Below are 72089 nucleotides of genomic sequence, written 5' to 3' on the forward strand. Positions count from 1 at the left end.
CCATTGGATAATGTCCTTGAAAACTATACATGTGCCTACATTAGAGAATATACCAGTTTTGATACCAATTTCTTGAAATATTATTTGAAGTAACTTGCACAAGTCCTTCCGTATTTGATGGAACGTGATGTCTGAGAACACTTATCGACACCAATTTCTTCAATTTATCAGTTCCTTATATATTTATGAAACATAAAGTTTAAGTGGTGCAACTCAGTCATCTCAATCTTTGTTTCTTCCCCTGTTCAACTATAAATTGCTGATTAAAACGCCTGCAACGAGGTTACAGCCCAATAAGAAATTCTACTGCATGATAATTGTTGCTGGAAACTGGACCCGGGGGTGACCACTGGCCGAGGAGGAGGAGCTCCGGCGGGTGGCGCATTGGCGGGCTGCGTCCTCCGGAGGACCTGCAAGAAAAACCGATGGTCGGGGTTCCCAGCGCCGGTCCTCCGATGCTTAAGTTAGAGGGGGGCTTCAGTGGACAATGAGAGAATTTGTATATTAAAGTCCAAGTTAGAAGTCCCCGGTTGTTCCCCTTTTTATAGGAGGGATGCCAGGGTTACTTGTAATATAACTGGACGAATTAATGGCGTTACTGTCATAATTGGGCGTGATCGTGCGAATTAATGCGTTGCCGTAAGTGACTAGATGGGGTTGAGTGAGTTGATGAGTTGCCGTGGACGGCTTGAGATTTTGAGTAAGCTGAAAGTCCGTGGAGATCGTGCGCATTTAATGGTTGACAGTCGGTCAGACGAAGATCATGGGATTGGATCCCGGATGAAGAGGAGAGGGGCTTGATTTTCGGTAGAGTGGAGCAGCTTGCTTCATCCTTTGACCGAGTTTTCTTCGGAGTTGAGGTCGAGCGGGCTCGGCTTGGCCGAGATCAAGGCTGCAGGGCTGCGAGCTCTGATGTCGGAGATGCCGAGGTCGGGCGCCTCGGCGCCTCGGGGTCGAGGGCCTTTGAGGTCGGACGCCTTGAGATCGAGCGCCTTGGAGTCGGGCGCCTTGAGGTCGGGCGCCTTAAAGTCGGGCGCCTCGAGGGTTGCTACCGTTGCATCCGTCGTCACGTGCCGGCGAACCGTTCACGTGTTTAGGGCAATCCATTTTCCCCCCAACAATAATGATGGTGATGGTGACGATGATGGTGATACATCAATTATGTATGGTTAAATTGGGCTTTCTATTTTGTAATGCATGCACTATAATTATTTAAATCTAAAGTTTAAAAATGTGGTGTGAAACAGTCAAATTTGGCTGCTAAATGGACAGGCATGACACCTCGGACAAGCCCTACGGGATAGAGTTCAAGGTTTGCCTTGCACAACTCTTAAAGTCAATCGTGACAGCATCATAAGGTCGAAGCTGAAAGAGTCTTAAAAGTTAATCGTGGAAATGGGCTCGGTTCCATGAATTTCCATAGAAAAAAAAACAAAAAGGAATCTTGACTTTGCCGAGGCCTGCATCCAATCGTGCGCCTCTCACGTGCCAAACGCTAGTTTGGCATCTCGAGTAGCCTTTAAAACCATATATTATTCCCTTAAACCGTGCTATTTTCTCCATTAACCAATCACCTCCGTGCGCGGTGTTTGGGGTATGAGCTGTCCTCCCCGCTGGATCTCCAATAGGTGCGAGCGACGCGACAACCGCAGCTCAGCTAACCTTCGAACGAAGCAATTAATATAATACACAACCCCGAACCAGTCTCTCATCTTTGTAAGTAAAGAACCACCGGAAACTCTTCAATCATCCACACCATCGGCCAAACAGAAGAAGACCATGAGCTTCTCCGTGACCAAGCTGGCTCCGGCCCTGGTTGGCCCCTGCGAGCCCACACCTTCTTCCGCCAACCTCCCCCTCTCCCCGATCGATCGGGCCCCTGGCATGAGGCGCCTGATCGACTTGTTCCTCGTGTTTGGGCCCGGTCAGCACCCGGCAAAGGTCGCGAGGAAAGCTTTGTCCAGGGCCTTGGTCTCCTACTACCCCGTCGCCGGCCGGTTCGTCGTGTCCGACAATGGCGAGCTCAGCGTGGCTTGCACCGGCGACGGCGTATGGTTCGTCGAGGCATCGGCAAATTGCAGCCTTCAAGATGTTAACAATCTCGATCGCCCTTTCATGATCCCAAAGGAACAGCTCATCCCCTGTCCTCCACCTCAAGTCAAGCAAGAGGATGTGTTCTTCATGCTGCAGGCCCGTATACATACTCTCTCTCTCTCTCTCTTTTCTTTCCCCTCTTTCTCGCATCATGTTTCTATTTTTTTTTTCTCTTTATATAAAATGGTGAATGTTGAAAGATTTCGTTCCTACAAAGAAAGCTGGATCCAGCCTGACACGATAAGACTTCCTCTGCTTTTTAATATTGGCCAAGCTCGGTAACAGGAAATGATCGAAGCTATTGCTGTTAAAGACTGACTTGGAGTTTCATGCACGCATCTCAGGTCACAGAATTCGCGTGCGGAGGATATGTGGTCGGCATCAGATTCAATCACGCAATTTTTGATGGAGTCGGAGTAGCTCAATTCCTGAAAGCCATTGCGGAATTGGCCAGAGGTCTTGCACAGCCCACCGTCGAGCCAATCTGGTGCAGGGAGGCCATTCCCAACCCACCCAAGCTCCTGCCCCAGGGACCTCCGCCGGTCTTCAAACCTTTAGCCTTGGAGCAGAGCATATTAGATGTATCCCTGCACCGTATCGACCAGATCAAGGACCAATTCACGAGCGAGACGGGCCAGAAATGCTCCAAGTTCGACGTCGTGAGTGCGTTGGTATGGCGTTGCCGAACCCGAGCGATCGATTTGGAGCCCCAGGCCGACGTCCACCTAGCGTTTCCGGTGAGCACCCGTCGCTTGTTGCAGGAGGTGCTGCCCGAGGAGGAAGGTTACTACGGCAACTGCGTGTATCCGATGGCAATTACAGCGCCCGGCGAGAAGATAAAGAACGCGTCCATGGTTGAGATCGTGAGCTTGGTCAGAGAGGCTAAAGAGAGCGTGCCGGCGAAGTTCTCGAAATGGGTGAAGGGAGACCCCAAGGAGGGGCCGTGCATGGTGCCGCTGGAATACGGCTCGCTTTGCGTGACGAATTGGAGTCGGGTGGGGTTCTACGAGGTGGACTTTGGATGGGGTGGACCGATCCGAGTTGCTCCATTGACTGAGGACGACCTCGTCCCTTGGTGCATCTTGCTCGAGTCCCCTGCGCCCATGCAAGGCGTGCGATTGCTGCTGCGATGCGTCCTCAAGGAACACTCGGAAGCATTCCATGATCAAATCATGAGCTTGGTCTAGCAGTGTATCTCGACCCAACGATTGAGATTTTCCTTCAAAAAAGAATCGACAATTGAGAATCCTATGCGTTTGGACCTTCCTTCGAGAAAAAAAAAAATTGGAGAGCTTGTACTGCTCGATCGTGACTTTTTGTTATGACTGTGAAGTTGACGAATAGATATTTCTTGGTTATTTGCTTTTAAATATTGATGCCAGAGCCGTATCTTTAGCCAAAGCCATGAAGCCTCGTGTTCTAACTATTTTGAAACAAACCTACAAAGTCTTTCCCATGAGAAATATGGGAAAGTTACTTTCCTATGAGGTGGGATCACTCCATATTTATTTTTTTCTAAAAAATCCTTCAGTATTAAAGAGGCATTAAAGGCCTAATTTTTATTAAGGGTATAATAGGAATTGTACATAACTTTCTCAGAAAAATGGATGGTCAACCAAACATAAGCACTCTGGAAATCTATTACTTTCCCATGGTTAACCAAATATGACAAAAGTACTTTTCCAGGCATCCTCTTCCTACGAATCTGCTTCTCAGGAATCATATTTCTAAGAGGGAAAATGCTTCCCGCGAACCAAACGAGCCCGAAATGTGGGAATCCTATTCCCATGGGAATCCAACTTTCCCATCTCTCTCCTTTGAAAACTCCAACCAAACAAGAGGCATCTCATTACTTTCCCGTTGACCACACTTTCCTCCCTTCTTTTACCGCAAACCAAACGAGCCCTAGAAAGATTTCTTGGGATAGACCCATTTCATTTTGCTCAAATGGTCCTATCACCCCGCTTGCTAGGATTAGGTCATGCTTAAGCACAACTATTGTAGTAAATAGGCAGCTATGGAGGGACAAAACTACATAAAGTTCCTTTTAAATCATAATTGAAACGCCATGACTATTTCAAGGTAAGACACAAATTATGTATAACAAAAAATGCCTATTAAAAACCGTTATTACAAATATGTTCCTGATGAAACTTGGTTGGTTCATTTAAGTTTAAAAAATATTGGACAATCGTGTGAGCGTAAAAGTTCAGCATTAATCTGTAGTAAGAAAATTTTATAAAGAATGCCGACAAGCTACAAAAGAAAATAATAGACGAGTGCTATATGCAAATTCATGATAAACTAAGTGTTAATTACCGTGCAGCATTACATTTTTTTTATAAAAAAAAGGAAAATCAGTGTCTGAAGCTATAGTTTATCTCCATTTCAATAAATTAGTCGACATTCTGATATGTCAATCTTTCGTATATCATCTGCGTTCTTGAAATATGCCATCCCCTTCTCCATGCCTTCACACTGTCTTGATACAAAATAAGTTGAAGATTCTATAATAAGTTGCAATCCTCGAGCACATGAGGGCGGAATTCGTATTTGATAAATGGATGTATTCAATCTGATTAATCATTGCAGTTAGATTGATAAATGTAATGCTTTTCAATTTAAAAAATATAAAATTTCAGCGAGCTGCGAATCGAAAATCTAAATTTTTTTTTTTTTTCCAACACAAAGAAATGTAATCTTTAAGAGTATGGTTAAGATGTTGTTTTAGCAGTTTGTATTATGCCGCACACATGAATCTAAAATCCCAGTGAGTTTTATCCAACTCAGCTGGCCAATTTGTCTTCTCTCGCAGCATGGATGTCCACGTCACTCTACCTAATGTTTCCACAAGTATTGCATATATAATTTCTTTCTGATGCAGAGAGAGGCGAGAAGCCACCTGAGTTTTATTGGATATATATATATATATATATATATATATATATATATATATATATATATATATATATATATATATATATATATATATATAATTAATTTCAGTCAAAAAAAATATTGCGTGTATATAAGCTTTAGCCACATCAAGAGATTGAACACAAGAAAACATCAATTCATGGCTACTGTAAGATGAACAACGTAGCTGATTGGGTACTTTGTATGTGGCGGAGCACTCGCGGAACATTGGATGAGAGACTAGTGGAGCCTTCTGCGGTAGTTTCGGAATATTTTGTTTTCTAATGTTATTGGATGTATCGATGCTAAACTTGTATGATTCGTCCAATCCAACCAAAAGAAGAAAAAAAAAACAATTCATAGGCCGACCATTCAACTCTTTCATCTCAAGATTAAAACACATAATAGGAAGCAAACAGGCATGTTGAAGGCCGCTATCATGTCTAAAATTTTCATTCTTTGCAATATTTCACTAGCCTATCACTTGTGAATGCTTTTATACTACATCTTCTTCTCTACACCCTGTACAAAATTTTGTTATCGAACCCCTTACCACTGGGACAATAGGAGTTGGCACTGATGGCATCAGCATGGATCGATTCACCCAAGCATCGGACCTCATCGATGACATGTAATTTCTTCGTTTTCTTCTCCTCTTCCTTCTTCGATTCTTTGGCCATTTGAATAAACAAGTAATTAGCCGACCATCAATCGGAGATGTCGTGAAAATGCCAGAACAGAAGCATGGAGATGGACTTTAAGTACCTTGCAAGCTAGTGAACGGAAACGTCGTTCTGGATTTTGCCGTAACTAGATGGCAACAGCCTGACATAAGGAGTTGGTGACGTTAAAGAAATGGGTCAGCTCTCCTCTTCTCAAACAAGGGAAAACTTTATGATGGCCCCAGTGCCATTCTCCTGTATAAATTTCACATAGGCTATGCTTACAAACAAAGTTCTGCCTGAATTACGTCTCACTCCACGAAGTAAACAACCGCTCTCTGGTGTTGCTTGAGAGGCAGTGGGTGCACCATCTTCCATCTTTATAAGCACACTGCATTCAAACCACCAGCATCAGAAGAACCATGAGCTTCTTTTCCGTGACCAAGTTGGCTCCAACACTGGTTGCCCCCAGCGAGCCAACGCCGTCCGGCAATCTCCCCCTCTCCTTCATGGACCAGCTTCCGGCCTCGAGGTTCTTGGTCGACTCAATACATGTGTTCGGGCATGGCCAGGAGCCTGGAATGGTCATAAAGGCCGCACTGTCCAAAGCCCTGGTCCCTTACTACCCTGTCGCCGGCCGGCTTGCCATGTCCGACCAAGGGGAGCTAGAGGTCGCTTGCACCAGGGATGGCGTATGGTTCGTCGAGGCATCGGTCGACCGCAGCCTCAAAGATCTTAACCACCTTGAATTGCCTCTAGCTGTCCCTAAGGAGGAGCTCCTTCCATACCTGTCTCCTGAAGTTGAGAAGGATCTCATTGTGATGATGCAGGTCTGCTTCCTCTTCAAACACTACTTTTTTGCTTGGAATCACAAACTTCTTTTCCAGATAAATCAAGACAAGAATGTTATGCTCTATAAGCAGCCACAGGCTAAAGGCCATTAGACATGCCCGCGCGAAGTTATTCACACTGTTTCTCCGAGTTACCATGGTGGGCGAAAGCAGGCCCGGGCCGGCCGGAGTCTGCATAAGCTAGAGATGGGCTAAGGCAGGCCTCAAGGGCATATTATTGGTTATAGGAATGTTTAGTGTTTCACAAAATTTATGATGCAAAGGCAGTGTATTCATTGTTCGTAGTCTAAATAAAGAGTTTTTTTTTCTTCTTCTTCTCCTTGGAAATATAGGTGACACAATTTTCGTGCGGGGGATTCGTGGTCGGGATGAGATCGAGCCATGCAATGTTTGATGGGCTTGGAGCAGCCCAATTTGTGCGAGCAATTGCAGATATAGCGAAAGGCCTTGCGCAGCCCATGATCAGGCCCATCTGGTGCAGGGAAGCCATCCCCAGCCCACCACCCAAGCTCCCATCGCTACGTCCTCCTCCTCCATCCCTCACCGCCCATCCCTTCGTGACTTTCTTGTTAGATATCTCCCTCGACCGGATCAACGAGACCAAAAGCAAATTCACAAAAGAGACGGGGAAATACTGCTCCAAATTTGACATCTTAACTGCAAAAGTATGGCAATCCAGAGCCCGAGCAATAGGTCTCAAGCCGGGGGCTGATGTCCGGCTTGGCTTCGCCGCCAATGCTCGTCACTTGATGCACCAATTGCTGCCCCCAAAAGGAGGCTACTATGGAAACTGTGCCTACCCGATGACCATCACTGCACCAAGTGAGAAGATCACGGATTCGTCGCTTTTTGAGGTTATAAATTTGATCAGAGAGGCTAAAGAGAGTCTCGGGAGCAGGTTTGCAAAGTGGTTGGTGGGAGACCCCGAGGGCGACCCATTTAGAGTGCCGGTGGACTATGGGCTGCTGTGTTTCTCGGATTGGAGCCGGGTTGGGTTCTATGAGGTGGACTACGGGTGGGGACAGCCCATCCATGTCGGCCCATTGGATGATAACAGCTTCATAGCCTCCTGCATCCTTCTCAACCCACCTGCACCCAAGCAAGGAGTGAGGTTGATCACACGCTGTGTTGTTGAAGAACAATTAGGAGCCTTCCAGGATCAGATGGCGAACTTGGTCTAGCATTCAAAATGCCTTCACACCATCTTGATACAAAATAAGTTGAAGATTCTACAATAAGTTGCGATCGTCGAGCACATGCGGGCGGGATTCGTATTTGATGAATGGATGCATTCAATGTGATTAATCGTTGCAGTTAAATTGACAAATGTGATGCTTTTCAATTTAAAAAATGTAAAATTTCTGGAAGATGCAAATCGAAAATGTAAAAAAAAAAATGTATTTTTTTTCCAACACAAAGAAATGTAATTTTTAAGAGTTGTGAATTGATGAGAGTGAGTTTCATCCAACTCAGCAGGCCAATTTGTCTTCTCTCGCAGCATGGATGCCCATGCTAATGTTTCCACAAGTATCGCATATATAATTTCTTCCTGATGCAGAGAGTTTGATTGGATGTATATATAATTTTGGTCAAAAAAAATATATTGGATGTATAAGCATTAGCCGCGTTGAGAGCCCAAACATATGAAAAGATCATGGCTACCGTGAGACGAACAACCTAGCTGATTAGGTACTTCATGCATGGCGGAGCACAGGAGAAACATTGGATGAGAGACCAGTGGAGCCCTCCCCGGAATAATTTGTTTTCTAATGTTATTGGATATATCCATACTAAACTTATATGATTCATCCGATCCAACCAAAAAATAGAAAATAAAAACAATTCATAGGCCGACCATTCAACTCTTTCTTCTCTCAAGATTAAAACACATAATAGGAAGCCAACGGCATGTTGAAGGCCGCTGTCATGTCAAAAATTTCATTATTTGCAACATTTCACGAGCCTATCACTAGTGAATTCTTTTACCCTACATCTTCTTCTCTACACCCTGTACAAAATTTTGTTGTCGAACCCCTTACCACTGGGACAGTAGGAGTTGGCACTGATGGCATCAGCATGGATGGATTCACCGAAGCATCGGACCTCATCGATGACATTTAATTTCTTCGTTTTCTTCTCCTGTCCCTTCTTCGATTCTTTGGCCATTTGAATTAACATGTAATTAACCGGCCATCAATCGGTCATGCCATGGAAATGCCAGCACAGAAGCATGGAGATGCAGCGGCCCAGGATATAGAAACGGGTTTTTTCCTGCTTCGCCATTCGGAGGAACCTCCTCCGGAAGCCAGATTTCTGGTGAACCATGCGTCCAGATTGGGTGCCCCAGGGATGGCAGGAAGAAGAAGTCACGGGGGCAAAGAATTCTAGCAAAGCAAGAACAAGAGAGAAGGGGGATTGATTGGGTGGGTTCGGCGAATGGGCTCTTGGAGGGGGTGGTCTCGAGTGGTTAAATAGGCCATTTTGGTTGGGCACGGTGGCCCACTTGATCGTGAGATAACGGCAACCGAATTTTGGGTTGTCCAATCTTGTCCCGGCTTTCAAGATGTATCACACAAATCAATCGAGATTAAAAATATATTAAGAGCTCATTTGGTTTGTGAGAAAAGAAAGGGGAAAGTATGGGCGACAAAAAAGTAAAGAGATGTCTCTTATTTGGTTGAAGTTTTCAAAGGAGAGACGAAAAAGTTGTATTCCCATGGAAATATAATTCTCACGTTTCATGAAAAAGTCTTTCCAATAAGAAACATGAAAAAATTACTTTTCCGTAACTCAAAAATCAAAATATTTTTATTTTTTCCCAAAAAGATCCTTCAGCTATGTTTATTTGATCCAAAGCATTAAAGACATAGTTTTTATTAAAGGTATAATAGGAATTATGCATAACTTTCCCAATAAAGTAGATGATCAACCGTTTAGAAACACTTTGTAAATCTCTTACTTTTCCATGGTCAACCAAACATGCCAAAAGTACTTTTCCAAGTATCCTCTTTCCAGTAATCTACTTCCCACAAATCTGCTTCCTATGAGGAAAAATGCTTCTTGTGAACCAAATGAGCCCTAAGAGATTATATGGCTTTATGGGATTCGGAATAATAAGAACAGCTATGTCTACCTAATTTTGGCAAAATAATAATTTACTATCTGATTGTTTGTTGTTGTGTGCATTTCATGCCACTCTAATATGAATACATCCAAAATAATTATAAAACAACATGTTCCAAAAGCTCCTTGAAGCCAACGCCGCATTGGTCCAAAGCATCCATGAGAATGATTAGCCACAAAGAAGGCCATATAATCTGCCACCCCATTCATCTTCTAGTGGATATGTCTCGCCCTAAGGTAGATGGATAGTTGAATCATTTATTTTCTTGAGGTGCCAAGTACATCCTACAAATCCACCAATGAAGGAATCAATAATCAATAGCTTAAATTTTAGCTCAGATTGCCGAAATGCAGGCCATCTTTTGCTCAAGTATGATTAGATCAAGATAATTGAACAATTTTTTCTTATTCATCCAATCATGATGTATAAACAAGAATCTTACATCTTTTTCTTCCATTTGTTCTTTTCATCTTCAATGTAGGAAAGCCTATTGATTAAGAAATTTGCTAGTCATGCATGCTACACCCTTTTTGCATAATAATGTTAGCCCATGGAAGCTAATAAATCTATAATACAATCAACCTAACAGTAAGTGATCTTCTGCTCAATTAGTCTAACCTTCTAAATTTTCTCCTAATCCTCTGGAGAGCACTTCAAAATATTTACATGAATTGCTAGCATATAGAAAGTTGCCGGATAAAATTATGTAATCTGAATCTCAAATGGTAGTGATCACAAATAAACAGACAATCACTGGTACCACATTCTCAAACTTATCAAGCGTAGCAATTTAGGGGTTGCTCAATGATATTGTGAGAGGAGGCCTTGCAATTGTGGGGTCCTACTAAGGGCAACCACAGACAAGAGAGAGAGAAGGGCAGCGGATAGAATAAGCCTTGCACGCTCCCCCTCTCCTTGTCCTCGCGACGTGTGTCTCTCTTATCCTCTTCCCCACGTTTTATGTGCCGCCCGGCCTCCAAGAACATCTCAAACAAATTTTCTCGCTTCCCGAGAAACACGGTTCCACTAACGCCGTTATTCGGCAATAACGGACACCCGGCGAAGGCAAAACGCCGTTATTCGGAAATAACGGTTCTACTGCGCTGAGAGTTTATTTGATTCTAGTTTGGAGATAGGATAGAAAAGATAAGGATTAATCACTCCTAGTCTCATAAAAAAAAATCATAAAAAAATAAATATTCTCTCGAATCAAAACAATGTTTTTAACTTTTCTTTAAAAAATTAATGTATAATTTCAAAATTAAAATTAAAAAAAAAAATCATTAGTCTCTTCTATGATATCACAACTATTATGAAGGAATAAAAGTTGAAAAGACAAAAGTCGCTATCAACTTGTCCTCATTTATTTACCTTACTATTGGGGTTGCTAAATTGCGGTAAGTTGCCAATTTATCATGAAGCACCGCGGATGGAACCATGGGAACAGAATCCGGCGAAGATAACTAACGGGGCCCACCTTATCCCAGGATTGTCTGCTCTTTGTCGCTTCTCCTGACCTACCCGCGATGTATACATAGACGTTCTTTTTTCCCCCTTATCCCCAGTTCTGTGTGTGATTTTTATTATTAGCACTGCATTTTTCCCCCTATTTGTGTATATAAGACTCACCGATGATCTTAACTTCTATCATTATCCTAGTTACTCTTTAAACGGCATTAGCTAACGACATCATATAGTATAAGAAATTTGAGAATTCCAAGAAGTTGAGAAATCCAACTGTTGAGAAATAGTTCAAGGTTGGATAGGCTAAGAATCCTAGTAGCGCGCAAGTCGATCCACCTACTACCTTAGAATTTAGATATTTGCACTCGAGAGGTTCTGGAGCTTAAGATTTTACTTTTTAGTAACAGCGGTCATGCTCCTTAGCCCGTGTTTGGGGACAATAGAAGTCCAGCCACTTCAAAAGAACAAAAGTAGTTTCAGAATCCAAAGCTAAATGACCTTTTTCTTCTTCAGTTTTTATCAAATGAAAATTATGGAACTACCATTATACGTGAAATAGCAAGATGATATACCCTGGAGTTTGGACTCATGCTTAGGAAATTACATTATAATATAGAACAAATGGATCTTAAGTCCTTCAAACTTAATTTACATTCAGACTTTTTTGGTGTAGGAGTATAAACTTACCACAAATCCTTTATAAAATCCAAAAATGTCAATTGCAAGCTGTGATTTAACTTTCAACTTTCGTATGTAGATGCTTCAGACATTCTTAATAATAGCTTATTGTTCATAATTTTATTTTTGACCTTCGATACTGAATTTAATAGTGGATATAAAACTATTTCTTCATACCCCATGTATATTATGACTCCACCCTATATTTTGTATATATATATATATATATATAGGCTGACACTTGAGTAGATCTCTACTCAAATCCCATATCGATGATCTAAATTATTGAATATGATCTATTACTTCTAAATTATTTTATAGAGACTCCTAATCTGCATATTAAGTAGTTAAAAATTGGATAGTTTAAATAACATGAAATAATACATACTATATTACTGTTTTGACCATTCAGTGCATTGATTAAGAATCTCCAACTCACATAATTTTAGTGTGAAAGTATTTTGAAGATAGCAAATTACATCCTCTAATAGCTTGATCATTGATGTAGAATCTCCATCGTCTATAATCAAATAAAAATCCACTCCGGTCAAGCCAAGTCAATCTCTCTCTCTCTCTCTCTCTCTCTCTCTCTCTCTCTCTCTATATATATATATATATATATATCTACTAATATAATATCTGTGACAAGCCAAGAGGAGAAATCTTATACCATACAATATCCAGTAAGTCTTAGATGGTGTTTCAAGTAGCTTATCATTCAGTCCACCCTCAGCCACCATATGATGCCGACCAATCAGAATGAATGGCAGACATGAGCATCATGGTCTCCCATAATGTCCACCCTCGGCCACCAACCGGGCCATGCGGAGGAGAGATGGCCCTTCGTGGAACCCAGCAACTTACCGAGCTTCCCCCTACTTGACGCGCCCCCAGCGTTATCCCGAACACGGCGGAAGGGAGATCTCATGATGGCCTGTAATGCTTGTTTGGTGCTGTCACCTTTCTGAGCTTTGGATTACTCATGAAGTGGCTGGCTATCACAAAATCAGTTCCATTTAGTGATGCCTCCTGTACCAGCTTCAACTATCACAAAATCTTTCTCGAAGCTACATCAAGTAAACCTTTAATTTCAAACTGCATACTCTAGTGGTACATCACTATCCATACCCCGCAATTGTATTATCAGCTGCCCCTCTACTTTCTGACTGGTAATCATTCTTGACAGGCAAGACATAAACTTCATAAGAACGAAAGAAACAAAAACAGAAAGAAAGAAAGAAAGAAAAAAGGAAAAAGAAAATGCCTAGATCGGACAATTACATTTTGCTACACATTGTCCTCTCGACAAAGCATTCTCTAAAATCCATCATGAATCAACGAGACAAACCATCAACCTGATATGATACATCAAGCTGCATTACAGCATGATGTATAGGAAAAGAAGGGTTAAGGGGAAAAAAAAATCAAGAAAAAACTGCAATTCTTCTACTCAGTGTCAATGTGACGTCTCAACAATCCAACAATGTTCTAGCCTGGTAGCACCAGATATCAAGCATACAGTTTCACTATCCATTAATTGATCTAATCATTATCATTCAGATCACATTGTGTCTAAGTTCACCAAGAGAATCAAGGTCCAAAAAAAAAAATCTCAAATTTATGAGATGAGGAAATTCGGTTGATAGCCAAAATTTATGAATGACTGCTTGAAAACACTTTCCACATTTACAAAGTCTTGTGGGCACACATGCAGTCACAAGGATCAAAATTATATATTATCATGTAAAAGGGAGCACTGTTCGTGCACTAGTTTTGTAAAAGTGAAAGGTACTAGCAAGATATAAATTTTGATTGAACCTACTGTTAGAACCAAAAATAAGATTAAAAATTCATATAGTAGAAGTTATGACATTCACTTATGTATCAAGAAATGTAAAGATACATATAAATGTTATGATATTGCCTTACAACCTTTGATGGTAATACTTGTTAAGGAGCATTTCGGAATACTCCCCAAAAGTAAGAGTTCCATTTGGTGGAATCAACTGCAGAACAACATGAATTATCATGTATGTGAGGTCATCATGGAAGCACCATGTCCATCATCAACCATGCTCTCCTTAAAAACATGGCACAGTATAGGACTGCATGCATAACAGCCAATACTAATCCATAGAAGCATCAATAACATACCTCTTGATGATGATGAATCTCGTCAGGAAATCTAAGACGCTCATCCCTATCAAGAATTGAACAAAGTAAGAAAAATGAATTGATCTTAAATAAAAGGATTATAATAATGGACCACCACTATTGAACATTTGACTTCACATGCTATTAAGGTGGCAAAGCAGCGAAACCAAAGTAATTTATTTTAATACTTGAACGAACTTAAAATGGACGAGAGATCCAAAACTGCTGCAAACCAGGAGTTGCTAATTATATGGTGCCAAATTTGTAAAGCCAAAGAGGATGGAAAACTAGATGGACATGTCTAGTATCACCATGGATGATATTCCAGCTTGTATGCACATGCAAGGTTGTATCAATCAGATATATATGAGCCCTTCATTGATATAAATTTAGTTTCAAAACAATTTGGAATCACCGAACATGATAAGATTTCTGGAAAAATGTCCAAATCTTACATAATAAGAAGTTACCAGTTAGAAGAAGACATGGAATAACTGCGATGCATGGATTCAGCAACCACACGCATTAGCTTAAAGTTGCGTGAAAAGTTCAGTGACCTTAACCATTCAATTTTGTTAGCAATTCCACCAGTGCAAGATTCTAACTAGGAGAATTGTTTAGCCAAGGCAGGACACCACTGACCACTCCTCAATGAGATGAGCAAAAATCTTCTTTTTTTTTTTTTAGTTTCATGCAGATAGGGATCATATTTTGTTCAAAAGTCAGCATATTTTAAACAGACAGGATCGAAGCAAATAAAGATATGCATAGATTGTCTCGTCTATTACTTCACAACATGAAGAACTTGGAAGACAAACTACACAAAATGATTCAGATTTTCATTTTTTTTCTAGGCATCAGACATACATTGTTTTCATCCAAGTGACAGAGATAAAAAAACAATGCCTAGAGTGACCACAGATAATCCATACTAGAAAATTATACAACAGAAACATGTTGGTTCACATAGTTAGATTTCTTTAACTTCACATGGTTATAATTAAGATATTTCTGAAAGTACCAGTCAGGTTGCATGAACATAGCAAAAGTTGAACGTTCCACACCAAAAGCCTTTTCACCATTAGGTGCCTATCCAACAATAAATTTAAAAAAATATATTAAGAATACTGAAAGACAGAAGATCCATGACAAAGAAATGCACAAGAAAGAGAGACCCTTCCTGTTTGATAAGGATTTGGTAAGCAAAAACTAGAGATAAAAAATGCCTTCATATTTTATATATATATATATATATATATATATATATATATATATATATATATATATATATATATAAGTTGCAGTAGATCTCACATTGTAGATGTTGCACATATTCCAATAAACCAAGTGAACTGCAGATACTAGAACGTTTGTAACATCATCCACTTAAAACCAGAATATGGGCAAAGACAAGAAGATAAGTAGAAGGATGGAGAGCTGACGACAGCTAATAGTTCACAAAATAGAGCAATAGCAGCAACTGAATAAGACACTCCCTCTTATGGGGAAGAATGGAAGCATGATGAGATTAGTAAAGAACCCATAGAAAGATTAGCTGTTTTACAGTCATAAATAAAACATGCGCAACATTGTCAGTGCATAAAAAAACAAATGACAAAAAAATAAAAAACAAATTGACAAATTTTAGAACATAGATTCCTTCCTTGTATGGCATTTCTCTTGTCAAATCAGTGTATCCTTTTCATGTTCAGCTCCTTCTGAGTGGATGCACAGGAAAAGGGAAAAATTACATAGAAGAGCAGCATAGGTAATGGAACTTGCAAAATATTTGGGATTATGGAATATTGATTAGCAAATAGGCAACTAAAAAAAATCCATCAACAGTGACACTAATAGGCATTTTCTCTCCATGGAAAAAATCATCAGGAATCTGAACAAAATAAATAGATCAGAAGCCAAGATCAGACATCTATAGTTTTATAATATAATGGAATTTTCCAAGCTCTATTATTTAGAATAAAAGGATACTAGGATTGGACAAGGTTTCCAAGGGTTAAAGTTTTTATTTAAAAAGAAAAAAATCTAAACAGTACCTTATATAAAAAGGCAAATTCTAGATGTATGGTAAGAGAATAAATAACAAAACAAAGAGTAAATCTGGATTCCTGCAAGTAATATAGAGAATGTCATGAGTATATTCCTTTTCTTCAGAAACAAATAAAAGCATGTTTCATTGATGAGATACCTGTACACAATGTGGAGTAGCACAAAGACGGCCCTTTGATAATACTTCAGTTGTTTCACCAATTTGATATGCTAATTCATCTTCTCCAAACACAACCTAATGCATCCAAATGAAGATGCAATTATCAACATAATAAGAATGTTTTTTAAAGCAGAAGAGAAACAGTGACATCAAAATATAGTTTCTTGAGTTACATTTCAAAATATACGAGGATTTGTTCATTTGAGGAATAGATGGGGAATATCTGTATTTTGCAAGTATTCAGACATATGAATGCACATATATACATATGTGCATCTATATGCATCTGGGTCAGGTTACAATATAAACAGGACGGACAGAAGAGGTCTACATACCATCCAAATTACATAAATGTTCTTTTTTCAGTCATATCACTTCGAAGAGGAATAGCATTTATAACTTAATCAATGTATTGGAAGCATCCTAGAATGTCAACAACATGGACTAACAATGGCATATTCAACACTCAAGTCATGTTACCATGAAAAAATTATGTGGCCAGTCCCAAGCCCAGATGAGAAGGTTGGAGGGTTGACATTTGGTTGACAGCCGATCATAGAAACTTGCTAATAACTATGAAATGGTCATGTTATGATGACAGACTTATCCCTATCATGTCCATAGAAACAATAACCTGAATTTTGATCCACACGTGCTTTAAGATCTGTAGCGTCTACATAGTGTTGTGGACCATTACTCGTAGTCACCCAGTGTGCAATTCAAACAAGGCATAACTACATATGCCTTGGGAACATTAAAGCCATGAGTTGAGCTAAAAATCCTACCAAGAAACTTGAGCTTGAATCTCATTGGCAAACTTCATGATGGGCCATAACAATTGAAGTCACATAATTAGTCATGATATACAACATCTAAAGTGCCCTAAATTTACAAATTCATAAAATTGTAGACCAAATTTAATAGGATTTGCTCTCTAAACCACAAATCACATGAAGTCATGGGTCATTAAAACTTATCTAGTTTATAACCACTTGACAAATGCATAAGCAAGATCATCCATAACATTCGCTCTTCAAATTTCAAGCATCATAAATATCATGAACCATGTGAACTAGAGCTATAGCAACTAAAGATTCTAGTTTCAATTCTTGGGCGATGCATCCTCAAAAATTTAAACCTGGGTTACTATAGTGCGGGTAGATCTCCCTCCTCACAAAAAGAAAAAGGAAAAAAATTTCATGTACCATGACCAACATGTGGACACTCAATTTAAATAGTCCATCATGTAATTTGCATCTGTACAGTTCAGGCACAAAAACCTATTGACAGGTTTAAAGTAGGTCTATTCTCCAGTCACTTCTAGTCTCATTGAGCAACACTATAACATGAACAAATAAGACACATCAGTGATCCACCTCATCTATTCTCTAGCTATTTCTAGTCTCATTGATCAACACTAAAACATAAACAAATAAGATACATCAGTGATCCACCTCTTTATGTTGAAAAATTACTGCATTCACAATGATTGATAAGTAGGAATCAGCTGGATGAAACAACTAAGACGTTATCTTGCTTCAATCTCAAGGAGAAAAGTAAAGAAACAGAAATTACTTTGACAATTTTGTCATTTCGCGTTTTAATGTAAAGGCCAGCACCCGTGTCAGGACATGGGATCTCTATACCATTTCTCTTGAACATGCCACAAGTAAGACCTACAAATATGATTTCAGATAATTAGTGCCATGAACACAATGTGTTTTAGTACAGAGCTTCTCATTCTCAAAGATATACTAGTTTCATTTCTGTAATATTAAGAATTTATAGCAAACAAAACCATGCATTGATGTGCTATATATTGAGCTTGCACAGTAGCCCATAACAGAATCTAGAAACTTCTAGTATTATTTGTGGGAAAAAAGGTAACTGATGAGATATATTACCAGGAGTAAACAAGTTCTATCACGAGAAACTCTTTTCCATATTAAACCTGGAAAATGAATCTTACCGTGTACAAAAGCATGCATGTGCAAATACACACGCATGCGCGCAGAGAGAGAGAGAGAGAGAGAGAGAGAGAGAGAGAGAGAGAGATGGCTTACATGGATCACATGATTGTGAACTAACTGATAGTGCTACTTCACTTTTAAAATGATGATTTTTTGTTGTATACGTAGGTATAATGCCAAAGTACCTTTATATATAATGCCACAACAGAATTATACCATAGACATGTATGATTGGTTGAAGTTTAACATCATTAAGAGCTAGCTAATATTTATCTTCTTTCAACAGTTTCTTTCAAAGATTTCCCCAGAATAATCGGAAACTCACTATCCACTTAACCAAGAGCACTAGGTTCAAAATGTCTGACACATGCAGAGTTCATCCTTCTTGTGATAAGTTCAACTCATAAATTGTACCCAGCATTTGGGTGTCGTCAATGTGTGCATCATCATTCTTAGAAACACTACAAAGAGAATCAAGTTTTGGAAGCTCTGTTATGCTTACTAATCGTAAAAAATGTGCTAAATACTTGATGTATTCAAATTCAAGGTAAAAGAAGAAGAAAAATTTAAATCTGCACAGACTCCATTCTGGATATTAGGGCTGTCACCGATATCCACAGACCCATACCCTACCTGGAGCTGATCTGGACCCACAAGTCTATGGGTTTGGAATGGGTCCCAAGGTAGACCTATGAAAGTAGATATTAATATTGTATTTACCACTTATAGGCTTAAAAAGTAGAATTCATCAACAAAGCAATGAGAAAACTTTATGATAATAATGAAATGAGTTACATGATGATACATTAGAAAAACTTGTTCATACAAAAGTTTATTTAACTTTAACAACAAATGGTAGCCTAGAAGTTAAATTTCACCTGTGAGTGACCCATGGTCAGTATGCCACCCACACCATGAGGACGTGGAACGAATATCCCCAGTGCATTCACTGCAAGACAATAATTGCAACGTCCATCAAAACAAGAAATATTTATCGAAAGACAGCTATATTATTCTATCAAAAGACATGCATCTAAAATTTACTAGATAATACACTCTTAAGAATTCATTGTCCAGTAACATCAAATATATGGCAAAGCTCTTGCTGCCAACACATGTTCGATAAACATCAAATTGATACATACACGTTCAAATATAGTAGCAGAAACAAAAACTAGCTAAAATCCAACTAAGCTAATAGCAACCCCCCCCCCCCCCCCCACAACACACACACAAAAAAAAGGGAGCTAAAATCATGTTATGCAAAAGTATAATAGAAATAGAAATGCAATCCTCAATGTAATAGAATTGCACTTTCAACTAGAGTAATAATTACCTCAGTTGCCGAGGAAAGTAATATAATAAACGACCTTTGTGGCACCTGGAGTGCCTAAGTATATGCTCAAGTCCATCATCATGCTTTGTCATCTCCTTTGTTACTAACCATTGAATGAAACATATCAGTATATGTATTAGCTTTATGCATGCAACAAAGCAGAGTTTGCAATAATAAAAAAAGAATTAAAAAAAGGGTTTGGAACTAATCATCGGAACCTTGTATGAACTTCCCAAATCTGAGATTATAGATTAATTGTTTGTATATCCTTTTAAACATCCTTTTATTTCCATTATAATGGAAAATAACTGTTCTGGGATCAGTTTAGTTTGGGAACAACATAATGGTTGTTATAACAGCCATTTGAGCCAGCCCTTGTAACAGGAAAGAACATACAACAGGAAATTAATGGCAGTATTATGTTGATTTTTATTGATTTAAAAATTATATATATATATATATATATATATATATATATATATATATATATATATATATATATATCTTTCCAGCTGAAATGGAGAATAGAACTCCAGTTACCATTACTTTATTGAGATGAAAAGTGAAAGCATACTATCACCAACACAAAAATTACACACTCGGATGTGCATGCACACAGAGATTCATGCATGCATGCACAAACAGATCCTTGATAATAAGCATCAAAGCTATATTTAAGCCTTTCCAATTATCTGAGCCATAGAATAAGCCTATCCCAACACTCACTGCGGCAACAAAACAACCTTAGATAAAATTCTTGCAGTGAAGTTTGAAGGTAAAGCCTAAACAAATGGAGTACATGTTGTTAGATTTGGTATTCAATTACATTGTAACCAAATATTGCTTGATATAAAGGCGATAGTCCTCTGCTTAAAAAGCCTTAGGGATAGCATAAATTAGGATGTCTCCGCATATCAAACATCAGGTGTAGATGTGTGAATATTGTAAATACTACAAAGTTTGGCAAAGCTTGTAATATGTCAACAGAAATGGGAGGGTTTAATGAAGGTCACAGAACGAAGCAGAAGGATGTCGCAACAAAAGTAGTTACATTAGAAGATACTTAAAAAAAAAAATGTAAAAGTAGTTTACATTAGAAGATTATAAAATAATAAATTATGGATAGATTATAGCCTCTAGAATGGGAATTTATGAAGGATGCAATGGTTTGGCATGTCAGGAGAAACATATGATTACAGAATATTAATGTAGTCCAGATTTAGCAAGGAATTTTCACTGAGTGAAAAATGAGAATTTTCTCATTTTTTCTTGTTTAGAAAAAGGGTAGATGCTGACATAATACATCAAGCCAAATTGTTTATCATATCACGTGGTTTATAAGAGCAAATGCAATAAGGGTGTAATATAAATTATAAGGTCTACAAATTCTGGACATGGTAAACATACCATATTGATCACAATGATATGCCAACATGAGCCCAACTTCCAACATCAGCTTTCCAAGATTTTTAAATGCTACAAAATTGAACACATCAAGAGTCATGTTACAAAATTTAGTATTTATTTATTGAGAAGAAAAAAACTACTCTCTCATATGCAAAATCACCTAACTAAAGAACTCGAACTTAGATTTAAATAAGAAATATATATTAACCCCCGTCAGTTCAGGAGATAACATTGAGATGGAAACTAAAGGCAGGACGTACATGCACCATGATAAAATTAAAGGGAAAAAGATACCTACTATTCCTCCTAGGATCTTCAATAGTCGTGGTAATCAAAAAAATTATACAAATATACCAACTGATCTCTTAATTATCTAACGATGATAATTCAGAATGCATTTAGATGTAAAGTAGCCATACATGATGTGAGCTTTACAGAATATACATATCTATAAGAACTTTTGAGAAGCAGTAAGCTGCTTAGGCTAAGCCATGGAAACAGAAGACAAAGAAAAGGCTTTTAGTCATAGTTAACAAAACAGAATTAGAGGCTAGACATTAAATACTTCATTTATTGTCACCCTTGCCACACACGTATTTGTTTATAAGAAACAACTGACAAGAATTTGAACTAATTTTTTGAATCCTTGTCAAACTTCTAAACCAAATACGCCAACTAGAATCTGGTCATAGCATATGCATCCAGGACATTAAAAAGGTACATACATATAGAATAAGCAATATCAATGTTATGTGTCATCTACATCTCTAACACCCATAATGTTTGAGTCCATAGTAAATTGAAGACTTTGATGTTGCTGAGTACATAATAGAGAATGAGGATGTATTAGTCTTTGTAAAGTCCACACCTTGCTCATTTTGCCATATCTACAGAAGTAACATTTAGTACAAGGATAGAAGAGTCAAGTAGTAATTAATTAAATCTGTTTTGTATTCTAGTATCTTAGAAATCTTTATGGCACTCTAATCATGGTATCTTGGAGAAGGAAAGAAGATTTCCAAATTAAAGATGAAAAGGAATATGAAGAGCATCAAAGTTCAATCCATAACATTAAACATACAAGGTCATGTGATTAATCTTAAAAATAAGCCTAAATCACTTCCACCACTCCTCTGGAACATATCCACGAGGTCAAACAAACAAGATGTTTCTGAGCAGCTCGTGTTCAGCTTGAAACTACATATATTTATTTAATATATATTAAATAATAGATAAATGTAGATTGTTACAAATATATTTGTTAGATAGATTATCTTTATTCATTCAGCCATCAGATTAAGATCTGAATGGCTGAAATGGACATGCAAACAAATGGGAGAGGGGAAATAACACCTGCCAGCCATTACTTTACTCCTCAGCACTACCATCACAATTCCACTTCTCCTCAACATATTCTCTTCTCTTCTCTCCATTCTCCTCTTCCCTACCTCACAGAAGAGATTGGTGATTATCTTCATTTTGCTTCTCTCTAGCTATTGATCTAAATATCAGCCATATCTCTCAGTCCCGTAGCTACCACCTTTGCCTGCACCACCTCTACCTTTTCCTACTTCTCAAGGTTCTCCTCACTATGATGGGCCTGGCCACCACTGAGTGCACCAACCACTCAAACTCCCTGCCTGCACCCTCACAGTTTCACTCAGCTACTCAACCTGCCTACCTGCTCCCTCACTGTTATCTCCCTGTCTGTCACTGGACAAACTGAGCGAACCGATCTTGAGCTGGCTCGAATTCTAATGAGCGAAGCTTGATCTAAGGTTGCTTAGCATGCTACAAGCTTAAGCCAAGATTGAGCTGGGATGATGGAAAATCGAGGCAAGCTCGACCTTGCCTCAACTTGCTCAAGTTCCACTTGTTTATGCCCCTACATCCATCCAAGCCCCTCCCCTTAGCCTAAACTGCAGTCAGGATTGCATATGACAAAATGCTGCATATTTGTCACCTAATACCCTACCCAAAATACAGACTTCAAGATTGTACTTCTATCTAACATTTTCTTTCCTAGTTCTATCATATATCCACCTTAATAATCCAATGATTGCTGCACCTGTATAAATGTGACCTTGGATCACTCAACATTCAGATCCATAAGGCATTGTCAGTCTAAATTTTATACTACATATCTATGTCATCAATCTACATATTGCCATATGCATCTTTACATTCGCACTCGGATATTGCCCAAAATTTTGAACTATACAGCATTTTAATTACTAACTTTTGTTCGAAAGTTTCCCCCAAAGGTCCACAACATAGGGACTTCAATTTCTTGCATCTTGCATTTCTTCAATATGAAAGGTCTTGAGATAACAAAAAAGAGATCACTTTTTATACCTCTTGTCCACAAATCTTATATAAGGTTTGTTTCCATCCAAATAAAATTCTACTGGCATTATCTTTCAAATGATTTTTAGACCCATATCCTTCAGAATGTTTGTCATTTTGTAATTGTATCATGTCACCCATAAAATAGCATATAGATTAGAGCTTCTAAATTTTTTTGATGGAACAGTAGAGCTTTTAGCTAACATCTTATTTTAGTTCAACTATAGCAAGTGAAAAGAGATATATACCTAACCAAATATCAGATAATCTACCATAACCAAAAACTCATTCTGATATTTTTAGAAATATAAATAATTTTGAAGAAAATGGTAACACAATAGTTTGCATTATAGTTACCAATAAGAGTTCATGCGAAGAGAGCTGAAATTTTATAGGGTTCTCCATCAATTTGAAAAATGCTCTCTGATGTGACGAGAAAGTTTAGAAAAAAGAGAGAACATTAACCTTTTTAAAGAATATTATCAGGACTTCTAAAATTGTTGGTGCTCCCAAAATTCTAGCTATATGGCAGAACTTTATAATTATTTCCTCGTGAATCACTAAAATGAATCCAGAACCACATTGAATTATTAGAACTATAAGATGCAGATAGATCATGCCCCTACAATACATTGGCAACAGTATATGCAAGATGTAATTATAGTTCTCTATTAGAAAGCAAACATTTCACAGTGATGAATATAACTTCCTCTTAGGAATCTCATGAAGATGCTGATATACAATTTACACAACAGACTGAAGAACCTTCTCCAGTATTATTCACATATATGGATTCAGAGGAGAGATGCCCATGTACCTTGTTCAAGCTCAGGCAAAGAAATGGCAGGCCATATATTTGGTCGACAGTATGATGGGTACCTAGATGATAGAGTCCAATTGAAGTGATCAATAAACATAAGAGAACACATGTAAACATATGATTATAGATAAAGTCATAGTACTAAGAAGCAACTTCCTTGAAAAAAAGAAGACAAGGAAAAGGCACAGTAGCATTGAATGTAATGAATCAGCTTGTAAAGCTGTTCTGCATGACAATCATGATTGCCATGTTGGAGATGATATGAAGCAAAGCACAAGCTGAAAAATTTTGGCTATAGAGTATTACTATATTATTAAGGATTGCCTACCATACTCTCCCTGGCTAAGATAACAACACTCTAAAAACAGCTTATAGCACTATTATTCAAGATAACACTAACGACATCATTGTAGATGTTCAGCTCTCATCAGGAATTGCTGGCAAATTCTGATTGTAATGTTCACAATATAGACTTGATATTTCTACTTGACTATAAAATTAAGGCAGTTATCTACTAATCAACAGTTGACAAGTCTTTGTCTTTTCCTTCTTCTTAAGCATGGCTACGGCTGCATCGCAATTTTTCCCACCCAAAACAAGCAAATTTGTTTATACTGCAAGATGAATTAAGTTACACACAATTATCTTCAGTATTTGCTACTCGGGTGAGAGAGTTTTTTGTACTTTAGACATTGAGAAAGGTTGATTTTGATGGCAGCTCTTGTGGAGAAGGCAATGGTGGCGGAGTGGTCCTCTGGCAAATGCAATTGCGGCTTGCGAGTTCACGTGCCATCTCTCAAACCCTAATTTTTTCCTTTTTTGCTTATTCACATCTTATTCACCTCCTCACTCGAATAACACACAACCTTAGGTCCTTTGCTTCTTATATCAATTTCTTAAATTGTTTCTTATCATAATGCTCCACCGAGTTCCCACACTTTTATGTATGTATAGAGCCACTAAGTCTGAAATGATCATAATAGTTTTCAGCAGCCTACAAGTATAGAAGTATAGAAGCATAGAAGCATAGAAGCATAGAAGTATAGAAGTATGCGATCCATTGGGCTGGAAAACATTGGCAGCCACACAATTAAAAGATAAGATCTGAACTATCCCTGTCCTTTCACAAGCACAAATCTGAAAGTGCATCATCATACTTTAAAATGAAAGTACAACATCATTCTTTTAACATGGAGTTTGCTTACAGCAATTAGGAAGTAGTAAGAAATAATAAACTAAGATGGAAATGTGTTGCCAATTATTATACCTGTGTATAACAGCAACATCAGTCGTAGGTATGTCTAAGATTGGATTGGCATAATATGAGCCTTTAAATGTATCTACAAGGATTGCAGTAGAGAAGAATCAATTGGGAATTCTGTCGTTCCATGAAAAAATCTTGATCTCTTAATAGGCAGGCTAACATCCAAATAGATATATTACATGACAGAATGAAAATGTAATAGAAAAGCCTCCAAATCTTTCCTCCTTACTTGCATAATAGCATATCTCTCTATACATAAGGTTTCTAGAACAAAAAATCAAGCTATGGCACACACTTTCCTTAACAACGAAGCTAAAGAAAATTTAGATGCAAGTGAAATTAGGAAGATCTAGGAATATAAAATCATTCTCTTTTTACACTACTCTCATAATCCTTGCTTCTAATAGTGAATGCACCATAAAGTGGTGAAGTTAAAAGAGAAACAAAACTTACCAAATTTACCAGATTCCAGCTTCTCTTTCCCATGACTCCATCCAAAATTATACCTATATGACAAGAAACGGATAACGCATAAAATTAATCCCAAGCAGCACTTTAAAATTAAAATAAAATCTGGCAATAAAAAAAATACACAATCTATAAATTGATAAGAAAACAAAAGTGTAGAAGGGGAAAGATAATGAAAATAATTGCTCAAATGTTATGGCAGTACACCTTTGTCAAACTATGCACATCTTAGGTTGATATAAATCATTTATGTTCATGTAGATTAACTAATAAAGTCAATCTATCATGTCTTTTGTTTTCTTTCCTTCTTATTTAGTAATCTTATTCATCACAACCAAGCAATGCAGTTGCACTGTGACAAAATGCTTGTCCCTTTCGATATGCCCAGCATGCATACACCTTTACAATTGAAAGCATGTTTCTAGATGAGACCATATTTAACACACCATACCTGCTGTCTGGGTCTTCAAGCTCTTTCTTTACATCATCAGGTAGGTTTGCGACTCTACCAAAAGAAAACAATAAAGCAGGCAGTTTAGTCTTCTTCTCACAAGAATTATAAACCAGAAAATATTTGGAAATTGAACTATTTGGTAGCGCAATTTAAAAGTGCATGCCTGGGTGCAAGATGTAGGAGATTTTGACGTAACAGAGGAAACCCAGGCACCTATGGTAACATAAATAAGTTTAAGGAGCATATATTAGCCAATGAAAGGACGAACACTGCAGAGTGCAAATCAATCTACAACCAAATAATCTTTGCATCAACAAACAATCACTAATATACACATAAAGAATAACATATATGATTTCTGTCAAAATCATTAAATGCCCTCCTTGCAACATTGCTATAAAGAGTCATCCGTGCTTGCAAAGATTCTTCCACTCAAATATTTTCTCCATTCTTTATTAAATTTTGTTTTTCCAATCCCTGTCATGCTGCACATTCAAACTCCTTTCCTTGACGTGAAGTTCATGCTCATTCCAAATACGACAAAGAATATTAAGAACTCATCTACTCATCTATGAGCAAAAAGTTTCACTTCAACCATTTCTTGTGGTCATGTTACATTGTAGGTATTATGTTTCTTTAAGAATCAAGACATCTTGTCATTAAAACAAGAAAAAGAATGCGATACAGCTCCAAATCCAAAACAAGATTCGATCTTGGAAACAGTTAGAGACGTTTCCTGATTGCTTCTTCCTGACATCAACGATCAATAAAATCTATTCTTGAAGGACAAATGAAGAAAAAAAATTTAAAAAAAAAAAAAGAGTGGAAGGAACCGACTACATACATCAGAGACTGCAAGGATTCCAAGTCCATTGGGTCCTAGCCCTTGTTCGATCTTGGTCGACAAATCCGTTTTCTTGTCCTGATACCATCAAGAAAATCACATCACTCGACTCTCAAGAAAACCTAGTCTGATAGGGCGATCGACTCGGACTGACCTGCAGCTCGGGGTAGGAGATGGTGACCGGCCTCACCGTTCGAAACGCGTCCGCGGGCTCGCAAGCCATCGTCCGGCACGAGACGCGGCGAGGCAAAGGGCGAGGGGGCGGCGCCCGACCGGGGGATCGTGGGGAGAGGAAGGAGAGCTCGAGGGAGCGATGATGGCTCTGTGTGAAGAGGGGAGCCATCCCTCTCACTCTCGTTCTCGAATCCTTCCTTTGTTTTGGCGGTTGCGTATTGGAAAGGCGAACATTAAAAAGGAGGCGTGCTTTCGGCGAATTGAGTTCCGGGTTCCGTCGGAGGCCACGCTTTGCAGCGTTCAAAAACGGTAAGCAGGAAAACGAATTATTAAATAAAATAATTGAGAAAAAAATTATAAATTGAGAAATGCACACTCGAGGGAAAAATAAAATTTAAAATTATAATATATAAATTGTAAAAGAAGTATTTAAATCAAAAACAAAATATTGTTATATAAAAAATATAATATTTTAAATTAAATAATGTTGTCTAAGGAGACAACCCAAGAGGGGGTGAATTGGGTTTTAATTAATTATTGACCAATTAAAAATAAAGTGAGTGATTAACTAAATCTATTGCAAGTGGATTAGTTAGATTACTAGATGCAATGAATGAAGAGAGGAGACAAAGACCAATACAAACACAGAGAGATTTATAATGGTTCGGAGCCAACACTTGCTCCTACGTCCACTCTCCAAGCAGCACTTGGGAGTTCACTATAATTCCTAAAATTACAGCCGGTTGTTTTGCAAGCTCATAACCAAACTTGTTGTTTTCACGAGATCACAACGAACTCGGTCGATTTTGACAGGCTCACCGACTAGAACCAAACGATTGTTTTTCCGGGGTTACAATCAAACCCAGTTGGTTTTTCCCAGTTCACCAACCACAACCTTACACCATTGGTTTTAACATTGGCTCACCAACAAACCTAACTAGCCTTGATTCAATCCCTTGATTGAACCAAGAAGTAAAGCAAGATTTAAGTTTACAACAATAAAGCTTCTAAAAAGCATATTTAGGGCAATATAAACAAAGAGGAGTTAGAAGCCCTCAAACAGATTTGAGTTATTGAAGTGGGGCTTCTCGATTTCTGAGTCTCCTCTTGAATGAGCCGGAGGATGGGGATCAGTCGGTAGAGCTTTGAATACGAAGGAAGCCTTTTTGGTTTGAGTTGAATGCACTTCTCCCTTCTTTTGCTTAGATTCACTCTTGAGATACTTTTGGTGGTTGAAAACCTTTAATGCTCAAGTGGAATAACTCTCTTCCTGCCTACTACTGTTCACTCTCACTATTTAAGTGATCCCCTTGGAAAAATAGCCGTTAGAGAGGAGATTAGAGCCGTTCTGACCCATCTGCATAATCTGACAATGTATCCGTTGGGATCAAAGTCGACTCACGCGATCTAGAGTCGACTCGCCTGTTACTGGAGTCGACTCGCGCTATACTGGAGACGACTCGGCCACTGTTCCAAATTTGAATTAAAGTACATGCCTTCTTCTGGAGTCAACTCGCCAGCAGCTGAAGACGACTCGGGCATTTAGGAGTCGGCTCGTTCTCAAGGTTCCAGAAATCCAACTTTCTGTTTCTCTTACGAGTTGACTCGGCCAAACTAGGAGTCGACTCAGATGACTTGGGAGACAATTCTGGAACACCTGGAGTCGACTCGTTCACAGGATCTCCGAAACTGATTCTCTGTCTTTCAGACTTGTTGCCCAGATAGACAACCCAAGAGGGGGGGTGAATTGGGTTTTAAAATAATTTTACAATTAAAACTTTTGTAGATGACTAATTAATACTTTTGCAAGGTGATTAATTAGTTGCTATGTGCTGTGAGTGAAATGAGAATGAGAGAAAGAGAGACAAGCAATCGCAAACACGATGTTTATAGTGGTTCGGAGCTAACCCTTGCTCCTACGTCCACTCCCCAAGTCTCACTTGGGAATTCACTATAACCCCTTGGATTACAGCCGGTTGTTTTCCAAGCTCACAACCAAACTTGTTGTTTTACGAGCTCACAACGAACTCGGTCGGTTTTTCCAGGCTCACCGACTAGAACCAACCCCGATTGTTTTTCCGGGATCACAATCGAACCCTTACACGTTGGTTTTACACTTGGCTCACCAACCAACCTCTACACCCTTGATTCAATCCCCCGATTGAATCAAGCAAAGACAATATGGAAACAATAAGAAACAAACAGAAAAACTGAGCTTCTTAAAAAGCAGATTTGCTACAATATAAACTAGAGAGAAGTTAAGAGCCCTCAAACACTTTTGCATTGGAGTAGAATAAGGCTTCTTGAACTTTGAGTCTCCTCTGGAACGTCTGATCGACTTGAATGCAGGAGGAGACTTCTTTCAATGCTGGGAAGAGGTTGTTGGATGGAGTTAATGGCGCTCTTCCTTTTTTTTCGTTGAAAGCAAGTTTGCAGAGAATAAATGCTTGATTTCTTTGAATGGAATGGTAGTTCTCTGCCTTGCTACAGTCCTCTGTGGCTATTTAAGCCATCCCCCACGGAAACTAGCCGTTAGACACCTTTTTCTGCCCGTTCTGCACACTCTGCACAACCTGACAATGTGTCCGTTGGGGTCGGAGTCGACTCGCGCGATCAGGAGTCGACTCGGCTGTAGCGGGAGTCGACTCATGCTTTTCTGGAGTCGACTCGGCAACTGTTCCGGATTTGAATTAAAGTAGCTTCTTCGACTGGGAGTCGACTCGTCTTGACCCGGAGTCGACTCGCCAACTTCTGGAGCTGACTTGGCATTTTCGGAGTCGGCTCCTCCCATGAAATCTGTAGATCAACTTTTCAATTTGATCCGCTCGAGTCGACTCGACAGTCCTGGGAGTCGACTCGGCGCTCAGAGCCCGAACTCCCGATCTTCTGTCTTTTGGCTCGTCCAGTCTTGGAGTCGACTCGAACTTTTCCGGAGTCGACTCGGCTCTCAGTTTCCGAAACTTAGTCTTCTGCCTTTTTGGTGTACCGCTGCCTTGGAGTCGACTCGAGCTGTCTGGGAGTCGACTCGGCTCTCAGAGACAACAAATTGATCTTCTGTCTTTTTGGGTCGCGCTGTCTTGGAGTCGACTCGCGTATTGCGGGAGTCGACTCGAATCTCAGAGTCCGAAAACGGTTCTCTGACTTTTGCCTTGTGTTCCACTGAGAGTCGACTCTCACTTTCTTTGGAGTCGACCTGCCAACCATCGGAGTCGACTCGCGTTCCACAGGAGTCGACTCGAATCTCAGGGTCGGAAAAAAAACGCTCTCTGACTTTTCTGTCTGTAGCTTCTTGGAGTCGACTCATATTACTCCGGAGTCGACTCGGTAAGCATTGGAGTCGACTCGCGCACTTCAGGAGTCGACTCGCTGACAGGTTTTGAGTTGATGCTTTCTGTTCGTCTGTCTGTTCTCAGTCGGAGTCGACTCGTACTGGTCTGGAGTCGACTCGAGCCCGTGCCAGTGATTCTGATATGCTTGGAGTCGACTCGTAATATCCTAGAGTCGACTCAAGTCTCAGACTTTGGTTCAAACTGACTTCATACCTTATCCAAAATATCTTGAACCAAGTCTAGAAACACTTAGACATGATTTTCACTGAAACACTTAATTGAATTCATTAGTAAATATAAGATATACTCAAATGCTTTGAGCTCATCAAAATCAAATAGGGGTTTTAATCAATCACTCCACAATCTCCCCCTTTTTGATGATGACAAAACTTTGAGTATATGTAAAGTGAATTGCTCAATAAACAAGGAAATAAAATCCATAAATGAATTCAAATGTCTGGTAATTTAATATATCCAAGCTTGAAAGGTGTGAAGCAATAAATTTTGGAGTTAAAGCTCCCCCTTTCATTTGAAATTATATAAGCCTTCATATTATGCAATCAATTGTTTGGCTTATATATATAATTAATGATTTAGCTTTCTTAAAAATTCAGATTCTCCCCCTCAACATATGCATTCTACTTTGTTTTGATTCTCTGAATTTTCTTTTAATGCATTGAAGTTTTTGAACTGAATTTTTGGTTTTTAGAGGGAAAATCTGTCAATTTGTTCTTGAGTTGGATTCAACTAATCTCCGAATATCCCTTGAATAGATTCTGGAGATTACTCCATTAGGAGCCCCAACAGAGAGATAATGAGCCTCGAGGTACCAAATCCACTAAGAACAAATTATGTTTTAATTTTCATTTTGATTCCTTTTATGTTGATTCCATTTACATATCTATTAAATATTTCTCCCCCTTTTTGTCATCGTATCAAAAAGGAGGTAATCAGAACACACAATCAATCATAGATCAAATGGCACAGAATTGCAGAAAATATGGCTACTCATTGTATTGATTTGTATGTAAATACATTTGAGAATACAATAAGTAAAGCAAAACAATACATGTCAACACAAAAACAGCTAAGGTCTCCTCGAGGATGTAACTCCTCCTCTCGAGGATGTGTCTCCTCCTCTCGAGGATGTGGCTCCTCCTCTCAATCTGTTCTGCTCCATGAGGAGGGTGACCGCATCTGTAACATGCCCGAGCTGAGAGATAATGGACGAAGTGGCCCTGCTATGTGTACTGGAGAGCTCGGTCATCGACTTCTGAAGTGCGTCCAGCTTGTCGATGAGCACATTCGACAAGCGCTCGGCCCCCTGAGTAGTGGTGCTCATGTCCTTCCGGATGTCATCGCGCATCGTCCGAGTGGTGCTCGTGACCTCGCTCATACTGGAGAACTGGGCCTGGATCAAGCTCCGGACATTGTAGATCTCTTCCCGTACATGGGCCGTCATGTCTGTCACGGCTGTCAAGGAAGGGACCAACTCAGAAGATGTGGGTGCAGGAGAGGAAGCAGGCACTGAACCTCGGAGCTCCCTAAGCAGATCATCTCGCAGGTCTCTTACAATCTCCTGCCGCAACTCTAGGAGCTGCTTAGGAGCGATCCGGACCTCCATGGGTGGTGGAGCTGAGGAGGAGGGTCCGGCTGAGGTGGTAGGAGCAGAAGTGGAGGGAAAGTCAGGATAGTCAGAATCTGGCTCAGGACTAGGAGAATGTCTGGTGGTATGTGTGGAGGTGGAAGACTTCCTAACCCAGGTCCCCTCTACCTTCCGAAACCCCATCCTGTGTAGGGTCCCCGGACGCATGCGATCAGTCCATCGCAATGCCTTAGAGGGTTCCCCCTCAGGAATGGGAATCTCGGCCTCCCTAAACAAAAGAGTGAACATCATACCGTAGGGTAGGGTGAGCCTAGGTCTATCTAGTGGCTCACATAGATACCTATACATCATCTTGGGAAAGTTGATTGGGGTGTCCTGGAGGATGTAGAACATGAGAGCTAGGTCTCTCTCAGATACAAAATCAAATCTCCCGGTCTTAGGGAACAAGGACCTAGACAGGATGCTCAGGAGGATCCGCACCTCAACTGGAAGTGAGCTAGCGGATACCTCGTCTAAGGGGGACTGAGGAGGATATCCTAGTATGGCCGTAAGGGCCTCAGTCCTATCCTCGGGGTGTGTGGGAGCCACCCCTACTTGTGGAAGGTGGAGGATGTGGGCAATGATATCCTCCGAAATGAACAAAGGGACACCGGCTACCGTGCCCTCTATACCCCCATCTCCCCGATGGACGGTACCGTAAAACTCTCTAACTAATCCAGGGTAAGTGGGGAGATCTAATGTAAGGAAATACTCTAAGCCCTGGACACGCAATCTCTCACCTATGGTGAAGCCCTCCCGGGAGAGATAGTCGAAATCGACGTATCTCCCGGTGGAGACCGCCTTCTCGGCGCACGGCCTCGCGGGAACTGCCCTCGGCGGGGAACGAGCCGGAGGTTGTGACCTCGCGGGATCGTGCCGAGCCTTGGAGCGCCTCTCGGGACCGGCCTCGGGTTGGGACCTCTTCCGGACAACGGCTTTACGAGGCATAGTGACCTAGAATGGGAGGAAAAGCCCTAATGGACGGTGAAAAGGTCGATGGAAAAAGCTTGGGGACGACCGGGGACGACCTAGGAGTCGGCTCTAGGGCTTGTGAACAGTGGCGGCGGAGAATAGAAATGTTTTGAAAACGATGGAGCTAGGGTTAAAAAGTCGGATCCCGACTGCGAGTCGACTCCTCTGAGTCGCGAGTCGACTCGACCTCGAGTCGACTCCAAAGTATGCGCGAGTCGACTCTCCTTATGCGCCTATTGACCTTGAGTCGACTCCCGACTGTATGCGAGTCGACTCACCCTCTGCGGCCATTGATCTCGAGTCGACTCCCGTAAATGTCCGAGTCGACTCCCCCTTACGAGCCGACTCTGAAACTTACTCGAGTCGTCTCGAACTTTGGCACGCACCTAAAAATCATGCTATGTTCGTGCCGAATGAGGGAAAATCACTAAATTATGATCTGATTTGATGATCATTGAAAAGAAACTCTATTTTAACCACAATCTAATCATCAAAATCAATGAATCTAGTGGAAACTACCACTAGGATGGATCAATCACTCCTAATCCCCTCCTAAGCACACTAAATCTCTCTTCACTTAAGGGTTTTGTAAAAATGTCAGCTAATTGATCATCAGTACAAACAAATTTAAGTGTCACATCACCATTCAGTACATGATCTCTTATGAAGTGATGTCTTATCTCAATATATTTAGTTCTTGAATGCTGAATTGGATTTTTAGTTAGATTAATGGCACTTGTATTATCACAATTAATGGGAATTTTGTCTTGTTTAATGCCATAATCTTCTAATTGTTGTTTGATCCACAAGATTTGAGCACAACAACTCCCGGCTGCAACATATTCAGCTTCAGCAGTAGATAAAGCAACCGAGTTTTGTTTCTTGCTAAACCATGAGATTAGGTTTTCTCCTAGAAATTGACAAGACCCGCTGGTACTTTTTCTATCAAGTTTACATCCAGCAAAGTCTGAATCTGTGTATCCTATTAATTTTAGGCTAGATTCTTTAGAATACCATAAACCTATATTCTTGGTTCCTATTAGGTATTTAAAGATTCTTTTGACTGCAATTAGATGAGATTCTTTAGGATTAGACTGATATCTTGCACACATGCAAACACTAAACATGATATCAGGTCTACTTGCAGTTAAATACAACAAAGATCCTATCATACCTCTATATAGCTTCTGATCTACAGATTTACCTGATTCATCTTGGTCTAATTTGCATGATGAGCTCATGGGGGTGCTGATTGATTTGTTTCCCTCCATATCAAACTTCTTGAGCATCTCCTTGATGTATTTGGCTTGACTGATGAAGATGCCTTCTTCAGATTGTTTGATTTGAAGTCCAAGGAAGTAATTCAGCTCTCCCATCATGCTTATTTCAAATTCACTCTGCATCAAATCAGCAAATTCTTCGCAGAGGCGATTGTTAGTAGCACCGAAAATAATATCATCAACATAAATCTGTACTAATAACATATCTTTGTTTTGCCTTTTCAGAAACAGTGTTGTATCTACATTACCGCTAGAGAACTCATGTTCTAATAGGAATTTGCTACGTCTCTCATACCATGCTCTAGGTGCTTGTTTCAAACCATAAAGTGCTTTGTTCAATTTATAAACATGATTAGGGTATTGATGATTTTCAAAACCAGAAGGTTGTTCTACATATACCTCCTCATTAATATACCCATTTAAAAATGCACTTTTTACATCCATTTGAAATAATTTAAAGTCCTTAGAGCATGCAAAAGCTAGTAAAAGTCTAATTGCTTCAAGTCTAGCTACCGGAGCAAAGGTTTCATCAAAATCTATACTTTCTTCTTGATTATAACCCTTTGCTACTAGTCTAGCCTTATTCCTTATTACAATACCATTTTCATCAAGTTTATTTTTATAAATCCATTTGGTACCTATAATTGAATATTCAGTAGGTCTTTCAACTAGATTCCATACTTTGTTTCTAGTAAATTGGTTTAATTTTTCTTGCATTGCATTTATCCAATTTACATCTTTTTCAGCTTCTTCTATGTGTTTGGGCTCAAAATGTGAAACGAAAGCTAGATGATTGTTTAAGTTCCTAAGGGATGCTCTAGTCCTAATAGGTTGAGACGGATCATCTAGAATTAATTCCTTAGGATGCCCGTGAGCATACCTCCAAGCTTTAGTTAGCCCATGATCTACTATAGTCTCTTGGCTTGATGATGCATCTTCAATTAATTTTTGACTGTTATCTTGTAATGTCATTTCGTCAATCTTTTCTTCAAGAATTTCCGTATCATCATCAAAATTAACTCTCTTACTAGAAGAGATATCGCTAGAATCATCGAAGACAACATGTATGGATTCTTCTATAACTAGGGTTCTTTTATTAAAGACTCTATATGCTTTACTAGTTGTAGAGTACCCTAAGAATATGCCCTCATCAGATTTAGAATCAAATTTTCCTAGATTATCTTTCCCATTATTATGAACAAAACACCTACATCCAAAGATATGAAAATAGTTTACCTTTGGTTTTCTGTTTTTCCAAAGTTCATAAGGTGTTTTCTTTATAATAGGTCTCAATAAAACTCTATTTAATATATGACAAGAAGTATTAATGGCTTCTCCCCAAAAGTACTTAGGAAGGTTACTTTCACATAACATAGTTCTAGCCATTTCCTCTAGAGTTCTGTTTTTCCTCTCCACAACTCCATTTTGTTGTGGTGTCCTAGGTGCAGAAAAATTGTGTGTTATCTCCTTTTTACTACAAAACTCATCAAATAAATGATTTTCGAATTCGGTACCATGGTCACTTCTAATAGTTATTACTGAAGTATCTCTAGCATTGGTTACTTCTTTATGAAATTTCTTGAAAACTGAAAAAGCTTGATCCTTATGAGCTAAAAACATGACCCAAGTGTATCTAGAATAATCATCTACAATAACTAGACCATATTTATTTCCACCTAGGCTTGTGGTTCTAGTTGGTCCGAATAGGTCCATGTGTAGTAGTTCTAGAGGTCTAGAGGTTGAGACACAATTTATAGATTTAAAGGAGTTCTTTGATTGTTTGCCAAATTGACATGCTTCACATATTTTATTCTTTTCAAACTTTAATTTTGGCAAACCTATCACCGAATCTCTTTTAACTAGTTTAGATATTGTGTCCATGCTTGCATGACCTAACTTACGGTGCCATAACCAACTAGCATCATTGTCCTTAGTTTCATTAACAACTAAGCATGGGTTGTGTTTGGCAAGATCCTCAAGGTCTACAACATACACATTTCCACGTCTTATTCCTTTAAAAACTAAACTATTGTCATTTGGGTTTGTTACGATGCATAGTGATGGTTTAAACATAACATCATAACCTTTATCACATAATTGACTAATGCTTAATAAATTATGCTTAAGACCGTCAACATATCTAACATTATCAATAAAAGTAGAAGGGGTAATTTGTACTTTACCTATACCAATGATGTGACCTTGGTTGTTGTCTCCAAAAGTCACAGCACCTCCCTTCTTAGCTTCAAGGGTGAAGAATTGATCCTTGTCACCCGTCATGTGTCTTGAACAGCCACTATCCAAGTACCAGCAATTTTTGTTGACCTTGGCTGCAAGACACTCCTACACAAGCAGATCATATAATTTTAGGTATCCAAGTTTTCTTGGGTCCTTCATGGTTAGTCATGTTGGTTCCTTTTGGAACCCATATCCTTTTGATTTTTCTTTTAGTTTTCCCTTTCCTATAGTCACATACATTTGCTTTATGTCCTACAGTTCCACAACAAAAACAGGTTATTTTCTTAATTTTACTTTCTCCTGCTTTAACAAAGAAGTTACTAAGAAGTTTTTGCTTGTTTTTAGGTTTGTATCCTAGACCTGCTCTATTGAATACAGCTCGTTGACTATTAAGTATCATATTTAATTTTTTAGAACTATATGTAAATTTTTCAACCAAGGGTTTGTATTTCTCAAGTTCTTTAGTTAGTGTCTGTTTTTCTGCTTTTGGATCATTTAGTTCTTTTGTGATACTCTCATTTATATGTTTATAGTTTTTGGGTTCTAATGTTTCTTTGTTCAGCTTTTCATTTTCTTTAGTTAAGGTATTATTCTTTTGTATCAAGATTTGGTTGCTTATTTTAAGTTCTGCATTTTCTTTGGTGATACAATCCTTATCCTTAACTAACTTATCGTATTTATGTAGGTAAGATTGATTAGCTATTTTTAGTTCTTTATTCTTAAGATTTATGGCCTTATATTCAATCATTAATTCATTAAATGCATCATACAATTCATCAAAGGTAAAATCGAGATGCGTGTTGGATGTTACCTCATTTTCATTGGCCATGAAACAGAAATTGGCCTTTTCTTCTTGTTCCTCATCCGATGATGAAGATGATGCGTCGGAGTCCGATAAGGTGGTGACAAGGGCTTTCTTCTTCTTGTACTTGCTGCCCTTCTTTAGTAAGGGACACTCAGCTCTGATGTGCCCCGGCTTCTTGCACTCATAACACCCAATCCCCTCATTTTTTCTTTCCTTACCTTTATCCTTGCGATAGGAATTTGAGGGGCCTCTCCTTTGATGATAGGACTTCTTGTGGTTGATGAATTTTCTGATCTTGCACACAAGAAGAGCCTCATCATCATCTCCCTCATGATCTTCTTCTTTACTGCTGCTACTGCAAGACAAATCTTTGTTAGATGATGTAGATTTGAGAGCTATTACCTTTTTCTTATGGGAGGACTCTTCTTCGCTGTGCTGCTTCATTGTTAGCTCGTGAGTCATTAGGGATCCAAGGAGCTCTTCAAGTAGAAGCTTGTTCAAGTCCTTAGCTTCTTGGATTGCCGTCACCTTGGCTTCCCATGACCTTGGTAGACAGCGAAGAATTTTCCTGACAAGATCACTGTTAGTATAGTTTTTGCCAAGGCTTTTTAAGCCATTGACAATGTCAGTAAACCTAGTGAACATGCTAGTGATTGTCTCATTAGAATCCATCTTAAATAGTTCATACTTATGAACTAATATATTTATTTTGGATTCTTTGACTTGATTCGTGCCCTCATGGGTCACTTCAAGTCTGTCCCAAATCTCTTTTGCAGAATTGCAAGTAGAGACTCTATTGAATTCATTCCTATCTAATGCACAGTAAAGCACATTCATTGCTTTAGAATTGAGTTGTGCCTTTCTCATGTCATGTTCATCCCAATCCTTTTCTAGTTTAGGTACAGTGACACCCTCTACATAGATGGATGGGATGTATGGTCCATTTGATACAATGGTCCACATCTCATAGTCTTGGGCTTGGATGAATATTCTCATCCTAGCCTTCCAATATGAGTAATCGGATCCATTAAAGAATGGGGGTCTTTGGATGGACTGACCCTCAATGTGGGAAGATCCAAATGGGGTTGTCATTTCGATCTTTTATTCTTAGGGTAGAAGAGTTTAGGCTCTGATACCACTTGTTGCCCAGATAGACAACCCAAGAGGGGGGGTGAATTGGGTTTTAAAATAATTTTACAATTAAAACTTTTGTAGATGACTAATTAATACTTTTGCAAGGTGATTAATTAGTTGCTATGTGCTGTGAGTGAAATGAGAATGAGAGAAAGAGAGACAAGCAATCGCAAACACGATGTTTATAGTGGTTCGGAGCTAACCCTTGCTCCTACGTCCACTCCCCAAGTCTCACTTGGGAATTCACTATAACCCCTTGGATTACAGCCGGTTGTTTTCCAAGCTCACAACCAAACTTGTTGTTTTACGAGCTCACAACGAACTCGGTCGGTTTTTCCAGGCTCACCGACTAGAACCAACCCCGATTGTTTTTCCGGGATCACAATCGAACCCTTACACATTGGTTTTACACTCGGCTCACCAACCAACCTCTACACCCTTGATTCAATCCCCCGATTGAATCAAGCAAAGACAATATGGAAAGAATAAGAAACAAACAGAAAAACTGAGCTTCTTAAAAAGCAGATTTGCTACAATATAAACTAGAGAGAAGTTAAGAGCCCTCAAACACTTTTGCGTTGGAGTAGAATAAGGCTTCTTGAACTTTGAGTCTCCTCTGGAACGTCTGATCGACTTGAATGCAGGAGGAGACTTCTTTCAATGCTGGGAAGAGGTTGTTGGATGGAGTTAATGGCGCTCTTCCTTCTTTTTCGTTGAAAGCAAGTTTGCAGAGAATAAATGCTTAATCTCTTTGAATGGAATGGTAGTTCTCTGCCTTGCTACAGTCCTCTGTGGCTATTTAAGCCATCCCCCACGGAAACTAGCCGTTAGACATCTTTTTCTGCCCGTTCTGCACACTCTGCACAACCTGACAATGTGTCCGTTGGGGTCGGAGTCGACTCGCGCGATCAGAAGTCGACTCGGCTGTAGCGGGAGTCGACTCATGCTTTTCTGGAGTCGACTCGGCAACTGTTCCGGATTTGAATTAAAGTAGCTTCTTCGACTGGGAGTCGACTCGTCTTGACCCGGAGTCGACTCGCCAACTTCTGGAGCTGACTTGGCATTTTCGGAGTCGGCTCCTCCCATGAAATCCGTAGATCAACTTTTCAATTTGATCCGCTCGAGTCGACTCGACAGTCCTGGGAGTCGACTCGGCGCTCAGAGCCCGAACTCCCGATCTTCTGTCTTTTGGCTCGTCCAGTCTTGGAGTCGACTCGAACTTCCCCGGAGTCGACTCGGCTCTCAGTTTCCGAAACTTAGTCTTCTGCCTTTTTGGTGTACCGCTGCCTTGGAGTCGACTCGAGCTGTCTGGGAGTCGACTCGGCTCTCAGAGACAACAAATTAATCTTCTGTCTTTTTGGGTCGCGCTGTCTTGGAGTCGACTCGCGTATTGCAGGAGTCGACTCGAATCTCAGAGTCCGAAAACGGTTCTCTGACTTTTGCCTTGTGTTCCACTGAGAGTCGACTCTCACTTTCTTTGGAGTCGACCTGCCAACCATCGGAGTCGACTCGCGTTCCACAGGAGTCGACTCGAATCTCAGGGTCGAAAAAAAAACGCTCTTTGACTTTTCTGTCTGTAGCTTCTTGGAGTCGACTCATATTACTCCGGAGTCGACTCGGTAAGCATTGGAGTCGACTCGCGCACTTCAGGAGTCGACTCGCTGACAGGTTTTGAGTTGATGCTTTCTGTTCGTCTGTCTGTTCTCAGTCGGAGTCGACTCGTACTGGTCTGGAGTCGACTCGAGCCCGTGCCAGTGATTCTGATACGCTTGGAGTCGACTCGTAATATCCTGGAGTCGACTCAAGTCTCAGACTTTGGTTCAAACTGACTTCATACCTTATCCAAAATATCTTGAACCAAGTCTAGAAACACTTAGACACGATTTTCACTGAAACACTTAATTGAATTCATTAGTAAACATAAGATATACTCAAATGCTTTGAGCTCATCAAAATCAAATAGGGGTTTTAATCAATCACTCCACAAGACTGCTTTCCTCTGGGAGTCGACTCAGCTGATATGGGAGACGACTCGTAGTCTTCGCGAGTCGGCTCGCTGACAGGGTCTCAAAAACTAACGTTCTGCCTTTTTGTCAGCTTCTTCTTGGAGTCGACTCGGGACCATCTGGAGTCGACTCGCCAAGCACCGGAGTCGACTCGCAACCTTTTGGAATCGACTCGCTCTCAAGATCGAAACTCCATCATTATGTCTTTCTGTCTATTCTCAATCGAGTCGACTCTAGCTTGTGCTAGAAACTTGCAAGCATGCTGGAGTCGACTCGTGATGCAGATTTTGGTTCAGACAGAGTTCAATACTTAACCAAACGACTCTAAACCAAAGCTCAAGGCACTTAGATAGAAATTAATAAAGATTCACCTGAAACACTAGATTGAATTCATTAGAACAACATAAAACATACTCAAGTGCTTTGAGCTCATCAAAATCAATTAGGAAAATACTCAATCACTCCACAATCTTTCCCTTTTTGATGATGACAAAACATTGAGTATTTGTAAAGTGAATTACTCATTCAAGGAATGATTCATGATAAAGTTTTGAAATGAATTCAAATGTTTAGTTATTTAGTATATCCAAAATTGAAATGTATGAGTCAGTAAACTCTGAAATTAAAGCTCCTCCTTTCATTGGGAATTATATAAGCCTTCAAATCATTCAATCAATTGTTTGGTTTATATATCTTTAATGAGTTTGCTTTCTTAGAATTTCAGATTCTCCCCCTCAACATGTGGATTTAATTTTGTTTGAACTTTGTTCAAGTTTTCTGGATTTTCTTTTAGTGTTTTAAACTTGAACTTAAGTTCTTAATTATAAAAGAAAAAATCTGACGATTTGTTCTTGAATATGATCCGACTAACTTCGAATACCCCTTAAATAGACTCTGGAGATTACTCCTTGAGAAGCCCCAATGGAGGAATAAAAACCTCGATGTATCGAATCCACTAAGAACAAATCACATTTTGCTTAAATGTTTTCTTGTTTAGTGATTTTCTTTACTTACATTATACCATATTTTTTTTTCTTTTTGTCATTGTAACAAACAAAGGTAAAGTATCAAAGAGTCAAAACATACAAGAAGCATAGTAAATGAGACAAAAGGATATGCTTTTTCATTCACTGTAAACTTGAATACATAAAAGATGTTCAGAAAGTACATCTACAGTAAAGAGATACATAGTGTTAAAAACACAAAATGCATACAAACAACAAAAGATATACAATGCAGCAAATACAAAATCATCCTCTAGAGGAGGGGGGACGAGGGCAAGCACTCCTCTGCACAGATCGTCGTCCACGCTGATAACTCCGATAGGGAAACTCCGGCTGAGTAGAAGACGACGGTCGAGATGATGATGGTCGTGCCTGAGTGGAAAATGAAGGCAGTGAAGGAGTCGAGCTCGGCCTCGAAGATGAAAGCTGTGATGGAACAGGTGCGGAGGCTCTGGCCGGAGGAGCAGAAGGCCTGGGAGGAGAATGCTGAGGCTCTGACGCACCAGCACCAAAACGGACCTCCAAACCAAGTAGGAGCCTCTCCATTACAGTGGTCAAAATACTGCAGCTCATAAAAATCCACCAGCTGAGAGCAAATCTCAGCTGTGGAAGCCTCCATATTCCCCTTCAGGATTGCGGCCTCCTTTGCAAACTCGGAGATGTCGAGTTGCTCAAGCTGCGCCAATCCTGACACACGGGCAAGGATGCTCTTGATCCGCTCAATGATGCTCTCCTGATGACTGAGCTGGCTCCTCTCAACTGACTTGACACTCTCCTCAAGAGCGTTTATCCGATGGTGCAGCCTCTCAAAAGCAGACTCACACCGGGCAGTCACCTCACCAGCAATCCTCCCTACCAAAGAATCAATCAACTCAGTACTCAGCTGTGGTACGGAAGGACCAGAGGTGGAGGAGGGATGATTAGAGGGAGCAGACGGTGGCACAGTGGATGAAGGTCCAGTGGCGGTATTCGGATCATGATCAGAAGTAGGAGAGTGAGGAGCAATAGGGTCAGATGGTATATCAGAAGAATGCTTCCTAACCCATGTACCCTCAACTTTGAGGAATCCCATTTGGTGGAGAGTCCCCTTGTCCATATAGTCAGTATAACGAAGTGGACGGGAGGGTTCCCCCTCAGGGATAGGGACTTTAAACTTCCTAAAGATCAGAGTGAAAAGCATACCATATGAAAGACTCAATATAGGCTTTTCTAAGGGATCACAAAAATGACTGTAAATGAGTTTAGGAAAATTGAAAGGGATATCATGTAGGATGTGGAACAAAATAGTAAGGTCTCACCCAGAAATAAAATCAAACCTTCTCGTTTTTGGGAAGAGGGTGCGAGAAATAATGCTAAGAAGAAGGCGCATCTCAACGGAGAGCTGATTTGCGAAGACCTCTTCAAGAGGGGACTGGGGTACTCTCCCTAGAATAGCCGTAAGGGCCTCGGATCTATCAGAGGGATGAGTAGGAGAGATACCCTCCTGAGAAAAGTTGAGGACTCGGGCAATGAGGTCCTCAGAGATGCAAACGGAGACATTGGCTACCCTCCCTTGAAGGCCACTGCCACCCCGTGTGAAGTTGCTATAAAATTCCTGGACTAACCCAGGATATGTGGGAAGATCAAGAGAACAAAAGAAATCTAGACCTTGACCCCTAAGACGATGCCATAAAGAAAACCCTTCTCTTGAGAGGAAGTCAAAATCGACTTTCCTCCCGGTTGAGACGGCTCTCCCGGCGCATGAGCACGAGAGAATCAATCGAGGCGGAGAGGGAACTGGAGGAGATGAGCTTACCAGTTCGTTCCTCGCCTTGGATTGTCTCTCGGCGCCGCTAGCAATGAGAGGTCTCTTCCGATGAGACCTTCTTAGAACCCATCTCGAGCTACCCAAGAAGGGAAAGACGTGAAACGAGAGGAAATAGGAAGAAAACGAAGGAAGAAGGCCGAGACGACAGTGGGGGATGACACAAGGGGTTTTGGGATAGTGACGGCCGAAGAGGAAATTTGGGGAAATGTCGATTCGATTAGGGTTAAAAGATGATTTTCCGACCTCGAGTCGACTCCTGAAAATTCGCAAAATCATCCAAGTCGACTCGCAAAATCATCCGAGTCGACTCGAGCTCTGGCACAAACCAAAGTCTCAGACAGAACCGTGCCAAAAGAGAGAGAGAAAGTAATCTTTAGAGCTTAAGGGATGATTTGATGATCATAGGCGTGGGATACTATATAAAACATGAATTAGTGATCAAAATCAATGAATGAGAGAAAATAATCAAAGAAATGGATCAATCACTCCTAAGCCTCTTCTAAGAATACAAAATCGATCTTCACTCAAGGTTTTTAGGAAGATATCAGCAAGTTGATCATCAGTACAAACAAACTTAAGCATCACATCACCATTTAACACATGATCTCTTATGAAGTGATGTCTTATCTCAATGTGTTTAGTTCTTGAGTGCTTAATTGGATTTTTAGTTAGATTTATGGCACTTATATTATCACAGTTTATGGGAATATTAGTTTGCTTAATGCCATAATCTTCCAATTGTTGTTTGATCCATAGAATTTGTGCACAACAACTCCCGGCGGCAACATATTCGGCTTCCGCCGTAGATATTGCAACCGAGTTTTGTTTCTTGCTAAACCATGAAATTATGTTTTTTCCTAAGAATTGACATGATCCGCTGGTACTTTTTCTATCAGTTTACAACCAGCGAAGTCAGAATCAGTGTACCCTATTAAGTTTATGCTTGATTCTTTAGAGTACCATAACCCTATCTCTTTTGTTCCTATTAGATACTTAAAAATTCTTTTAACTACAATTAGGTGTGATTCCTTACGATTAGATTGATACCTAGCACACATGCATACACTAAACATGATATCAGGTCCACTTGCTGTAAGATATAATAATGAACCGATCATACCTCTATACAGCTTTTGATCTACTGACTTACCTGATTTATCTTTGTCTAGTTTGCATGATGAGCTCATAGGGGTGCCGATTGTCTTATTTCCATCCATATCAAATTTCTTTAGCATCTCCTTGATGTACTTAGTTTGATTGATGAAAATTCTTTCCTTAGATTGTATGATTTGAAGTCCGAAAAAGTAGTTCAGCTCTCCCATCATGCTCATCTCAAATTCACTTTGCATTAATTCAGCAAACTCTTTGCAAAGACAATTGTTAGTAGTACCGAAAATAATATCAACTACATAAATCTGCACTATTAACATATATTTGCTTTTCTTTTTCAAAAACAAGGTTGCATCAACATTCCCTCTAGAAAATTCATGATTCAATAGAAATTTACTAAATCTTTCATACCATGCTCTAGGAGCTTGTTTTAAACCATAAAGTGCTTTATTTAATTTGTAAACATAGTTAGGGTATTGATGATTTTCAAAATCAGGAGGTTGTTCTACATAAACCTCCTCATTAATATACACATTTAAGAAAGCACTCTTTCATCCATTTGAAATAATTTGAAATCTTTAAAACATGCAAATGCTAGTAACAATCTAATTGCCTCAAGTCTAGCTACAGGAGTAAAGGTCTCATCAAAGTCTATACCTTTTTCTTGATTATAGCTGTTGCCCAGTAGATACAACCCAAGAGGGGGGGTGAATTGGGTCTTTTAAAACTTTTAACCTACTTCTAAAAGTTTTTGATTAATTATGCTAAGTTGTATAGATGCACAGTGAAAGTTAAACTTAGCAACAGTTTGATGTATAGAATGTGACTAGATTGAATATGCTTGCAACTAAAGGATGCGCGGATAAGAGTTAAGCAAGCAATTTATCTAAGTAAGTAAGTGTGTTAGTTAGACAATGACAAGAGGCATTACAAACACAACAAACATATAGTGGTTCGGTGCACCCCAGCACCTACATCCACTCTCCAAGACCTCTTGGGAATTTCACTATAATCCTACAGATTACAGCCGGTTGTTTTACAAGCTCACAACCCAACTTGTTGTTTTACGAGCGCACAACGAACTCGGTCGGTTTTTCCAGGCTCACCGACTAGAACCACCCCGATTGTTTTTCCGGGATCACAATCGAACCCTTACACGTTGGTTTTATCCTAGGCTCACCAACAAACCTAACACCGTTGGTTTTCCCTTTGGCTCACCAACAAACCTTAAGCCCTTGATTCAATCCCTTGATTGAATCAAGTTACAAGATATTAAAATAAAGGTTTAAAACAAATCAAAGCTTCTTAAACAAGCAAATATAACAATATAAACAAATAGAGTAAAGAGAAGCCCTCAAACGAGTTTGGAAGATGAAGGTGCTCGGCTTCTTCTTTACTTGACCCTCTTCTGATTTGGCACGAAGTAGAGGATCACCGAGGCAGCACACGGATGGAGAGGAAGCTTTGGGATTCACTTGGATGCTCTTCTTCTCTCTATTTCACTTTGGATGGCCCTTTTTGTGCTTATGGGAGATTTTCCTCGTAATCTCTTTCCTAAATGTTTTCTCCCACTTCCATGCCTTCTTCCCTAGCTCTCCTCTTGTTTTTATAGCTTTAGATGGCGTGGAAACAAGAATCTAGCCGTTAGAGACAAAAATAGAGCCGTTGGACACAGTCTGCACCTCCTGACAATATTACCGTTGGGATCGGAGTCGACTCGCACAATCAGGAGTCGACTCGCCTGTTGCAGGAGTCGACTCGTGCTTCACTGGAGACGACTCGGCCACTGTTCCAAATTTGAATTATTGTGCATCCTCGACTGGGAGTCGACTCGACTTAACCCGGAGTCGACTCGCCAACATCTGGAGCTGACTTGGCATTTTCGGAGTCGGCTCATCCCATGAATCCAGAGGACATACTTTCTGATTTTCTTCCTCGAGTCGACTCGGATTCTCTTGGAGTCGACTCGGCTCTCAGAGCCCGAAAACTGATCCTCTGTATTTTGGCTCGTCTGGTCTTGGAGTCGACTCGAACTGTTCCGGAGTCGACTCGACTCTCAGTTTCCGAAACACAGCCTTCTGCCATTTTGGTGTAGCGCTGCCTTGGAGTCGACTCGAGCTGTCTGGGAGTCGACTCGCCTCTCAGAGACGAAAATACCGTCTTCTGTCTTTGGGGTTGCGCTGTCTTTGAGTCGACTCGGACTTTGTGGGAGTCGACTCGAATCTCAGTGTCCGAAAAACTGCTCTCTGACTTTTCCCTTGTGTAACACTGAGAGTCGACTCTCGCTTTCTTTGGAGTCGACCTGCCAACCATCGGAGTCGACTCGCGTTCCACAGGAGTCGACTCGAATCTCAGGGTCGAAAATCGCTCTCTGACTTTTCTGCCTGTTACACCCTGGAGTCGACTCGTTCTACTCTGGAGTCGACTCGAAGACTATTCTTTTGAATTTTTCTTTGAATTTGCTCCTCCAATTTGAATCCTTTGAACTCGAAACTTGGGCCAATAAATTGCAGCTTTCTTCCAACTTTTCTTGAGAGCTTTGGAGGCCTTCTTGTGTTCTTTCAACTTGCTATGTTCCTTGCAAAATAACTATCTTTCTCCTTGCAGCACAAACATTAGCATTTATACTTCAAGGTTTTGTGATCATCAAAATCAATCTTTGGGTCATCAGTCTCCCCCTTTTTGATGATGACAAAACTTGGAGTATATGCAATATAAAATATATTGTGTTCTAGAAGTAATGCATAGCTAAGTTGCATGAAGTAGAAAACATATATATTTAAAACATACTTCATGATAATGCTTTAGATTTAATCAGCTTACCACAATCAACATATTTCAATTTAAGCTGATTTGTATATTCAATTCAAAACATAAAGCATTATGAGCATTATGAGCATATACTTAGATATTTCTCCCCCTTTTTGACAATATCAAAAAGATAGTGAAACATTAAGCACAAAGATAAGAGCATAGATCAGAGCCAATTCAAATATTTCTTTTTCTTATTGTACTCTGATTTGCATGTCAAATTATTGCAAGGATATGAATCATATAACTCAAGGCAATAATATTAGAATCAGATTAACGAGCATAGATCAGAGCCAATTAAGATAATTTCAGAGCAGAACACATCGAATGTGATTTCAAGAGGTTTTCTAATTTGATACCACAGATAGTTTTCTAATCAAGTGTAGGTGGAATCTTTCTTAAGTTAATTCAAGAAGTACCACAAATGATATTCAAGGAAAACACTAATGGAAATCTAACCTCTCTTCAATAATAAGTATGAAAGCTTGTTCATTTAAGATCTTTTGCCCAATCTATTAAGTATTTTATCAACATGAGAGAAATTTAATTAATTTTCAGAGTATAAGATCAAAACTTACATACTTGAAAAACATATCATCATGTTGGATTATGACTTCAAAGGTCTTTTTATGATAATAAGAGCATTGGGGCACAAATACCAAAATATGAATTTATGCAATTTTTGATACATCTTAGAGCTCTTTTAAAAGACTTTCTTTTATTTCTTTAGAAAATAAGCACAATTTGATACATATATAAAAATATGAATTGGCACAAAATTGAAGTTCTAAAGAGCAAGCCAATTAGGACTCATTAGTGAAGTTCAAAATAGATTTTCTAAGAGATACTCAAGAAAATTTAACACATTATTCTCCCCCTTTTTCATTAAATTAGAGGCTCTTAAGATTTGCAATTTGGTTTATGAGTGATGCATAAGATATACTAACCAACTAACACGCCTCAAGGTGTATCATAAAGATTTTCAGATTTAAATTTCAGATGATACATATTGGAGAGTATTAGGATCACTTTTCATTTAGTATTCTTTCCCTCTCCTTTAGTTATAGATTTATGCAATTAAGTTCCATAAGACCTCTCCTTCTGAAATTTTCTTTCTCCCCCTCAATTGATCATTCCATTTAAGAGTTTAGAATCCTAAGATAATGTTCAATAAAATTGTCAATCTCAACAAAATATATTTTCTATAAGTTTCAGCTTATTTTCATAAGACTCAAGGTTTGAGATAAGACAACCTTTATAGAACTCATCTCAAGGTATAAACTTATAATTAAAGCAAGTCTTGCAATATAAGGAGGTTCATCAAAATCAATCCATAAAAATCAAGGTATGCTTCAAATTAAAGTAACTTTAGGATAAGATACTGAATATCTAAAGCTCCCCCTCAAAAGATGCATTCTTCTTTAATCATTCTTTTCTTTTGTTGAATTTCAGATTTTTAATGATAAACGTGAATAAAACTGAAACTTTATGATATCAAGAATGTAGAGTGATCTAGAATTATTCAAAATTTATAGCAATCACTCTTTTTAATCTTTCAAGAACAAGTTATGCTTCCTCTTAATCTCTGAGAAAATGTACTGAAATATTAATCAGAAAATGATTCATTTGAAGCTCAGTTTCTTTCAAAAGCATTTACATTTTCTTTCTTTTAAGAATCATTTGAGTGAGCTGAAATATTTCTAGCTTTAAGATCATTCACTCTATATATATACTGATGGAAGTCTTTAAGAATGTAGGAGAGAAAAACATATAGATGATCATTGAGGTATAGATATTTATAGAACTCAATTTCTTAATTATAGTTTTTCAGCAATGTATACATGAAGCACACTAAATCTTTTTAATATCAAAGTAAAATCATATATTTAAAAATATTTGTTTGCAATTAAGATCATTGAAAGACACATCATTTAGACCAATATTAGTACACTTTAAGGATATGAAATGATATGTTTCGGATGCGTATCGGAGCAATCAACCAAAGGCATCAAAATTAATTCTGTTTTTCTTAAATTAAGACTTTATTTAGAAATCATATTGAGTTTAAGCTTTTATACAAAATCAAATTCTGAATTTCATAAAGATTTTCAATAGAAGCTTTCAAAGTCATAATTTGAGATATGTATCTTCCACATTGTAGCTCATATTAAATCATTACAATTGAAAACACATATGTCAAACATATATAAGAGCATATTCAGAATATTTGTATTTATGTTGAGTTTTGGTATGAATTAGAACATTATATACCAAAGTTAAGCAAGTTGAAGGATAAAACAAACTCAATTCATTTAGCCTAAATAGAGATATCCTTCTCTTCTCCTTCTTACAAATTTATTCAACTTTCAGATTTTAACGATGATTGTGAAATTTCTGAAATTTCTGAAATTTCGACAAATCTGAAATTTCTTTTCAATAATACCAAACAAAAAATTTTATGTAGTATTCCAAACATTCAATCAAATTGTCCAAGCATGGAGCATTACACAATATTGAGAACCCATAATTCAAAGCATCATGCCATATGCAAAATATATTATGTGTTAAGTCATGCATTAGAATATTAAGAAAAAGAATGTCAAGGATCAAAATCAATTCTTTTCAAATAAACTCCCCCTATTTAATCATAATCTTGCACTGATTTCATCCTTAAGGTGTGTTTCCAAGTGACTAAAAATTTGAATTGATTCTTCTTGTATATTATCATTTACTTTGTCTTTCATTTTTACTTTCTTATGCTCTATACTCTATTTGCTCCCTATCCGATGGAGTTGGGAAGGGGCACGAGGTACTACCACTAGCCTCCCTCTTGTGCCGTCCCTAATATGCCCTACACCAAATAGTTGGGTCAAATAGTGCCGGGTACTACCACTAGCCTCCCCATTGGCACCATCCCTATGATGAGTAATATGGAAAGGTTAAAATGTTCACTTCAAACTCTCCCTGTTTAAGTGTAATTAATTATGGATTTTATCCTTTCCAAAAGAATGCTCACACAAGTCTCACAAATGTGCCGAATATATTATGTTTGTTTTGCTTTTCCTTAAGATTGAAGTATTTGCCTTTACTTAGATTTTACTTCTCTTGAATAATATCCATTTTCTTTTCTTTATCTCTCTCTCTTTTTGTTATTCTCAAGTAATTTACATGAAAGAGCATAATAAAGAAATAATCTTATGTATCATATAGATGTATATCATGCAAACAACATTTTCATTGTGCTCAAGGATTCATAATTTCTCACAAGTTATTTTCAATCAAAATTTTAAGCATAAACTTGTGTATTTCATGGTTATGACATAGGCAAAGATATATTTTAGTTTGGGCAAACCATGAAACAATTTCTAAAAGTATAAGTCAATCAATATATATATATATATAGACATGATATCAAAAATTAATAACTAAATAATTTAATCATGCCATAATAAGATTTAAGTCATTGACTTTGCTCAATTAATTTATGAGAGAGGTATCTAAAATTACCTATTCTTTCTATATTCTTCAAGCCAAACTAGATTTCTTATGTGTGAACTTTTGGCTGAAGAGGATCCTCTCTCTTGTTTGCATGTGAATGTTTATTGTATCTTATGTGGAGGTGTCCTTCAAGTTGAAATCTCTCATTTTCTTGCTCAAGGATCCTGCATTATTAACAAATTTCTTTTCTTTCTTGAAAGAAAGTCTTTAGTTTCTTTAAGATACAAACCATTCATCCAACATATTTTTAACTAGATGACTCGATATAAGATATGACAATAGTTGAATATTGAGTCACTTTACTCAAGAGATTGTCTAAATATAATCAAGCACATATCACTTGAACTAAAGAGATAGTTTCATTAACCAAGATGGTTCAAGGACAAGCATGTGAGGCAATAGAAAGATTTATCAAGGTCAAATCAATTTTTTTTTTATTTTTAGAATCAATTTAGCTTAGATTCTATTTGCTTAAGATAATTATCAATAAGACATGTTAGCTAAGTTTTAATCAACTTATCTTAAACGGTTATTTCTATCAAAATTCAGATTATGATTTATTTGTTATCAATAAAATATGATTCATTAAAGTTAGATTGAAGTCTTGCACAAGGACACACAATGAGCATACAATCTGGTCTACTAGCTGTATGATAAAATAATTATTCTATCATGCTTCAATACAGCTTTAAAACAATAGATCTACTTAGCTCATCCTTTTCAAATTCTACAAGATGGGGTCATAGACATACCTTCTTCATTCCAATCTTCTATAAGAGTTGTCTTGTGGACTACCTTTGGTTAATGAAGATCCCCTTTCTTGTTTGGCTTAATTTGGAGTTTGAGAGAAAATGTTAATTCATTCATCATACATATTTCAAACTCACCTTGCATGAGCTTAGTAAAATCTTCATATAAATCTCCATTAGTAGAACCAAAAATGATGTCATCAATGTATACTTGGAGCAAGTAAGATATCACAAATTCTTCTTTTGATGCATAGATTTATTACTTTCTGTTAAAAAGGTTGCTTAAGCTTTTATATCATGCTTTTGATGCTTGTTTCAAATCACATATTGCTTTATCATATTTGTAATGAGTGTTTTCAAATATGGTGGTCATTTAACATATATCTTCTTTAATAAGGTAAGCACATAGGAGTCCATTCTACACACTCATTTGATAGAATATAAAGCTCATAAAGCAAGCAAATGATGATGGTGATCTTTACTTCTAATCATGCAAAAATTTTATCAAGATCTATTTCATCTTTTCTTGATTTAGTCTTTCAGTAGTCATCAATTTTTCTTTATTAAGTGCATTTCTAAAAAACTCAATTTGGTTCTAATTATTAACATGTTTTTAGATTGTTATATGTAAAAGATTAACCATATACATATATAATTTGATCTTAGTATCTTGATAATAAATCATTAGTCTCATAAAGAATAAAATGACTTGATATTTCTGCAACTAAAATCTTTTCATTGAATATTCTATATGCATTGCTTGATAAATGATATCCAAGGATAGACATATCTCTAGGCATTATTTTCATAAGAACATATCAAGCATAACATGTATGACTGAAAAATATGAAAGATATGCAATGGTTTATTTTCAATTTTTCAGAAGATCAAAAGGAGTTTTCATCAAAAATAGATCTCATAGAAATCATATGTATGACAAGCAGTGATGATAGCTTTTAAAAATCATTTAAGTAGATTACTATCATACACAATTGTCTTTTTCATTTCTTCAAGAATTCTATTAACTCTATTTTACTTAAGGTGTCCTTGGTGCTGAAATAATTAATTTCTGTATAAACTTTATCAGGATTTTGGTTTTCAACACTGTGTCATGATACTCTTTATTTTCACAGTTTGGAAACCTTTATCATTTGAAACACTTTTACAAGATTCAGCAAATACAGAAAATATTTCAAGTTTATTTGCCAAGAACAAATCCAATGTAAGCTTTTGAAAGCTTAGTGATGGAAACAACATCTTTAGGTTGAGAAATGATTTTTGTTTGTTTCCTTAATTAGCATGCATAGCAAAACTTTGACCTTTCAGAAGATAATTTAAGTAAGCCAATGGCAAGGTCTTTTGAGATTAAGTACATACTAGCATGAGTTGATTTTATATGCCAAGGATGGTTTCTTTAATCTTGGTATTCATAGTACAAGAAGCATACCAAGTACTCATTATCATATCTATGATCAATAAACAATAATGTCATGGATAAAAACTCTCAATCAAGCATATAGAGAATTCATAGAGTTATTCTTAATAAATTGATTAATCATTTAGCAAATTGTCCAATAGTGAGTAAAGTATACAATAAAATGAAGTGATTTGATTATATTTCCAAAAGTATTTTCTATATCACAAAATTGATCAATACTTGCAATTCATATTTTGATCAAATACTAAAGCAAAAATAATGATGAGATGCAAGGATTACTGATTTCATTATTATTATTATTTAAAATTACTTTTCATAAGTATATTTTAAGTTTCAATGTGTCTAGAACACCCATTTGTATGAATCTATTTGTTTCATGGGTATCTTGGCACATCTATGTCTACATCCTCATATTTTCATTTTGGGTACCCAAGCTTGCTTGGGTCCTTGAGAGTTAGGACATATGGTTCCTTTTGGAATCCAAATCTGCTTGATAGTAATAACTTTACCATTTGATTTAATTGTGTTAGAACGATAGGTAAAGTTGTTATGCCCATTCTTTTCATTTTTAAAATAAGTTATCTTATTTAATGGTTTGCTTGGTGAATTGATAACCTTTTTCCCTAGAGATTTATGACTAAGTGAAGGAGTCAAGCTAAATTTTGATTTATCAAAATCAGCATGTTGGCTTTCAAACATCATTTTTAATCTTTCTGAACTTACAGTGAATTTGTTAATAAAAGATCTTAATTGATTGATTTCTTTACTTAAGTTTTGATTTTCTTTAATTAAGCTATGATTTTTCTGAATCAATTCTTCTGAAAATGACCTTAAGCTTTCATTTTCAGAATTTAGTTTCTTAAGATTTTTATTCTTCATAGCTAGTTTTCTACATTCACCATACAAATCATGAAAAGCATTTAAAAGTTCATCATAAGAATATTCTTCATGAAGGTCATTTGGTGTAAGATTAGATTCAGATTCTACTTTATCTTCTTGTACCATAAGACATAAATTAGTTATCTTTTGTAGTTCATTGTTGCTCCTAACTTTCAATTCCTTGCCTGACTTTCTCTTGGTCAAGGCTTTCTTGCGTTTTACCTCTTTCTTCCTTTCTTCTTGCTTCCTCTTCTTCTTTGTCTTTAGGAAGCTGATTTGCCTCGGAGTCGACTCGGACCTTATTGGAGTCGACTCGGTTAACTTGAGGGTCGACTCTGGAATACTTGGAGTCGACTCGACTGAGGTGGGAGATTCAACACCTTTTTCTGCAGTCTCATTGTTAGTAGGTAATTGAAGCACATGTGAGCTAATCTGAGATTTATCATAAATATTTTCTAAAGTATCCCAGATCTCCTTAGCAGATAAGCATGCAGAAATTTCATTAAACTTCGTTTCTTGAATAGCACAATATAATATGTTCATAGCATTAGCATTCAATTGTGCTAAGTCCTTTTCATTAATAGTTTGAGAGAGTGTGTGAAGGTCATTTATTATAATTTTCCATAAATAATAGTTTTGTGATTGAATAAAAATGCGCATGCGTATTTTCCAATGTGTATAGTTTATGCCATTAAATAGTGGAGGTGTATCAATTGATTGTCCTTCTCCTAGAAAACTATCTATTTGAGTTGTCATGATCTTTGGCTCTAGTCGGTTAAGACTACAAATAATATTTGAGCACCTGCTCTGATACCACTTGTTGCCCAGTAGATACAACCCAAGAGGGGGGGTGAATTGGGTCTTTTAAAACTTTTAACCTACTTCTAAAAGTTTTTGATTAATTATGCTAAGTTGTATAGATGCACAGTGAAAGTTAAACTTAGCAACAGTTTGATGTATAGAATGTGACTAGATTGAATATGCTTGCAACTAAAGGATGCGCGGATAAGAGTTAAGCAAGCAATTTATCTAAGTAAGTAAGTGTGTTAGTTAGACAATGACAAGAGGCATTACAAACACAACAAACATATAGTGGTTCGGTGCACCCCAGCACCTACATCCACTCTCCAAGACCTCTTGGGAATTTCACTATAATCCTACAGATTACAGCCGGTTGTTTTACAAGCTCACAACCCAACTTGTTGTTTTACGAGCGCACAACGAACTCGGTCGGTTTTTCCAGGCTCACCGACTAGAACCACCCCGATTGTTTTCCCGGGATCACAATCGAACCCTTACACGTTGGTTTTATCCTAGGCTCACCAACAAACCTAACACCGTTGGTTTTTCCTTTGGCTCACCAACAAACCTTAAGCCCTTGATTCAATCCCTTGATTGAATCAAGTTACAAGATATTAAAATAAAGGTTTAAAACAAATCAAAGCTTCTTAAACAAGCAAATATAACAATATAAACAAATAGAGTAAAGAGAAGCCCTCAAACGAGTTTTGAAGATGAAGGTGTTCGGCTTCTTCTTTACTTGACCCTCTTCTGATTTGGCACGAAGTAGAGGATCACCGAGGCAACACACGGATGGAGAGGAAGCTTTGGGATTCACTTGGATGCTCTTCTTCTCTCTATTTCACTTTGGATGGCCCTTTTTGTGCTTATGGGAGATTTTCCTCGTAATCTCTTTCCTAAATGTTTTCTCCCACTTCCATGCCTTCTCCCCTAGCTCTCCTCTTGTTTTTATAGCTTTAGATGGCGTGGAAACAAGAATCTAGCCGTTAGAGACAAAAATAGAGCCGTTGGACACAGTCTGCACCTCCTGACAATATTACCGTTGGGATCGGAGTCGACTCGCACGATCAGGAGTCGACTCGCCTGTTGCAGGAGTCGACTCGTGCTTCACTGGAGACGACTCGGCCACTGTTCCAAATTTGAATTATTGTGCATCCTCGACTGGGAGTCGACTCGACTTAACCCGGAGTCGACTCGCCAACATCTGGAGCTGACTTGGCATTTTCGGAGTCGGCTCATCCCATGAATCCAGAGGACATACTTTCTGATTTTCTTCCTCGAGTCGACTCGGATTCTCTTGGAGTCGACTCGGCTCTCAGAGCCCGAAAACTGATCCTCTGTATTTTGGCTCGTCTGGTCTTGGAGTCGACTCGAACTGTTCCGGAGTCGACTCGACTCTCAGTTTCCGAAACACAGCCTTCTGCCATTTTGGTGTAGCGCTGCCTTGGAGTCGACTCGAGCTGTCTGGGAGTCGACTCGCCTCTCAGAGACGAAAATACCGTCTTCTGTCTTTGGGGTTGCGCTGTCTTTGAGTCGACTCGGACTTTGTGGGAGTCGACTCGAATCTCAGTGTCCGAAAAACTGCTCTCTGACTTTTCCCTTGTGTAACACTGAGAGTCGACTCTCGCTTTCTTTGGAGTCGACCTGCCAACCATCGGAGTCGACTCGCGTTCCACAGGAGTCGACTCGAATCTCAGGGTCGAAAATCGCTCTCTGACTTTTCTGCCTGTTACACCCTGGAGTCGACTCGTTCTACTCTGGAGTCGACTCGAAGACTATTCTTTTGAATTTTTCTTTGAATTTGCTCCTCCAATTTGAATCCTTTGAACTTGAAACTTGGGCCAATAAATTGCAGCTTTCTTCCAACTTTTCTTGAGAGCTTTGGAGGCCTTCTTGTGTTCTTTCAACTTGCTATGTTCCTTGCAAAATAACTATCTTTCTCCTTGCAGCACAAATATTAGTATTTATACTTCAAGGTTTTGTGATCATCAAAATCAATCTTTGGGTCATCAATAGCCCTTTGCTACTAGTCTAGCCTTATTCCTAATCACAACTCCATTTTCATCAAGCTTATTTTTGTACACCCATTTAGTTCCAATTATTGAGTATTCAGAGGGTCTTTCAACTAAATTCCATACATTATTTCTTGTAAATTGGTTAAGTTCCTTTTGCATAGCATTTATCCAATTTACATCATTTTCTGCTTATTCAATGTTTTTAGGTTCTAAATGTGATACAAATGCAAGATGATTATTTAAGTTTCTAAGAGAAGCTCTAGTTCTAACAGGTTGAGATGGATCATCTAAGATTAACTCTTTAGGATGACCGTAAGCATACTTTCAAGCCCTTGTAAGCTCATGATCAGTAATTACCTCTTGGTTTGTTGAAGTCTCTTCAATTTGCTTCGGTTCATCCTCTTGCAAGGTCATGTCATCCATTTTTTCTTCAAGTATCCCTGCATCATCATCAAAAGGTACTTTCTTGCTAGAGGAAACATCATTAGTCTCATCAAAAATAACATGAATAGATTCTTCAACAACAAGAGTTCTTTTATTGAAGACTCTATATACCCTACTTGATGTAGAGTATTCCAAGAAGATACTTTCATCAGATTTGGAATCAAATTTGCCTAAGTTTCTTTACCATTATTATGAATGAAATATTTACAACCAAAAACATAAAAGTAGTTTACTTTGGATTTTCTATCTCTCCAAAGTTCATAAGGTATTTTCTTTATAATTGGTCTCAACAAAACTCTATTTAGAATATAACATGATGTGTTAATAGTTTCAGCCCAAAAGTACTTTGGAAGATCACTTTCACACAGCATGGTCCTAGCTATTTTTTCTAGAGTTCTATTCTTTCTTTCTACCACTCCATTTTGTTGTGAAGTCCTACATGCAGAAAAATTATGAGTTATGCCCTTTTTACTACAAAATTTTTTAAAGAGAAGTTTTTCAAATTCTGTTCCATAATCACTCCTAATAGCTATAACTGAAGTATTTTTTACATTAGTTACTTTCTTATGGAATTTCTTAAACAATGAAAATGCTTCATCTTTATGAACTAAAAACATGACCCATGTGAATAAGAGAAATCATCTACTATCACAAGATCATACTTCTTTCTACCAAGACTTATGGTCCTAGTTGGTCCAAAGAGGTCCATATGAAGTAGCTCAAGAAGTCTAGTAGTAGAAACACAGTTTATAGACTTAAAAGAACTTGTAGATTGTTTGCCAAATTAACATGTTCTACAAATTTTATCTTTTTTAAATTTTAGCTTTGGCAAACCAATCACAGAATCTCTTTTAATTAATTTAGACAGTGTATCCATGCTTGCATGACCAATCTACGATGCTATAACTAACTTGCCTCATTGACTTTAGCATCATTAGCTACTAAGTAGTGGCTACTTTTAGCAAGATCATCAAGATCTACTATATAAATATTGCCACATCTTAGTCCTTTGAAAATTATGCTATTGTCAATTGGATTGAGTATGATGCATAAAGATGACATAAACATAACATCAAAACCTCTATCACATAATTGACTAATGCTAAATAAATTATGCTTGAGACCATCTACAAACAAAACATTATCAATAAAGCTTGAAGGTGTGATTTGTATTTTACCGATACCAATGATATAACCTTAGTTATTGTCTCCAAAGGTCACCACACCTCCTTTCTTAGGTTCTAGAGTAAAGAATTGCTCCTTGTCACCCGTCATGTGTCTTGAGCAGCCACTATCCAAATACCAACAGTGTTTATTGAGCTTGGCTGCAAGACACTCCTACACAAGAAAATTATACAGTCTTAGGTACCCAAGTTTTCTTCGATCCTTCAAGGTTAGCTAAGTTAGTTCTTTTTGGAACCCAAACCTTTTTAATCTTCTTTTTAGTTTCTGTTTTTCTATAGTTGCATATATTAGCTTTATGTCCTACTCTACTGCAACAAAAACAGGTTACATCTTTAGCTTTACTTTCACTGGCTTTTACAAAGAAGTTTTTAAAGAATTTCTGTTTATTCTTAGGCTTATACCCTAAGCCGGCTCTATTAAACACAGCTCTGACTATTAAGAATCATTTCTAGTTTTTCAAAACTATAAGTAAACTTCTCAACAATAGGTTTATATTTTTCAAGTTCTTTTGTTAAGTTCAATTTTTCTGTTTTTAGTAGGTTTAGATCTTTTATAAAGTTATCTTTAAAGTTTGATTGGTATTTTTTAAAATAGAGATTTCCTTTGTTAATCCTTCCTTTTCTTTAATTAAGGTTTCTATTTTTAGTTTTAGTATTTTATTGTTAGTTTCAAGCTCTAGGTTTTGCTTAGTTAGATTTTCTTTATTCTTAGCTAGCTTTTTTGTCTTATGCATGTGGGTTTGATTAAATAGCTTCAATTCTTTGTTTCTAATAGTTAGTGCTCTACATTCATCCATTAACTCATTAAAAGCATCATATAATTCATTAAAAGTAAAATCTAAATGGTTTTCGGTACTTACTTCATTCTCGTTGGCCATAAGGCAGAAGTTGGCCTTCTCTTCTTGTTCTTCTTCTGATTGTGGGTCGTCGGAATCTGTCCAAGTAGTGAAGAGGGCTTTCTTCTTCTTGAATCTATCCCCCTTTTTCAATGTGGGGCAGTCGGCTCTGAAATGACCTGGCCTATTGCATTCATAGCACCCTATTCCCTTATCTTCCTTCTTCTTACCCTTGTCCTTGTGGAAGGAGCTTGAAGGAAACCTTTTTTTGTGGAAGGTTTTCTTTCTATTGATAACTTCCTGAATTTTCTCACAAGAAGTGCCTCTTCTTTATCCTCTTCATTGTCTTCTCCTTCACTACTACTACTGCAAGAAAGGTCTTTGTTAGAAGAAGTAGACTTGAGGGCAATTACCTTTTTCTTATGGAAGGATTCTTCTTCGCTGTGTTGTTTCATCGTGAGCTCATATGTCATTAGAAATCCAAGAAGCTCCTCGAGTGGCAGCGTGTTCAAGTCCTTCGCTTCTTGAATCACCGTGACTTTGGCTTCCCATAACCTAGGTAACGAGCGAAGAATCTTCCTAACAAGGTCACTATTAGAATAACTTTTACCAAGGCTTTTTAGACCGTTGACAATATCAGTAAATCTGGTGAACATACAAATGATAGTTTTATTAGACTCCATTTTAAATAGTTCATATTTAAGAACTAGCATGTTAATTTTAGACTCTTTGACTTGATTTGTACCCTCATGGGTAACCTCAAGTTTATCCCATATTTCTTTGGCAGAATTACAGGTGAAGATCCTATTGAATTCATTAGGGTCCAAGGCAGAATAAAGAACATTCATTGCTTTGGCATTTAGTTGTGCCTTCCTTCTATCGTTATCATCCCAATCTTTTTCAAGCTTAGAAATAGTAATGTTATCTGTTGCTGGTGGTCCAAACCGAGAACGATTGGCACAGCGGTGTGAACGGGATTCCGTCTGAGTTGCCTTGGTTGGTGTTGATTGCGCTCCACCTTCCACCGGAAAACCTGCAAGCAAGCCTCGCACCACCACTGGGGTAGTGGGGGCCCTCCGACGATCAAGTCAGAGGAGATTGGAGGAGAAGGAGAGATAATAGTAGCAAGTAGGAGAATGCTCTGGAAGTTCTTGCTTACCTCCCCCCTTCTCCCCCCAGCCGCATATATACCAGGCTGGGGGGTCCTTCTGGGGGGTTGTTCATCGTGTGGCACGATGGAGTTGCCACTGACATGGCCGTTACAGGGCGTCGTGGGGCAGCGCTGGGTACGGCCATGACAGGGCGTAGTGGAGCTCCGCTTTGTACGGCTGTTACAGGAGATCGTGGAGCAGTGCCGGATACGACCGTTGCAGGGAGTAGTGGAGCAGAGGGTCGCGGCGTGCTTCAGGGGAACAGCCTGTCATTGTCGAGAGATTGCCGACTCGGGGTCGGATTGCTGGATCAAGGGGCAGCCGACTCGGGGTCGGGCTGCGAAGCCGAAGATATCCGACTCAGGGTCGGACTGCTGGATCAAGGGGCAGCCGACTCGGGGTCGGGCTGCGAAGCCGAAGATATCCGACTCGGGGTCGGGTTACTGGATCAAGGGGCAGCTGTAGTCTTCTTGGGCGCGCGTGCCGGTCACGTGGGGCATGGTGGCTGAGTTCTCCCGTAACAGTAGCCCCCCACTTCCGAGCCTGGAACCAGAAGGGGAACGGGTGAAGGAAGTGATGCTTCGAGATTGCCGCCATCCCTCGGAGAGGCGCGCGCGCTTCGAGCTCCCCGCCTTCTTTTTAACTCTTGGTAGCGTCTCGCTGACTCCCGACTCTTAAAATTCTTCTGGCGCTAGGCCAGGTATCTGAGGATTAGGCCTCAGAAAATTCTTCCGGCACTAAGCCAGGCGTCCGAGGGTTAGGCCTCAGGAAATTCTTCCGGCACTAAGCCAGGCGTCCGAGGGTTAGGCCTCAGGAAATTCTTCCGGCGCTAAACCAGGCATCCGAGGGTTAGGCCTCAGGAAATTCTTCCGGCGCTAAGCCAGGCATCCGAGGGTTAGGCCTCAGGAAATTCTTCCGGCACTAAGCCAGGCATCCGAGGGTTAGGCCTCAGAAAATTCTTCCGGCGCTAAGCCAGGCATCCGAGGGTTAGGCCTCAGGAAATTCTTCCGGCACTAAGCCAGGCATCCGAGGGTTAGGCCTCAGGAAATTCTTCCGGCGCTAAGCCAGGCATCCGAGGGTTAGGCCTCAGGAAATTCTTCCGGCACTAAGCCAGGCATCCGAGAGTTAGGCCTCAGGAAATTCTTCCGGCGCTAAGCCAGGCATCCGAGGGTTAGGCCTCAGAAAATTCTTCCGGCGCTAAGCCAGGCATCCGAGGGTTAGGCCTCAGGAAATTCCGCTCGTTGGTCGGCCAAGGCTGGCGCAAGCCGAGGCGACCGGTCGGGGCTTCAGGCTAGTCTGCTCCCGGGATGATCATCGGGTTAGCCTGGCATCCGAGGGCCGAGCCTCGGGAGATTCCGCTCGTTGGTCGGCCAAGGCTGGCGCAAGCCGAGGCGACCGGTCGGGGCTTCAGGCTAGTCTGCTCCCGGGATGACCATCGGGTTAGCCTGGCATCCGAGGGCCGAGCCTCGGGAAATTCCGCTCGTTGGTCGGCCAAGGCTGGCGCAAGCCGAGGCGACCGGTCGGGGCTTCAGGCTAGTCTGCTCCCGGGATGATCATCGGGTTAGCCTGGCATCCGAGGGCCGAGCCTCGGGAGATTCCGCTCGTTGGTCGGCCAAGGCTGGCGCAAGCCGAGGCGACCGGTCGGGGCTTCAGGCTAGTCTGCTCCCGGGATGACCATCGGGTTAGCCTGACATCCGAGGGCCGAGCCTCGGGAAATTCCGCTCGTTGGTCGGCCAAGGCTGGCGCAAGCCGAGGCGACCGGTCGGGGCTTCAGGCTAGTCTGCTCCCGGGATGATCATCGGGTTAGCCTGGCATCCGAGGGCCGAGCCTCGGGAAATTCCGCTCGTTGGTCGGCCAAGGCTGGCGCAAGCCGAGGCGACCGGTCGGGGCTTCAGGCTAGTCTGCTCCCGGGATGATCATCGGGTTAGCCTGGCATCCGAGGGCCGAGCCACGGAAAATTCCGCTCGTTGGTCGGCCAAGGCTGGCGCAAGCCGAGGCGACCGGTCGGGGCTTCAGGCTAGTCTGCTCCCGGGATGATCATCGGGTTAGCCTGGCATCTAAGGGTTGTCAGGCCTCAGGAAATTCCGCTCGTTGGTCGGCCAAGGCTGGCGTAAGCCGAGGCGACCGGTCGGGGCTTCAGGCTAGTCTGCTCCCGGGATGATCATCGGGTTAGCCTGGCATCCGAGGGCCGAGCCTCGGAAAATTCCGCTCGTTGGTCGGCCAAGGCTGGCGCAAGCCGAGGCGACCGGTCGGGGCTTCAGGCTAGTCTGCTCCCGGGATGATCATCGGGTAGCCTGGCATCCGAGGGCCGAGCCTCGAGAAATTTCGCTCGTTGGTCGGCCAAGGCTGGCGCAAGCCGAGGCGACCGGTCGGGGCTTCAGGCTAGTCTGCTCCCGGGATGATCATCGGGTTAGCCTGGCATCCGAGGGCCGAGCCTCGGGAAATTCCGCTCGTTGGTCGACCAAGGCTGGCGCAAGCCGAGGCGACCGGTCGGGGCTTCAGGCTAGTCTGCTCCCGGAATGATCATCGGGTTAGCCTGGCATCCGAGGGCCGAGCCTCGAGAAATTCCGCTCGTTGGTCGGCCAAGGCTGGCGCAAGCCGAGGCGACCGATCGGGGCTTCAGGCTAGTCTGCTCCCGGGATGATCATCGGGTTAGCCTGGCATCCGAGGGCCGAGCCTCGGAAAATTCCGCTCGTTGGTCGGCCAAGGCTGGCGCAAGCCGAGGCGACCGGTCGGGGCTTCAGGCTAGTCTGCTCCCGGGATGACCATCGGGTTAGCCTGGCATCCAAGGGCCGAGCCTCGGAAAATTCCGCTCGTTGGTCGGCCAAGGCTGGCGCAAGCCGAGGCGACCGGTCGGGGCTTCAGGCTAGTCTGCTTCCGGAATGATCATCGGATAGCCTGGCATCTGAGGGTTGTCAGGCCTCAGGAAATTCTGCTCGTTGGTCGGCCAAGGCTGGCGCAAGCCGAGGCGACCGGTCGGGGCTTCAGGCTAGTCTGCTCCCGGGATGATCATCGGGTTAGCCTGGCATCCGAGGGCCGAGCCTCGGGAAATTCCGCTCGTTGGTCGGCCAAGGCTGGCGCAAGCCGAGGCGACCGGTCGGGGCTTCAGGCTAGTCTGCTCCCGGGATGATCATCGGGTTAGCCTGGCATCCGAGGGCCGAGCCTCGGGAAATTCCGCTCGCTGGTCGTGCGCCTGTCGCTTGCCGCCCGACGGGATTTCTCCGTGGCCAGCTGCGATCGTGTTTCTCCTCCTCTCCAAGCGTCGCCTGGGGAACACCAGATGGGCATTAAATGCTAATTAAGGGGTTACCTGGGAAATCGGATCGCCAGTTGCTGCTTGCGAGGAGTGTCAGTTAAGCGGCCGCGATACGCGCGTTCTTCGAGGCGGATGCGGCCTGGGCGCGAGCGGAGATACGTGGACCTAGGGGTACAGGCCACCCGGAGTGTCCTGCACAAAGAATGCGATTAAGGAGAATGACGCTTAGGAAATCGCGGGAAGATACGCCTCGAGAGCCGGATCGGCTCCGGATTCAATGCGCCCGCATTTATTGGAGCCACCCGCATCGGAACGACCGGGGGGCCGCAGTTTGGCTATAAATATAGGTGCAGGTGCGATGGAGCCTGCCAAGCCGGAGCTGTTCAGGTTGCCATGGATCGTGGGCCTCCTCTCCGGCGCATGGTTGAGAGACCCCTACCGAAGGAACGGGAGGCGCGCCCTTCGCGACTTCCGCCAACTAGCCGTTTCATCTGGGATCAACAAGGAGGTTCTCCCCGGCGGAACTCCGCTCTAGGCGTTTCATCCGGGATCACGTCTCCCCTCCTTGAAGTTCGGCCTCCCGATTGAGCTCCGCACCAGGCGCCTGATCCGGGACTGCGCCTCCATATGCTCTTCTCCCTTGTATTCCTTCTCTCCCCTAACACTGGGGAGGACCGGAATATCCCTTGGAGGTGGCGTTCCCCTGGAGGCAGCGGGAGCTTCGTCTGCGGCGGCTCCTCGTCTTTTTCGTGAGGCGTGGATGGCGCCTCCGGTTGGAGGCAGTGTGGACTTCTCCTTCGTCCACTTCTTCTTCATCCGCGCCGGCTCTTCGTCTTTTTCGTGAGACGCCGATGGCGCCTCCGGTTGGAAGCACCCACTTCCGGCGGGATTGCAGCCGCTTCCGATGGAGGTTTCGGGATCTCAGATCTTCAGCTCCTCGGAGTCTCCACCTCTTCTTTACTTTCTTTACACCCTAATTCCCCTCTGGGAATTCCTTGTAATCATACGAGCACGCCATTGTAACCAGAAATTATTGAAATGAAAAGTGTTATACATTTTTGAACTGTCTTTCGGATGGCGATGTATCAGCGGAGGGTGGCCCGATATTACAACTCCAAGGTCCGACCGAAGCTTTTCAGAATCGGAGATCTGGTGCTAAGGCGAGCCAAAGCATCTCAACCTGCGGAAGGTGGGAAGCTAGCGCCAAATTGGGAAGGCCTGTATAGGGTTCGCTGGGTAAACCGACCTGGCTCCTACCAGTTGGAGGCCCTGATAGTTGGCTCCTATCAGTTGCGCCATTTCCCTCGCTTCTTCCAAGAGATCCAGGTTCCCTCGGAGTTGCTCCGAATTGGCCTCGGGTCGGTGCGCGGCCACCCGAGGTGAGGGGAGTCCGAGCTCCACGGGGACAACGGCTTCCGTGCCATAGGTTAGGCTGAAAGGCGTCTCCCCGGTAGGGGTCCGATGCGTGGTCCGATATGCCCAAAGGACATTCTCGAGTTCTTCGACCCAAGCTTGCCCCGTCCGACCGATTCGCGCTTTGATTCCTTGGAGGATTGTCCGATTTGTGACCTCGGCCTTGCCGTTGGTTTGGGGATGCGACACAGATGTGAACCGATGCTCGATCCCGAACTCCTCGCAGAAGTCACGGAAATGCTTGTTGTCGAACTGTCGGCCATTATCCGAGATGAGGACCCGAGGTACCCCAAATCGGACAATGATGTTCTTCTTCACGAACTTCCGGACTTGCGCCTCCGTGATAGTGGCCAGCGGCTCTGCCTCCACCCACTTGGTGAAGTAGTCGATTGCAACAATCAAAAATTTCCGCTGAGCTGAAGCGACGGGGAATGGTCCGAGGATATCCATTCCCCACTGGGCGAAGGGCCAGGGTGCAGTGATTGGTGCCAAGGGGACAGAAGGGATTCTCTGGACGTTGGCGTGGCGCTGGCAGGCGTCGCATTTCCGTACATGATCCTTTGAGTCCTCCAACAAGATAGGCCAATAATAGCCTTGCCTCATGATCTTGTGCGCCAAGGACCTAGCCCCCAAGTGTGATCCGCAAACGCCTTCGTGGACTTCGCCGAGGACGTAGGCCGCTTCCGAGGGGCGGAGGCACTTTAAGAGGGGGGCGGTAAACGAAGTCCGATACAGCCTCCCTTCATAGAGTACGTAGTGGGCGGACTTCATAACAAGTCGCCGAGCTTGATCTTCGTCTTCAGGGAGGATCCCTTCGGCGAGGTAGGCGACAAGCGGGTCCATCCAAGACGACTCCGGATCAATCACCATCACCGCTCCAGCCTCGCCGATGCTCGGGGCATCCAGGGTCTCCAGGTAGATCGCCCTCGACAAGTTGTGCGCGTCTGCGCTCACTAAGCGGGACAACCTGTCGGCCCTGGCATTTTCACTTCTTGGGACCTGCTGGATGTCGACACTGCCGAGGTCGGAAATGAGTGCTTGCACCTTCCGGACGTAATTCTGCATGGTCGGGTTCCGGGCTTCGAACTCCCCACGGACCTGCCCGACCACCAGCTGGGAGTCGGTGAAGACCTTCAGGCGCCGGATGCCGAGCTCCTTGGTGAGTTTGAGTCCCGTGACTAGGGCCTCGTACTCCGCCTCATTGTTGGTCACTGGAAATCCGAACCTCAAGACATACTCTGCTATCACTCCATCAGGGCTGGTGAGGACCAGCCCGGCCCCTCCACCTTCGGGGTTCGACGACCCATCGATGTGAAGCGTCCAAATCGGGAGGTCGAGGCTGGGTGTTTCCGGCGACCTAGGTTCCGCCTCCTGCACCGTGCACTCAGCGAGGAAATCCGCGAGCGCCTGGGCCTTGATGGCGGGTCGGGGCTGGTAGCGGATGTCGAACTCACCAAGTTCTACTGCCCACTTCACCAGCCGTCCCGCATTCTCAGGATTGCTGAGGATCTGCCGCAGCGGTTGATCGGTCAAGAGGGTGACAGAATGGGCCTGGAAATAGGGGCGAAGCCTCCTGGTCACGGTCAGCAGCGCGAAGGCGATCTTTTCAGCCTTCGTATACCGCGTCTCGGTATCCCGTAGGACCCGGCTGATGTAGTACACAGGCTTCTGGAGCTTTGCCTCTTCCCGAACCAGTACCGCACTGACTGCGGTTGGGGAGACCGCCAGATGGAGGTAGAGCATCTCCCCTTCTTGCGGCTTGGACAGCAGGGGAGGAGACGCCAAGTATTCCTTGAGCTGGTCGAATGCTGCTTGACATTCGGCCGTCCAGAGGAAGTCTTTCGGGCGTTTCAACACCTTGAAGAAAGGTTGGCAGCGTTCGGCCGATTTTGCCACAAATCGTCCGAGCGCGGCGACCCTCCCAGCGAGCTCCTGAACCTCCTTCACTTTGGTCGGAGGGGACATATCTTGGATGGCCTTGATTTTGTCCGGGTTGGCTTCGATCCCCCGCTGGTTGACAATGAAACCGAGGAACCTCCCGGCCGAAGCGCCAAAGGCGCACTTCGCTGGGTTCAGCTTCATGCGAAACTTCCGCAGGGTGGCAAAAGTCTCCTCCAGATCCGCGATGTGCTGGTCTGCATGGCGGCTCTTCACCAGCATATCGTCCACGTACACCTCCATGTTCCGGCCGATTTGCTCTTTGAAGATTTTGTTGACGAGGCGCTGGTAAGTGGCGCCAGCATTCTTCAGACCGAAGGGCATTACCTTGTAACAGTACAGCCCCCGGTCTGTTATAAAGGCAATTTTCTCCTCGTCCTGTGGAGCCATCATTATCTGGTTGTAGCCGGAGAAGGCGTCCATGAAAGACAGCAGCTGATATCCGGAAGTCGCGTCGACCAGTTGGTCTATCCGCGGAAGCGGAAAGCTATCCTTGGGACACGCCTTGTTCAGGTCGGTGTAGTCGACGCACATCCTCCACTTCCCGCTCGCCTTCCGGACAAGTACGACATTTGCCAGCCACTCGGGGTAGCTCACCTCCCTTATGAATCCTGCCTCCAAGAGTTTGTCTACCTCCTGGTCGACCACCCGGATCCGATCCGGGGCACAGTGTCTCTTCTTCTGCTTTACTGGTCGGTGGGTTGGGTCGACGTTGAGGGCGTGAGAAATGACCTCCGGGTCGATCCCAGGTACATCGGCCGCCGACCAGGCAAATACATCGGCGTTGGCTCGGAGGAATTCCACCAACCGAGCCCGAGCTCTCGGGTCGAGATTGGTGCCGACCCGGACCGTCCGGTCCGGGCGACCTTCCTCGAGGGGAACTTCGATCACACCTTCGGCCGGCTCCCCGTGCCGCAAGGCCACCTCGTCTCTGGCGTCGAGGGACTCGACGCTTAAGGCTTCTACGGGCTTCTTCCCTTTGAGAGTTGCTAGGAAACATTGCCTTGCGGTCGGTTGGTCACCTCGGACCTCTCCAATCCCGACCGCCGTGGGGAACCGCATGAGCAAGTGGTACGTAGAGACCACCGCGCGAAGGGCGTTCAGTCCGGGTCGTCCGAGGATAGCGTTGTAGGCCGAGGGAACACGGACGACCAAGAACCCGAGCCGCACCGTGGCTTCTGCAGGTGCAACGCCCGCAGTCACAGGCAGCTCAACGACACCTTCGGCCGAGATAGCGTCACCAGTGAATCCTATGAGGGGGGTGGATATTTTGTGCAACAATTGTCTGGACAAGCTCATCTTTTGGAAGGCCTCGTAAAACAAAATATCAGCTGAGCTTCCACTATCCACAAGAACACGCCTTACATCATAGTTTGCCATAGTGAGGGAGATCACCATGGCGTCATCGTGGGGGGTCTGAACCCCCTTTACATCTTCATCACAAAAAGTGATTACATTACCGACCCTCTGCCTCTTTGCGACGACTGCCCCTGACGCTTCAGTCGAGCCCCCTGCGTTCCTCTCGGGCCGGGGGCAGCCCCCAGTGATAGTATGGATCACGCCCGCGACGGGTCGATTCTGCTCCCGAGGCTCCGGAGGGGCCGGGTCGGCCGGACGCGAGTCTGCGGGGGGACGTCGGTCGTTCACATATCGACCGAGACGCCCTCGGCGGATGAGAGCCTCGATCTCGTCCCGAAGCTGGAAGCAGTCTTCGGTGTCGTGGCCGTGGTCCCGGTGGTACTCACAGTACGCCCGAGAGGGCCTCCTCCCAGGGATCTTCTTCATCTGTCTCGGGACCGGGAGGTCCTCCCGCCCCTTGATTTCCATGAGGATCTGGGCTCGGGGAGTCAGGAGAGGAGTGTACCGGTTGAAACGTCGGGGCAGAGAACGAGGGCGTAGGGCGCCGTGGTTCCTCGCCGGCGACAGGCTTCTGCGCCGACGTTGAGGCGTCGGGCTCCTCCTCTGGCGTGCCTCTTTTCGCCTTTTCTTCCCGAGCTTTGGAGGGATCTCGGCGGCCTCCTTGCTCCGGTGGGCGGCCGCCTCCTCGGCGTCCGCATACTGGTTCGCCCGGGACAACAGCTCCGGAAAGCTCCGCGGCAGGCGTTTGTCCAGGGAGAAGGTGAGTCTGCCCTTTCGGAAGCCACGCTTCAGGGCTGAAAGAGCCACCTCCTGGCTCAGGTTCCGGACTTCCAGCGTAGCCTTGTTGAAGCGGGTAAGATAATTCCGCAAGCTTTCTCCCTCGTTTTGCCGGATATCGAAGAGGGAGTCGGAGACCAGTCGCCGCCGGCTACTGACGGCGAAATGGGTGATGAAGAGGCGAGTAAACTGGTCGAAGGACTGGATTGAGTTAGCCTCCAAGCCGGCGAACCACGCCCTTGCCGGGCCACGGAGGGTCGCCAGGAAGGCCTTGCAGAGGAGAGGATCTGATGCTCCGTGGAGGAGCATAAGGGTCCTGAAACTCTCGACGTGATCCCGCGGGTCCGCCGCCCCGTCATAGGGCTCGATCGCCGGCATTTTAAACCCCGGCGGATTCGGGGTCCGCAGGATCCTCGAGGCAAGCGCCGGCTGGGAGGAGATCTCCAAGTCGGCGAAGGGATCTTTGGAGTGGCCCTTCAGGACCTGGAGTTGTCGGCGGAGATCGTCCACCCGTCGGTCCAGGGAGCGCGACCGATGGGTGGGAGACAAGGAGCACCGAGAGGGGGACCGACTGGAGCGCGGGTTCCTTGAGGACTGGGGGGTCTGGGAACGCACCCGGGCCCGCCTCTCGTACCCCGCGCAGCTCCGATGGGAAGGTCCCGGCAGAATGGACCGTGCTCGAGAATCTTCCTCGCGCCGGCGCTCCTCCCCATGGGAGAGGAAGGAGCGCGGGTTGAGGAGGACAGGTGAGCGCTCAGGGAGCAGCGGCTCCTGGGCCCGCTGCGGCGCCCGAGACATCACACCCTGCAGGTTCTGCACTGCCTCCGCGAGGGTGCGAACCTGCTGGGCTAACTGGTCGAACTGAGCGGCTTCGACCATCTGAATGGGGGGTGGAACGGTGGAGTGTTGCTGAGAATGTGTTGGAGACGCAGCGGCCTCCCGGCCGGAGGCGCGAGAGGCCCCGCGACCGGAGGCATTGGAAGCTCCACGACCACCTCGCCGTGCCATTACGATCGCTCTGAGATTCGGGCCCTCCTTCTAGCGCCAACTGTTGCTGGTGGTCCAAACCGAGAATGATTGGCACAGCGGTGTGAACGGGATTCCGTCTGAGTTGCCTTGGTTGGTGTTGATTGCGCTCCACCTTCCACCGGAAAACCTGCAAGCAAGCCTCGCACCACCACTGGGGTAGTGGGGGCCCTCCGACGATCAAGTCAGAGGAGATTGGAGGAGAAGGAGAGATAATAGTAGCAAGTAGGAAAATGCTCTGGAAGTTCTTGCTTACCTCCCCCCTTCTCCCCCCAGCCGCATATATACCAGGCTGGGGGGTCCTTCTGGGGGGTTGGTCATCGAGTGGCACGATGGAGTTGCCACTGACATGGCCGTTACAGGGCGTCGTGGGGCAGCGCTGGGTACGGCCATGACAGGGCGTAGTGGAGCTCCGCTTTGTACGGCTGTTACAGGAGATCGTGGAGCAGTGCCGGATACGACCGTTGCAGGGAGTAGTGGAGCAGAGGGTCGCGGCGTGCTTCAGGGGAACAGCCTGTCATTGTCGAGAGATTGCCGACTCGGGGTCGGATTGCTGGATCAAGGGGCAGCCGACTCGGGGTCGGGCTGCGAAGCCGAAGATATCCGACTCGGGGTCGGACTGCTGGATCAAGGGGCAGCCGACTCGGGGTCGGGCTGCGAAGCCGAAGATATCCGACTCGGGGTCGGGTTACTGGATCAAGGGGCAACTGTAGTCTTCTTGGGCGCGCGTGCCGGTCACGTGGGGCATGGTGGCTGAGTTCCTCCGTAACATTATCAACATAGACAGAAGGAATATGTGGTCCATTAATTATGATGCTCCAAACATCATAATCTTAGGCTTGAATGAATATCCTCATTCTAGCCTTCTAATAGGTATAGTTTGTTAGGGATCAACCCTACGAATGCGGAATATAAAGGATAGTAGGAGAAAGAATAACACGGCAAAAATAATAGCACAACGCACAAGACACTCAAGTTTATGTGGTTCGGAGTCTCTTGCTCCTACGTCCACAGCCGCACAGATCAATATTTCACTATATGATCAAAGGAAGTTACAGAGATTCAAGAGAAGAGAAACAAACTCTCTTTCTCACAGCAAACAATCTTTCTCAAGACGAGCAACACGTCGTCTTCCTGATGCACACAAAGGATCTACTTTTGGAACCTCTCGTTGATAAGTTCTAGGGTTTCTCTAGGTTGCAACCACACCTCTCGTGTCCCTCAAGAAGTCTATATATACCTCCCAATCTCTTACTTTGATTAGGGCTCAAAAAACCTTGGCTTGGACCCGATTCATAACTCAGCCTCGCGTGAAAACCGTGCTCGAGTCGACTCCCGCAATTCTGCGAGTCGACTCGGCAACAGTCCACAGAAAAATGCCTCTCTGTCTGCCTGTGGGAGTCGACTCCTGGAGTTCTCGAGTCGACTCCAACACTGGGGAGTCGACTCCAGGTCTGCTGGAGTCGACTCCAAAAACTGTGCCAAGACTACCTGCGTGCCAGAGTCGACTCCAAGTCTGCTGGAGTCGACTCCGGACCTTGCTGAAGGTTTCTTTCTTTGCTGATTCAACTCTGAATCTTCTCGAAACTCTTTCCGGCTTGTCTTCCCTTGATCCTCCACCACCATAGTGCACATAGGGGTCTAGGAAAAGGGAATGGATCAGGCTCCACAACCCAACAACTCTCCCACTTGGAGACTGATACATCCAGTCGTGCATCTATCTTAAAAATAAACAAACTTCCATATCTTGATTTGTATTCTTTGTGCGGCACCTCCATTCAACTATCTTTGGAGGCCAATTGAGGCCATGCATCGCCTCAATTTCTTTGTAGTGACTGTCTTAGTCAACATATCAGCTGAATTCTTTACTCCTTGAATCTTCTCAAGTAACAAACTGCCATCTTCTAGCAACTTTCTGATGAAGTGATATC

General features: G+C 41.7%; 3 protein-coding genes across 12 annotated transcripts; 2 read left to right on the top strand and 1 right to left on the bottom strand.

Moving 5' to 3' along the window:
* The first annotated feature begins 1690 nt into the window (after positions 1 to 1690).
* On the top strand, positions 1691 to 3464 carry LOC103697872 (myricetin 3-O-glucosyl 1,2-rhamnoside 6'-O-caffeoyltransferase AT2-like). Its single transcript, XM_008779813.6, has 2 exons — positions 1691 to 2190; positions 2439 to 3464. Exons 1-2 carry the CDS (start codon positions 1780 to 1782, stop codon positions 3279 to 3281), a joined length of 1254 nt encoding a protein of 417 aa, XP_008778035.1. The 5' UTR covers positions 1691 to 1779; the 3' UTR covers positions 3282 to 3464.
* A 2523-nt stretch (positions 3465 to 5987) lies between these two features.
* On the top strand, positions 5988 to 8516 carry LOC103697873 (myricetin 3-O-glucosyl 1,2-rhamnoside 6'-O-caffeoyltransferase AT2-like). The gene is made up of 2 exons (XM_008779814.5): positions 5988 to 6502; positions 6856 to 8516. The coding sequence occupies exons 1-2, from the start codon at positions 6095 to 6097 to the stop codon at positions 7702 to 7704; spliced, it is 1257 nt and encodes a 418-aa protein (XP_008778036.3). The 5' UTR covers positions 5988 to 6094; the 3' UTR covers positions 7705 to 8516.
* A 1155-nt stretch (positions 8517 to 9671) lies between these two features.
* LOC103697875 (2-oxoglutarate (2OG) and Fe(II)-dependent oxygenase superfamily protein) lies at positions 9672 to 27536 on the bottom strand. 10 transcript variants are annotated; one of them, XM_039118721.3, is made up of 18 exons: positions 27234 to 27535; positions 27080 to 27157; positions 26399 to 26448; positions 26233 to 26286; positions 25767 to 25819; positions 25317 to 25389; positions 24047 to 24108; positions 20884 to 20952; positions 19477 to 19579; positions 19019 to 19089; positions 17746 to 17846; positions 16150 to 16245; positions 15998 to 16069; positions 14965 to 15032; positions 13944 to 13989; positions 13722 to 13795; positions 13071 to 13162; positions 12444 to 12967 (listed from the first exon to the last, which is right to left on the bottom strand). In XM_039118721.3, exons 1-17 carry the CDS (start codon positions 27420 to 27422, stop codon positions 13117 to 13119), a joined length of 1305 nt encoding a protein of 434 aa, XP_038974649.2. In that variant the 5' UTR covers positions 27423 to 27535; the 3' UTR covers positions 12444 to 12967; positions 13071 to 13116. The 10 variants fall into 10 exon arrangements, 9 of the variants coding, with proteins under 9 accessions (XP_038974650.2, XP_038974649.2, XP_038974648.2 ...); XM_039118722.3 differs by lacking the exons at positions 12444 to 12967; positions 13071 to 13162 and adding an exon at positions 9672 to 9931; XR_005508180.3 differs by lacking the exon at positions 13722 to 13795.
* Positions 27537 to 72089: the final 44553 nt, after the last annotated feature.

The sequence above is a fragment of the Phoenix dactylifera genome, chromosome 1 (assembly GCF_051530095.1).
Source record: "Phoenix dactylifera cultivar Ajwa chromosome 1, Ajwa_hap1_PhDact_Kaust_v1.1, whole genome shotgun sequence".
Lineage (NCBI taxonomy): Eukaryota > Viridiplantae > Streptophyta > Magnoliopsida > Arecales > Arecaceae > Phoenix > Phoenix dactylifera.

Excerpts from the sequence above, each read along its gene's own strand:
- LOC103697872 (XM_008779813.6), top strand. The coding sequence starts at position 1,780 with ATGAGCTTCTCCGTGACCAAGCTGGCTCCGGCCCTGGTTGGCCCCTGC. Across the intron at positions 2,191-2,438 it reads ATGTGTTCTTCATGCTGCAG|GTCACAGAATTCGCGTGCGG; the intron begins GCCCGTATACAT and ends CACGCATCTCAG.
- LOC103697873 (XM_008779814.5), top strand. The coding sequence starts at position 6,095 with ATGAGCTTCTTTTCCGTGACCAAGTTGGCTCCAACACTGGTTGCCCCC. Across the intron at positions 6,503-6,855 it reads ATCTCATTGTGATGATGCAG|GTGACACAATTTTCGTGCGG; the intron begins GTCTGCTTCCTC and ends TTGGAAATATAG.
- LOC103697875 (XM_039118720.3), bottom strand. The coding sequence starts at position 27,422 with ATGGCTCCCCTCTTCACACAGAGCCATCATCGCTCCCTCGAGCTCTCC. Across the intron at positions 26,449-27,079 it reads GAATCCTTGCAGTCTCTGAT|GTGCCTGGGTTTCCTCTGTT; the intron begins GTATGTAGTCGG and ends ATGTTACCATAG. Across the intron at positions 16,070-16,149 it reads CTACTCCACATTGTGTACAG|GAATCCAGATTTACTCTTTG; the intron begins GTATCTCATCAA and ends TATTACTTGCAG.